The sequence below is a fragment of the Oncorhynchus mykiss genome, chromosome 13 (assembly GCF_013265735.2).
Source record: "Oncorhynchus mykiss isolate Arlee chromosome 13, USDA_OmykA_1.1, whole genome shotgun sequence".
In the NCBI taxonomy this organism is placed as follows: Eukaryota; Metazoa; Chordata; class Actinopteri; order Salmoniformes; family Salmonidae; genus Oncorhynchus; species Oncorhynchus mykiss.
In genome coordinates, this window is record NC_048577.1 from 58727419 (window position 1) to 58799507 (window position 72089).

Consider the following 72089-nt stretch of genomic DNA (forward strand, 5'->3'; position numbering starts at 1 on the left):
AGTTCACCACCGGCCTGTAAAGAACCCTCAGACTGGGGCCAGGTCTTTAATCTACAGATATTTCATGCACCCATGCACGGTTTTGGTGTCTCTGTCACGATCGTCGTAATGATGAGACCAAGGCGCAGCGTGCATAGAGTTCCACATATTTTAAGAAACTGAAACTCACTGAACAAAACAACAAACAACCAAACTAGACGTGAAGCTACTGGTGTGCACTAAGGCAACTATACATAGACAAGATCCCACAACACAAATTAGGAAAATGGCTACCTAAATATGATCCCCAATCAGAGACAATGATAAACAGCTATCTCTGATTGGGAACCATATCAAGCCAACATAGACATACAAAAACCCCTAGACATACAACAACCCTAGACTTACAAAAACTAGAGTACCCACCCTAGTCACACCCTGACCTAACCAAAATATACAGAAAAGCAGAGATATCTAAGGTCAGGGCGTGACAGTCTCCATGGAACGACAGAAAAAGATATTGAGATCTGGACCAAACTGTCACAAGAACTTTCAATCCCCATGATAATAACTAACACCTATTTAAGCTTTGACCAATCCCCGAGGTTTGTAAGACCCTGGGTTTAATAATAATTAGGCAAAGACTCAGTTTATGCAAAAGGTCCGTAAAGCTATTCACGAGAACGTTCTGAAGTCCAAAATACAAAGACATGCCGTTTTATAACTCACCCTCTCCCTGCCTCCTACACGCACATACAGACACACAAACAGTAGGTGGGATGTATCTTTCCCCATAGTTCTCACCATTCGTTTATCACTACAAAGCTGGCAGTTCCATCCTCCCGAGATTAGAGGGACCTTGACAGGACTCCCTTTCCTGACGTAAGTTTCTCAGAGTTCTAACCAGGTCAGGTCATGCACAGTTTAATTGTTCTCTGTATTTTCTTAGTCACACACACATTTCTACTTGTCTCGACCAAACCGTATTAGACTGAAGTTTATCATTCTAATTCATTATACATATTACATAATCGAATAATTACTAATAGTTAAGTTTGTCTAATTATTCATTATACATGTTACATAACTTGTTATGGCTGGGGGCAGTATTGAGTAGCTTGGATGAATAAGGTGCCCAGAGGTGCCCAGAATAAACTGCCTGCTACTCAGTCTCAGTTGCTAATATATGTATATTATTAGTATATTTGGATTGGAAACAATCTGAAGTTTCTAAAACAGTTTGAATGATGTCTGTGAGTATAACAGAACTCATATGGCAGGCAAAAACCTGAGAAACAATCCAAACAGGAAGTGGGAAATCTGAGGTTTGTAACTTTTCAACTCATCCCCGATTGAAGATACAGTGGGAAATTGGTCATCTTGCACTTCCTAAGGCTTCCACTAGATGTCAACAGTCTTTAGAACCTTGTTCTTTAGGTCCTTTAGAACCTTGTGAAGGGGGGCCGAATGAAAGGGGAATGAGTCAGAGGTCTGCCAGCAGCCATGAGCTGACCATGCGCGTTCATGTGAAAGTTAGCTTGCTTTCCATTGCATTTCTAAAGACAAAGGAATTCTCCGGTTGGAACATTATTGAAGATTTATGTTAAAAACATCCTAAAGATTGATTCTATACATCGTTTGACATGTTTCTATGACATGCAACGGAACTTTTTGACTTTTAGTCTGGCCGTCTGCTCACGCGTCATGAATTTGGATTACTGGGCTGAACACACTAATAAAAAGGAGGTATTTGGACATAAATTACGAACTTTATCGAACAAATCAAACATTGATTGTGGAACTGGGATTCCTCGGAGTGCATTCTGATGAAGATCCTCAAAGGTAAGTGAATATTTATAATGCTATTTCTGACTTCTGAGAACTCCACATGGCGGATATTTGTTTGGCTGCTTTGGTCTCTGAGCGCTGAACTCAGATTATTGCATGGTATGCTTTTTCCGTAAAGTTTTTTTTAAATCTGACACAGCGGTTGCATTAAGGAGAAGTTTATCTAAATTTCCATGTATAATAGTTGTATCTTTTATCAATGTTTATTATGAGTATTTCTGTGAATTTGTGTGGCTCTTTGCAAAATCACCACGTTTTGGAACTACTGAACATAACACGCCAATGTAAAATTAGATTTTTGGATATAAATATGCACTTTATTGAACAAAACATACATGTGTTGTGTAACATGAAGCGTGTCCACATACCTTTGGCCATGTGGTGTTTGAATGACTTGCGCTTTTGTAACATTTTGTTCTCATTATGAATAGAGCAAGAAGCGAAAGTGAAACTAGAACCAAGACACCCACCCTGCAGTAAATTTGTTCAGTTCGTGTCCAGCAGCAATGGCAGAATCATACTTATTTTCCGTGCTGGTTGAGCTCGAAGGAAACCCAGATATTCCTAAACTTAAAAACAAGTTGGTTAAATATTTTCAAAGTAAAAAGTCATCCAACGGCGGTGATTGTCTAGTTGAATATGAAATCTCAAAAGGACAAGGAGCAGTTGTGTGGTTCCGGACTGCAGAGGGTAAGTTATAAAAAGGCCAGTCATTTTTTCCACAAATTAGGTTATGATCTTTTATCATAGATATTCTAAATAATAATGGAAAATAAAAACTGTAGGGCATGACACTGTTCTTGTAAAACAAAAGTTTTTCATTACACACTAACATTTTGCACATGATTTCAAATAGAAAGTGAAACTGTATTTGCATGTTCTTTCTAGTTTCACTTTGAGCATACTTGGCAGACCTATACATCATGAGCTCAGCTTGTCTATCTTTAAGAAAACCATGATAAACCTGAAAAACAAGTTAAGATATTGTATAATGTTATATTGTTAATTAGTAAGCGAGCTGCTCTCTATTTTAATTGTACTTATTTACTTGCATGCCTCTTTGTTATTTCCTTTTAATATATGTTTATTTTGGGTCACGAACTCTGAACAAAAAATGATCTGCTTGAACTGGCCGATCAAGAAGGAGCTGGCTCAGGACCAATTTTCTCAAATATTTAATGAGATTAGAGAAGACATTAGGAGGGATCATAGACCATTCCTCGATATGGAGTCTTTCCAGATCCTTGATATCCTTCGTCTGTGCCTATGGACTGCCCTCTTCAATTCAAACCACTGGTTTTCAATAGGTTTGAAGTCTGGAGACTGAGATGGAATTCTAATTGGTCTACCACTGGCTAGGGTTGGGTTATAAACTACATCCTGTCTCTTTGTTCAAAGGAGAAACCATTGAGGACAGGGAATAATAAACATCTACCATCTGCTTCCCAGCATAACAACTATGATTTGATCTCTTTGAACAAACCTATTTTTCTCCCCCTGATTTGCTTTAGGGTCTGTGTTATTGAAGAATAACATCAACTCCTAACAGGGTTATGAAAAAATATGATCTTTGGCACTAAAATCACATTATGTAAATATACTGAATAAAACTATAAATGCAACATGCATCAATTTCAAAGATTTTACTGAGTCTCGGTTCATATAAAGAAATCACTCCATTTAAATAAATAAATTAGACCCTAATCTATGGATTTCACATGATTGGGAAAACAGATATGCATCTGTTGGTCACAGATACCTTAAAAAAAGGTAGGGGTGTGGATCAGAAAACCAGTCAGTATCTGGTGTGACCATCATTTGCCTCATGCAGTGCGACGCAGCTCCTTCGCATAGAGTTGATTGTGGAACGTGGAATGTTGTCCCACTCCTCTTCAATGGCTGTGTAGTTGTTGGATATTGTCAGGAACTGGAAAATCCTGTCGTACATGTCAATCCAGAGCATCCCAAACATGCTTAATGGGTGACATGTCTGGTGAGTATACAGGCCATGGAAGACCTGGGACATTTTCTCCTTCCAGGAATTGTGTACAGAACCTTGCATGGGGCTGTGCATTATCATGCTGAAACATGAAGGGATGGTGGCGGACGAATGGCAGGACAATGGGCCTCAGGGTCTCGTCACGGTATCTCTGTGCATTCATATTACCATCAATAAAATGCAATTGTGTTCGTTGTCCGTAGCTTATGCCTGCCCATACCATAACCCAACTGCCATCGTGGGGCACTTTGTTCACAACGTTGACATCAGCAAACTGCTCACTCACTCAACGCCATATCTGCGGTCTGCGGTTATATGGCTGGTTGGAGGTACTGCCAAATTTTCTAAAACGACCTTGGAGGCAGCTTATGATAAAGAACTTGACATTAAATTCTCTGGCAATAGCTCTGCTGAACATTCCTGCAATCAGCATGCCAATTGCACGCTCACATCTGTGGCATTGTGTTGTGTGACAAAGCTGCACATTTTAGTGGCTTTTTATTGTCCCCAGCACAAGGTGCACCTGTGTAAGGATCATGCTGTTTAAGCAGCTTTTTGATATGCCACATCTTTCAAGTGGATGGATTATATTGGCAGAGGAGAAATGCTCACTAACAGGATGTACAAAATATGATAGAGAAGAATTTTGGCATATGGAACATTTCTGGGATATTTAATTTCAGCTCGCGCAACATGGGACCAACACATTACATGGTACTTTCCAGTGAAGAATGTCCTTGTACTTGGTAACATTCATTATTAATAATAATAATAGATGTTATGATATGGGGCGGAAGTTTAGTGTTAGGACATAGACAAGAAAACTTCCACACACTCAGGTGACACTCAGGTCAACACTCAATCCCCAGGTGACAGCACCAACCAGGTCACAGGCTGTGCTCTGCCAAGAAGCCTAATAAGCATAACAGCTGGTAGCATCAAGATGATTGGCATTCTGTGGCCAGAGGCCTCTCGTCCAGCCAGTGTTGGTGTTGTTTTTTTGTTACTTACCCTCTTTAGTTTAGCCTCTTTGTTGTTTTGTTTTTATATATCTTTGTTTTGGGGTCACCACTTTGAACTAACAATAATCCACTTGGATTTGCTGACCAAGAGGCCAAGAAGGAGCTGGCTCTGAGGCAAGGTTGTTGTCTCCTGGGTACATGCATTCATCACCTGGTCGCATACGCTTACCTCTCATTTATGCACACACCAAATCAGGTTACAGACCATGTAGTTAGGCTTAATATTAATAATAATGACAATAATAATAATATAATTTCAATGCAATTATAGGTTGCATCCTTAATGGGTTAATACCATATACACAAAGATAGTGATCAATAAGACATATATTATTGAATTGTTTAATACAGACTATAATTCCCTTGTATAAACAGTGATAAAAAATCTTTCAAGATATCCCTCATTCTACATAATATTATAAACATGGGTAATACTATCTGTTGGATGACTCTGTCTTTGCATATAGAATGCTGTCTATGAATTTGAGAGGGGTTACATTTGGCCCCATTGCTCATCTTTATAACAAAGCAAGTGACATGGACACCATTTTGCTCTTTTTCAAATCTCAGAATGTCTTTAATCTGAGGGGAATTGCTACAAATTCCTCTCCCCTGAAGTAACAATTTGATATTATACTGAACAGTCCCACGTCTGTGATTTTTATTTACTAGTTTCAAACTTTGAAGCTTTAGTACAAGGCAAAAGTAATTTTCTTTTCCACACACAGTGAGGCAGATGGTTCTTGAAAAGCAAGAACACAAGATCAAGTTGGATCAAGGTGTGCTTAAACTGAATCTTCGTCTACCATCAGATGAGGTCACAATTGCACAGGTAAGCTTGGCCCCTCCCTGATAGTGGTTGCATTCCAGGCAGACAGTATTGCAGACATCATCTGCACAGTCAGGCATCAGATTGCTATATCATATGATGTGGTTCCTGGATATGTTCATCCAAGATGGCGTAGCAGTGCAGATGTGTTTTGTTCATCCTCTCGTGTACTTGTGTATTTTTCGTCTTTTTTGTATATATTTCAATTTTATTTTCAATCTCTCTTCCATTTTAGTTCAATTATACCTTCCGGTAACCTGCCTCACCCAATGTGATTCGGAACCGCTATTATTTTTTATTTTTAGACCTTATAGCAAGAACCACCTAGCCATCAGAAGCTAACCAGCTAATTAGTGTGCAAGCTATTTAGTCATTGTTAACCGCTACTAGCGGGCTTTACCTGTTGCACAGATACCAGCCTTTTTTTTTGCCAGCATAATACTCGCCAGCCTACCAGTATCGGACTGTCTCTCCACTACAACGCCGGATTACTGCCGTAATCCCTGGACGATTACTCCTGATCTTCACAGCTAGCTAGCAACCTCCGAGTTACCCAGTACCGAAGCTATCCCTGAGGCCCACCTCACGGGCCTAATCAGTTGTTCACCTTTGGCCAGAGGCCTCTCGTCCAGCCAGTGTTGGTGTTGTTTTTTTGTTACTTACCCTCTTTAGTTTAGCCTCTTTGTTGTTTTGTTTTTATATATCTTTGTTTTGGGGTCACCACTTTGAACTAACAATAATCCACTTGGATTTGCTGACCAAGAGGCCAAGAAGGAGCTGGCTCTGAGGCAAGGTTGTTGTCTCCTGGGTACATGCATTCATCACCTGGTTGCATACGCAAAACACGGCTAGAACACACTACTACACCGGATCCTTGCCTTAAGCTCTGGACCTTGGCACCGGATCACCGCTGCTACCGAGTGGCTAAAGTGGCTAATGCCCCTGCCCCGAAGCTAGCACCAGTTAGCCGTGAGCAGGGCGCAAACTAAATGACTACAACACCTCTTTCGCCATCTGGCTTGGATCCTTTGTCAACACGGCGCCCCGCCGCACCACCACGACTGGTCTGCCGACGAATACTCCATCCGCTGTGCCTTCAACCGGCCTCCGTCCGACCTCGTAGCAGACGCTTCTACTAGCCCCGGGCTACTAACTTTAAACGCCTTGTCGCCCGCGTGCTAGCGACTACTCCACTGCTTCCCTGTTCCATCTATTGCTGCCCCCTGGACCCTGTGATCACTTATCTACGTAGCTGATGCCTGCTGGACTGTCCATTCATCACGGTACTCTATTCTGTTTATTTTTTGTTTATCTGTCGGCCCCAGCCGCAAACTCAGGCTCTTTGTGTAGTTAACCGACCCTCTCTGCCCAGTCATCGCCATTTTACCTGTTGTTTTTAGCTGATTAGCTGTTGTTGTCTCACCCGTTGTTGTCTTAGCTAGCTCTCCCAATCAACACCTGTGATTACTTTATGCCTCGCTGTATGTCTCTCTCAAATGTCAATATGCTTTGTATACTGTTGTTTAGGTTAGTTATCATTGTTTCAGTTTACAATGGAGCCCCTAGTTCACTCATCATACCTCTGATACCTCTTTTGTCCCACCTCACACACATTCGGTGATCTCACCCATTATAACCAGCATGTCCAGAGATACAACATCTCTTATCATCACTCAGTGCCTGGGCTTACCTCCGCTGTACCCGCACCCCCCCATAACCCTGTCTGCACATTATACCCTGAATCTATTCTACCACGCCCAGAAATCTGCTTCTTTTATTCTTTGTTCCCAACTCTCTAGGCGACCAGTTTTGATAGCCTTTAGCCGTACCCTCATCCTACTCCACCTCTGTTCCAAAGGTGATGTGGAGGTAAACCCAGGCCCTGCGTGTCCCCAGGCACCCTCATTTGTAGACTTCTGTGATCGAAAAAGCCTTGGTTTCATGCATGTCAACAGCAGAACCTGAATCCGTAAACATGGGCACCCTCATAGACATTATCCTGACCAACTTGCCCTCCAAATACACCTCCACTGTTTTCAATCAGGATCTCAGAGATCACTGCCTCATTGCCTGTATCCGCTATGGGTCCGCTCAAACAACCACCCCTCATCACTGTCAAACGCTCCCTAAAACACTTTCTAATCGACCTGGCCCGGGTATCCTGGAAAGATATTGAGCTCATCCCGTCAGTCGAGGAAGCCTGGTCATTCTTTAAAAGTTATTTCCTCACCAACTTAGATAAGCATGCCCCGTTCAAAAAATGCAGAACTAAGAACAGATATAGCCCTTGGTTCACTCCAGACCTGACTGCCCTTGACCAGCACCAAAACATCCTGTGGCGGACTGCAATAGCATCAAATAGTCCCTGCGATATGCAACTGTTCAGGGAAGTCAGGAACGAATACACGCAGTCAGTCAGGAAAGCAAAGGCTAGCTTTTTCAAGGAGAAAATCACATCCTGTAGCTCTAACTCCAAAAAGTTTTGGGACACTGTAAAGTCAATGGAGAACAAGAGCACCTCCTCCCAGCTGCCCACTGCACTGAAGCTAGGTAACACAGTCACCACCGATAAATCCATGTTAATCGAACATTTCAATAAGCATTTCTCAACGGCTGGCCATGCCTTCCTCCTGGCTACTCCAACCCCGGCCAACAGCTCCCCCCCCACACCCCCCGCAGCTATTGGCCCAAGCCTCCCCAGCTTCTCCTTCACCCAAATCCAGATAGCAAATGTTCTGAAAGAGCTGCAGTACCTGGACCCATACAATTCAGATGGGCTAGACAATCTGGACCCTCTCTTTCTAAAACTATCTGCCGCCATTGTTGCAACCCCTATTACCAGCCTGTTCAACCTCTCTTTCGTATCGTCCAAGATCCCTAAAGATCGGAAAGCTGCCGCGGTCATCCCCCTCTTCAAAGGAGGTGACACCCTAGACCCAAACTGTTACAGGCCTATATCCATCCTGCACTACCTATCTAAAGTCTTCGAAAGCCAAGTTAATAAACAGATCACTGACCATTTCGAATCCCACCGTAACTTCTCCGCTGTGCAATCCGGTTTCCTAGCCGGTCACGGGTGCACCTCAGCCATGCTCAAGGTCCTAAACGATATCATAACCTCCATCGATAAAAGACAGTACTGTGCAGCCGTCTTCGTCGACCTGGCCAAGGCTTTCAACTGTCAATCACCGTATTCTAATCGGCAGACTCGATAGCCTTGGTTTTTCTAATGACTGCATTGCCTGGTTCACCAACTACTTTGCAGACAGAGTTCATTGTGTAAAATCTAAGGGCATTTTGTCCGGACCTCTGGCAGTCTCTATGGGGGTACCACAGGGTTCAATTCCCGGGCTGACTCTTTTCTGTGTATATCAATGATGTCGCTCTTGCTGCAGGCGATTTCCTGATCCACCTCTACGCAGACAATACCTGTATACAATATTCAATATACAATATTCTGTATACCTCTGGCCCCTCCTTGGACACTGTGCTAACTAACCTCCAAACGAGCTTACATGCCATACAACATTCCTCCCGTGGCCTCCGACTGCTCTTAAACGCTAGTGAAACCAAATGCATGCTTTTCAACCGTTCACTGCCCGCACCCGCCCGACTAGCGTCACCACCCTGGACGGTTCCGACCTAAAAATATGTGGACAACTATAAATACTTAGGTGTCTGGTTAGACTGTAAACTCTCCTTCCAGGCTCATATTAAACATCTCCAATCCAAAATCAAATCTAGAATCGGCTTTCTATTTTGCAACAAAGCCTCCTTCACTCACTCCGCCAAATTTACCCTAGTAAAACTGTGTTACGGTGCGTGAATGAGGACCCAAAAGCGAATTAACTTAAACAGAGCTTCTTTAATTACCAAACATAGGTAGGCTCAGACGGACCGGCAGATTCCGACAGGACAAGACAAGGTTACAGCAAACATGACGACAGTCTGGTTCAGGCATGAAACACAACAAACAAGAATCCGACAAAGACAGGAGCAGAAACAGAGAGAGATATAGGGACCTAATCAGAGGGAAAAAGGGAACAGGTGGGAAAAGGGGTGACGAGGTGGTTAGGAGGAGACAAGGCACAGCTGGGGGAAAGAGGGGGAGAAAAGGTAACCTAACAACGACCAGCAGAGGGAGACAGGGTGAAGGGAAAGGACAGAGACAAGACACAACATGACAGTACATGACAGTACCCCCCCACTCACCGAGCGCCTCCTGGCGCACTCGAGGAGGAAACCTGGCGGCAACGGAGGAAATCCTCGATCAGCGCACGGTCCAGCACGTCCCGAGAGGGAACCCAACTCCTCTCCTCAGGACCGTACCCCTCCCAATCTACGAGGTACTGGTGACCACGGCCCCGAGGACGCATGTCCAAAATTCTACGGACCCTGTAGATGGGTGCGCCCTCGACAAGGATGGGGGGGGGGGGGGGGAAGACGAGCGGGGGCGCGAAGGACGGGCTTGATGCAGGAGACATGGAAGACCGGGTGGACGCGACGAAGGTATCGCGGAAGAAGAAGTCGAACTGCGACAGGATTAATGACCCGAGAAATACGGAACGGACCAATGAACCGCGGGGTCAACTTGCGAGAAGCCGTCTTAAGGGGAAGGTTCTGAGTGGAGAGCCAAACTCTCTGACCGCGACAATATCTAGGACTCTTAGTTCTACGCTTATTAGCAGCCCTCACAGTCTGCGTCCTATAACGGCAAAGTGCAGACCTGACCCTCTTCCAGGTGCGCTCGCAACGTTGGACAAAAGCCTGAGCGGAGGGGACGCTGGACTCGGCGAACTGAGATGAGAACAGCGGAGGCTGGTACCCGAGGCTACTCTGAAAAGGAGATAGCCCGGTCGCAGACGAAGGAAGCGAGTTGTGGGCGTATTCTGCCCAGGGGAGCTGTTCTGACCAAGACGCAGGGTTGCGAAAAGAAAGACTGCGTAAGATGCGACCAATAGTCTGATTGGCCCGTTCTGCTTGACCGTTAGACTGGGGGTGAAAGCCGGAAGAGAGACTGACGGAAGCCCCAATCAAACGGCAAAACTCCCTCCAAAATTGAGACGTGAATTGCGGACCTCTGTCCGAAACGACGTCTGACGGAAGGCCATGAATTCTGAAAACATTCTCGATGATGATTTGTGCCGTCTCTTTAGCAGAAGGAAGCTTAGCAAGGGGAATTAAATGAGCCGCCTTAGAGAACCTATCGACAACCCTAAGAATAACAGTCTTCCCCGCTGACGAAGGCAGTCCGGTGACAAAATCTAAGGCGATGTGAGACCACGGTCGAGAGGGAATAGGAAGCGGCCTGAGACGGCCGGCAGGAGGAGAGTTTCCGGACTTAGTCTGCGCGCAGACCGAACAAGCAGCCACGAAACGACGCGTGTCATGCTCCCGGGTGGGCCACCAAAAACGCTGGCGAATGGAAGCAAGCGTACCCCGAACGCCAGGGTGGCCGGCTAACTTGGCAGAGTGAGCCCACTGAAGAACGGCCAGACGAGTAGGAACGGGAACGAAAAGAAGGTTCCTAGGACAAGCGCGCGGCGACGGAGTGTGAGTGAGCGCTTGCTTTACCTGCCTCTCAATTCCCCAGACAGTCAACCCGACAACACGCCCCTCAGGGAGAATCCCCTCGGGGTCAGTGGAGGCTACTGAAGAACTGAAGAGACGAGACAAAGCATCAGGCTTGGTGTTCTTAGAGCCCGGACGATAAGAAATCACGAACTCGAAACGAGCGAAAAACAGCGCCCAACGCGCCTGACGCGCATTAAGTCGTTTGGCAGAACGGATGTACTCAAGGTTCCTATGGTCAGTCCAAACGACAAAAGGAACGGTCGCCCCCTCCAACCACTGTCGCCATTCGCCTAGGGCTAACCGGATGGCGAGCAGTTCGCGGTTACCCACATCATAGTTACGTTCCGACGGCGACAGGCGATGAGAAAAATACGCGCATGGGTGGACCTTGTCGTCAGAGAGGGAGCGCTGAGAAAGAATGGCTCCCACGCCCACCTCTGACGCGTCAACCTCGACAACGAACTGTCTAGAGACGTCAGGTGTAACAAGGATAGGAGCGGATGTAAAACGATTCTTGAGGAGATCAAAAGCTCCCTGGGCGGAAACGGACCACTTAAAGCACGTCTTGACAGAAGTAAGGGCTGTGAGAGGAGCTGCCACCTGACCGAAATTACGGATGAAACGACGATAGAAGTTCGCGAAGCCGAGAAAGCGCTGCAGCTCGACGCGTGACTTAGGGACGGGCCAATCAATGACAGCTTGGACCTTAGCGGGATCCATCTTAATGCCTTCAGCGGAAATAACAGAACCGAGAAATGTGACGGAGGAGGCATGAAAAGTGCACTTCTCAGCCTTCACAAAAAGACAATTCTCTAAAAGGCGCTGGAGGACACGTCGAACGTGCTGAACATGAATCTGGAGTGACGGTGAAAAAATCAGGATATCGTCAAGGTAAACGAAAACAAAGATGTTCAGCATGTCTCTCAGGACATCATTGACTAATGCCTGAAAGACAGCTGGAGCGTTAGCGAGGCCGAAAGGAAGAACCCGGTATTCAAAGTGCCCTAACGGAGTGTTAAACGCCGTCTTCCACTCGTCCCCCTCCCTGATGCGCACGAGATGGTAAGCGTTACGAAGGTCCAACTTAGTGAAAAACCTGGCTCCCTGCAGGATCTCGAAGGCTGAAGACATAAGAGGAAGCGGATAACGATTCTTCACTGTTATGTCATTCAGCCCTCGATAATCTATGCAGGGGCGCAGAGACCCGTCCTTCTTCTTGACAAAAAAAAACCCCGCTCCGGCGGGAGAGGAGGAGGGGACTATGGTACCGGCGTCAAGAGCTACAGACAAATAATCTTCGAGAGCCTTACGTTCGGGAGCCGACAGAGAGTATAGTCTACCCCGGGGGGGGGTGGTTCCCGGAAGGAGATCAATACTACAATCATACGACCGGTGTGGAGGAAGAGAGGTGGCCCTGGACCGACTGAACACCGTGCGCAGATCGTGATATTCCTCCGGCACCCCTGTCAAATCACCAGGCTCCTCCTGTGAAGAAGAGACAGAGGAAACAGGAGGGATAGCAGACATTAAACATTTCACATGACAAGAGACGTTCCAGGAGAGGATAGAATTACTAGACCAATTAATGGAAGGATTATGACAAACTAGCCAGGGATGGCCCAAAACAACAGGTGTAAAAGGTGAACTAAAAATTAAAAAAGAAATGGTTTCACTATGATTACCAGAAACAGTGAGGGTTAAAGGTAGCGTCTCACGCTGAATCCTGGGGAGAGGACTACCATCCAGGGCGAACAAGGCCGTGGGCTCCTTTAACTGTCTGAGAGGAATGTCATGTTCCCGAGCCCAGGTCTCGTCCATAAAACAGCCCTCCGCCCCAGAGTCTATTAAGGCACTGCAGGAAGCTGACGAACCGGTCCAGCGTAAATGGACCGACAAGGTAGTGCAGGATCTTGAAGGAGAGACAGGAGTAGTAGCGCTCACCAGTAGCCCTCCGCTTACTGACGAGCTCTGGCCTTTTACTGGACATGAAGTGACAAAATGACCAGCGGAACCGCAATAGAGACAGAGGCGGTTGGTGATTCTCCGTTCCCTCTCCTTAGTCGAGATGCGGATACCTCCCAGCTGCATGGGCTCAGCACCCGAGCCGGCAGAGGAAGATGGTAGTGATGCGGAGAGGGGGGCAACGGAGAACGCGAGCTCCTTTCCACGAGCTCGGTGACGAAGATCAACCCGTCGCTCAATGCGAATAGCGAGTTCAATCAAGGAATCCACGCTGGAAGGAACCTCCCGGGAGAGAATCTCATCCTTTACCTCTGCGCGGAGACCCTCCAGAAAACGAGCGAGCAAAGCCGGCTCGTTCCAGCCACTGGAGGCAGCAAGAGTGCGAAACTCAATAGAGTAGTCTGTTATGGATCGATTATCTTGACATAGGGAAGACAGGGCCCTGGAAGCCTCCTCCCCAAAAACAGATTGATCAAAAACCCGTATCATCTCCTCCTTAAAGTCCTGATACTGGTTAGTACACTCAGCCCTTGCCTCCCAGATTGCCGTGCCCCACTCACGAGCCCGTCCAATAAGGAGAGATATGACGTAGGCGACACGAGCAGTGCTCCTGGAGTAAGTGTTGGGCTGGAGAGTAAACACAATATCACACTGGGTGAGGAACGAGCGGCATTCAGTGGGCTCCCCAGAGTAACACGGCGGGTTATTGATTCTGGGCTCCGGAGATTCGAAAGCCCTGGAAGTGGCCGGTGGATCGAGGCGGAGATGGTGAACCTGTTCTGTGAGGTTGGAGACTTGGGTGGCCAGGGTCTCAACGGCATGTCGAGCAGCAGACACTTCCTGCTCGTGTCTGCCTAGCATCGCTCCCTGGATCCCGACGGCTGAGTGGAGAGGATCCGAAGTCGCTGGGTCCATTCTTGGTCGGATTCTTCTGTTACGGTGCGTGAATGAGGACCCAAAAGCGAATTAACTTAAACAGAGCTTCTTTAATTACCAAACATAGGTAGGCTCAGACGGACCGGCAGATTCCGACAGGACAAGACAAGGTTACAGCAAACATGACGACAGTCTGGTTCAGGCATGAAACACAACAAACAAGAATCCGACAAAGACAGGAGCAGAAACAGAGAGAGATATAGGGACCTAATCAGAGGGAAAAAGGGAACAGGTGGGAAAAGGGGTGACGAGGTGGTTAGGAGGAGACAAGGCACAGCTGGGGGAAAGAGGGGGAGAAAAGGTAACCTAACAACGACCAGCAGAGGGAGACAGGGTGAAGGGAAAGGACAGAGACAAGACACAACATGACAGTACATGACAAACTGACTATCCTACCGATCCTCGACTTCGGCGATGTCATCTACAAAATAGCTTTCAATACTCTACTCAGCAAACTGGATGCAATCTATCACAGTGCCATCTGTTTTGTTACCAAATCACCTTATACCACCCACCACTGCGACCTGTATGCTCTAGTCGGCTGGCCCTCACTACATTTTCATCACCAGACCCACTGGCTCCAGGTCATCTACAAGTCTATGCTAGGTAAAGCTCCGCCTTATCTCAGTTCACTGGTCACGATAACAACACCCACCCGTAGCACACGTTCCAGCAGGTATATCTCACTGATCATCCCCAAAGCCAACACCTCATTTGGCCGCCTTTCCTTCCAGTTCTCTGCTGCCAGTGACTGGAACGAATTGCAAAAATTGCTGCAGATGGAGACTTATTTCCCTCACCAACTTTAAACATAAACTATCTGAGCAGCTAACCGATCGCTGCAGCTGTACATAGTCCATCTGTAAATAGCCCACCCAATCTACCTACCTCATCCCCATACTGTTTTTATTTTATTTAATTATCTGCTCCTTTGCACATCATCATCTGCTCATTTATCACTCCAGTGTTAATCTGCTAAATTATAATTATTCGCTCCTATGGCCTATTTATTTCCTACCTCCTAATGCCTATTGCACACATTGTATATAAACGTTATTGTTTTCCTACTGTGTCATTGACTTGTTTGTATTATTGGCTTGTTTCTTGTTTACTCCATGTGTAACTCTGTGCTTTATCTTGGCCAGGTCGCAGTTGTAAATGAGAACTTGTTCTCAACCAGCCTACCTGGTTAAATAAAGGTGAAATAAAAAAGAAAGAAAATAAATGTTCAACACCTATCCAGGAGTTGTGTGATCTGATAGGCGTCTGCAAAGTCGTCACCCTGGAATGCGGCCACTATTCAAGCATGCATTTCCGACCCTCTAACAGCTTCAAGGCCACATTCACTGCTGCTGTCTTTTGTTCTGAATCGTATATACAGTAGTGTGATATTGACAGTAAATGTGTTTTACTAAAGATTTGCTGGATTACATGTACAGTACCAGTCAAAAGTTTGGACACATACTCATTCAGGGTTTTTAGTTTTAATATTTTCTAACTGGGTAGAATAATAGTGAAGACACCAAAACTATGAAATAACACATATGGAATCATGCAGTAACCAAAAAAGTGTTAAACAAATCCAAATATATATATTTGAGGTTCTTCAAATTTGACTTGATGACAGCTTTGCACACTCTTGGTATTCTATCACAACTCAGGATATGACCCATATGCAGACACAGGAGGTGGATAGTACAGTTCTCAGATACTTTATTATAATCACGGGGCAGGCAAAGGGCAGGTTGAGGACAGGCAGAGGTTCGTGATCAGGTCGGAGTCAGGCAGGTACAGGACGGCAGGCAGGCTCGGGGTCAGATCAAACAGAATGGTCAGAAGGGAAGAACTTGAGAAACGGGAAAGCATGCTGGTAAGAACCTGACGAGACGAACTGGCAACAGACAGAGAACACAGGTATAAATACACAAGGGATAATGGGACAGATGGGTGACACCTTGAGGGGGCTGGACACAAGCACAAAGACCGGCGAAACAGATCAGGGTGTGACACATTTTCTCAACCAACTGTCTTGAAGGAGTTCCCACATATGCTGAGCACTTGTTGGCTGCTTTTCATTCACTCTGCAGTCCAACTCATCCCAAACCATCTCAATTGGGTTGACTTCACGTGATTGTGGAGGCTAGGTCATCTGATGCAGGACTCCATCACTTTCCTTGGTCAAATAGCCTTTACACAGTCTGTTGAAAAACAACCAGATGGGATGGCGTATCGCTGCAGAATGCTGTGTGCCTTGAATTTAAAGAAAAATCACTGACAGTGTCACCAGCAAAACACCATCACACCTCCTCCTCCTTGCTTCACCGTGGGAACCACACATAAGGAGAGATTATCTGTTCAACTACTCCGTGTCTCACAAAGACACAGCAGTTGGATACAAAAATCTCAAATTTGGACCAAAGGACAGATTTCCACCAGTCTGGTGTCCATTGCTTGTGTTTCTTGGCCCAAGCAAGTCTCTTCTTTATATAGGTGTCCTTTTACTAGTGTTTTTGTTTTCAGCAATTCGACCATGAAGTCCTGATTAATGCAGTATGCAGTCTTCTCTGAACAGTTGATGTTGACATGTGTCTGTTACATTAATTTGGGCTGAAATCTGAGGTGCAGTTAACTCTAATGAACTTATTCTCTGCAGCAGAGGTAACTATGGGTCCTCCTTTCCTGTGGCGGACCTCATGAGAGACAGTTTTATCATGGTGCCTGATGGTTTTTGTAACTGCACTTGAAGAAGTTCTTGACATTTTTCAGATTGACTGACCTTCATGTCTTAAAGTAATGATGTGCTGTCATTTCTCTTTGCATATTTGAGCTGTTCTTGCCAATATGGACTAGGTATTTTACCAAATAGGGCTATCTTCTATATAGAGTTTGTCGGAAGCTTACGTACACCTTAGTATTTGGTAGCATTGCCTTAAACAATTTAAACTTGGGTCAAACATTTCGGGTAGCCTTCCACAAGATTCCCACAACCAGTTGGGTGAATTTTGGCCCATTCCTCCTGACAGAGGTGGTGTAACTGAGTCAGGTTTGTAGGCCTCCTTGCTCGCACACACTTTTTCAGATCTGCCCACACATTTTTCTATAGGATTGAGGTCAGGGCTTTGTGATGGCCACTCCACTACCTTGACTTTTTTGTCCTTAAGCCATTTTGCCACAACTATGGAAGTATGCTTTAAATATTCCTAACTGATGTCTTGAGATGTTGCGCCTTCTTCACCATGCTGTCTATGTGGGTGGACCATTTCAGTTTGTCTCAAAGCACTCCATGATGATGGAAGTGAGTGCTACGGGGCAATAGTCGTTTAGCTCAGTTACCTTAGCTAAACGACTTACCTTAGCCTTTTGGGAACAGGAACTTTGGTGGCACTCTTGAAGCATGTGGGAACAGCAGACTGGGACAGGGATTGATTGAATATGTCCGTAAACACACCAGCCAGCTGGCCTGCGCAAGCTTTGAGGATGCGGCTAGGGATGCTGTCTGGGCCGGCAGCCCTGCGAGGTTTAATACGTTTAAATGTTTTACTCACGTTGGCTGCAGGGAAGGAGAGCCCGCAAGTTTTGGTAGCGGGCTATGTCGGTGGCACTGTATTGTCCTCGAAGCGAGCAATGAAGTTGTTTAGTTTGTCTGGGAGCAAGACATCGGTGTCCGCGACGGGGCTTGTTTTCTTTTTGTAATCCGTGATTGACTGTAGACCCTGCCACATATGTCTCGTGTCTGAGTCGTTGAATTGCGACTGTACTTTGTCTCTATGTAACAGTATAACTTTAGACAGTCCCCTCGCCCATACCCGGGCGCGAACCAGGGACCATCTGCACACAACAGTCACCCACGAAGCATCATTACCCATCGCTCCACAAAAGCCACGGCCCTTGCAGAGCAAGGGGAACCACTACTTCAAGGTCTCAGAGCAAGTGATGTCACCGATTGAAACGCTATTTAGCGCGCACCACCGCTAATTAAGCTAGCCGTTTCACATCCGTTACATCTATACTGACACTTAACTTGTTGATTGCCTTGCAGAGGGAATAGCTACACTGTTTGTATTCAGTCATGTTTCCGGTCGCCTTGCCGTGATTAAAAGCAGTGGTTTGCGCTTTCATTTTTGTGCGAATGCTGCCATCAATCCACGGTTTCTGGTTGGGGAAGGTTTTAATAAAATCTTGGCTGATTTCTTTTGATTTTCCCATGATGTAAAGCACTGAGTTTGAAGGTAGGCCTTGAAATACATCCACAGGTACACCTCCAATTGACTCAAATTATGTCAATTAGCCTATCAGAAGCTTCTAAAGCCATGACATAATTTTCTGGAATTTTCCAAGCTGTTTAAAGGCACAGTCAACTTAGTGTATGTGTAAACTTCTGACCCACTGGAATTGTGATACAGTGAAATAATCTCTGTAAACAATTGTTGGAAAAATTACTTGTCATGCACAAAGTAGATGTCCTAACCGACTTGCCAAAACTATAGTTTGATAACAAGAAATTTGTGGAGTGGTTGAATAACGATTTTTAATGACTCCAACCTAAGTGTATGTAAACTTCCGACTTCAACTGTACCACCCGTACCTTGGCACAACACAACTTATTTGCTCAAACGCATTAAGAAGGAAAATATTCTCACAAATTGAAATGCATTCCAGGTGACTTCCTCATGAAGTTTGTTGAAAGAATGCCAAGAGTGTGCAAAACTGTCATCAATGCAAAGGATGGCTACTTCGAAGAATCTCATATAAAATATATTTTGATTTAACACTTTGAGTTACTACATGATTCCATATGTGTTATTTCATAGTTTTGATGTCTTCACTATTATTCTGCAATGTAGAAAATAGTAAAAATAAAGAAAAACCCTTGTCTGTCCAAACTTTTGACTGGTACTATATATTCTGTGGACAAGCCCCATCAAACTTAACACATGATTTTTATGTTTAGGAAATACCATCTGCTGTCAACTCAAGCAAACAACGTAAGTACAAAACATTTAACTTTAGGTCAATATGGAAGAGGGTTAGGGTTATTGTAAATGATTGTATTATAAACTGGGTGGTTTGAGCCCTGAATGCTGACTGTTGAAAGCCGTGGTATATCAAACCATATACCACGGGTATGACAAAAAATGAAAAATAATTATGTTGGTAACCAGTTTATAATAGCAATAAGGCACCTCAGAGGTTTGTGGCTATTTCACGGCTAATGACTGTATCCAAGCAATCCCTTGTGTCAAGCTTAAGAACAATCCTTAGTCGTGGTATATTGGCCATATATTGTGGGTGGCAGGGTAGCCTAGTGGTTAGAGCATTGGACTAGTAACCGAAAGGTTGCAAGTTCAAATCCCAGAGCTTGAAAGTAAGAATTTGTTCTTAACTGACTTATCTAGTAAAATAAAATAAAAAATATATACCACACCTCCTTGAGCTGTATTGCTTAATTAGAAATATGTCTTATTGCAAGAGAATGTCATCACCTTTTACAAATAATTAACATGGGGACTCATGGGATATTATGGGAGTGGTTGCCTTTCTGATATGCCTGTTGCCTTTCTGATATGCCTGTTGCCTTTCTGATATGCCTGTTGCCTTACTGATATGCCTGTTGGCTGGAATGTAAGGTCTGTCCACTTAGATTTTATATCAGTCAAAACAGATTGATCCAAGGGTTATTCAATAGATCTCATTCAACTTTGGACATATATACGGATGCCTAGTGTAATATTCATGCACACTGAAAGCATTTGGAAGTTCAGTCAACTTTAAAAAATCAAGGCAAACAGCCTTACTGAACTTTGTGGAAGGAAAATTCTACAATAACACATTCCTGAGTTGTCTCAACACATTTGCCAAAGTTGAGAGAACTAGAAAATTATTTTGCAGCTGCTTCCATAGATCTTTTTAAAAGTTGACTCAACTTTTTATTTCAAGTCCTCTCAACTTTAAATATGTAAGGATATCATCAGCTTAACTATACATTTTAATTTCCATGAACGATGATATAGATGTTTTTCAACTATGGAAATTATTTTGACAGATGGCAGCAATATATTTTTTTAGGGGGTTTTATAACAAGTATGTTAATGTTAGAGTCCCCTCTGACTCATCTCCCATTTCAGTCATGATTCAATTAATGGACCAGACATCTAGAACCTGTTTTAAACCAACATTCCACTCCATGTGCTCTGTGTCATTGCAAAACAATGAAACAACGTGTTGGGCATCTTTCTTTTGGTGTGTTTCAGAGTCAGTAGAAAGACCTCTTTAGTGTCCTAAGTTTTCATAACTGTGATCTTAATTGCCTACCATCTGTTAGTGTCTTAACGACTGTTCCACAGGTGCATGTTCATGAATTGTTTATGGTTCATTGAACAAGCATGGGAAACAGTGTTTAAACCCTTTACAATGAAGACCTGTGAAGTTATTTGGATATTTACGATTTATCTTTGAAACACAGGGTCCTGAAAAAGAGACTTTTCTTTTTTTTCTGAGTTAATATATTGTGGTAAAATGTGGGGTGTTGGGTTGAGCGTGCAGAGATTGCCACAGAAATGGGAGGCTTTCGTCCGCAAAAACAACTTTACTAAAACAGAAAATGAATAAAACAAAGAAAATCACATAGGTTTCGCTCAGTCCTTCTTCTCTACTTTTGCTTGGTGTCGGTCTCTCCACATTCTCTCCCACGGTGTGTCACCATGCTCCTTTTATTTGGCCTCCACGGCTGGTTGGCACTTTCCTCTAATTACCTCCACTTAGAGCTGTCCATGTCGGGCTGCCCAGCTCCCGTATTCCCAGCAGAGGGAGCCAACGTCACCTCACGTACCTCCCCTCTATTACCATCTCTACCTCCCCTCTATTACCATCCCCCGGGGTAGACCTCCTGGTCGCTGTAAGGACAGGAACCAGCGGGTGACACGGTCATATGTGTCCTTACCTCTTGCCATCCACACAAGGGGGGCATGGTCAGTGATTAGGGTGAACTTTCTCCCAAGGAGGTAATACTTGAGGGTGTCCAGTGCCCACTTCACGGCGAGGCACTCCTTCTTGACAATAGAGTATTTATTCTCCCTCGAGAGGAGCTTCCTGTTGACATGCATGATGGGGTGCTCCTCACCTTCCTGCTCCTGGGACAAAACGGTCCCTACACCTGTGTCAGATGTGTCTGTCTGGACCAGAAGGTTTTTTGAGAAGTCCAGTGTGACGAGTACCGGGTGCGAACATAGCGCATCCTTCAGGGTCTGGATGTCGCCTCTGTGTCCTTCATCCATCGCACTGTCTGGAGTAGTCATGCCTTTTTTCAGTCTGTGAAGGGAGAAGCAATTGCGGCAAAGGTAGATACAAATCTACTGTAGTACCCTGCTAACCCCAGGAATGACCTCACCTGCCTCTTGGTTCGGGGGACCGGCCATCCCCTAATAGCAGCAATTTTATTTTTTTTCCTTGGGGTTTCACATTTCCCCTCCCGATCTGATATCCCAGGTACTCCACCTCGGCGTAGCCAGGCTTGCACTTGTGGGGGTTCGCGGTCAGGCCTGCATCCCTTAGCGCATCAACCACGGCCTGTAACTTACAAAGAGGTGACTACCAACTGTCACTGTGCACAATGATGTCAGCCAGATAAGCAGCTGCGTACTCCATGTGCTGCCACAGGACACGGTCCATGAGTCGCTGAAAGGTCGCTCGTGCCCCGTGGAGCCCGAAAGGCAGAACCCGGTAGTGGAGAAGGTAGTCTTCTCCCAGGAGGTCGCTGCCAGTGGCACCTGCCAGTACCCCTTCGTCAGGTCCAAACACATATACAGTGGGGCAAAAAAAGTATTTAGTCAGCCACCAATTGTGCAAGTTCTCCCACTTAAAAATATGAGAGAGGCCTGTAATTTTCGTCATAGGTACACTTCAACTATGACAGACAAAATAAGGAACAAAAATCCAAAAAATCACATTGTAAGATTTTTAATTTATTTATTTGCAAATTATGGTGGAAAATAAGTATTTGGTCACCTACAAACAAGCAAGCAAGATTTCTGTCTCTCACAGACCTGTAACTTCTTCTTTAAGAGGCTCCTCTGTCCTCTACTCGTTAGCTGTATTAATGGCACCTGTTTGAACTTGTTATCAGTATAAAAGACACCTGTCCACAACCTCAAACAGTCACACTCCAAACTCCACTATGGCCAAGACCAAAGAGCTTTCAAAGGACACCAGAAACAAAATTGTAGACCTGCACCAGGCTGGGAAGACTGAACCTGCAATAGGTAAGCAGCTTGGTTTGAAGAAATCAACTGTGGGAGCAATTATTAGGAAATGGAAGACATACAAGACCACTGATAATCTCCCTCGATTTGGGGCTCCACGCAAGATCTTACCCCGTGGGGTCAAAATGATCACAAGAACGGTGAGAAAAAATCCCAGAACCACACGGGGGGACCTAGTGAATGACCTGCAGAGAGCTGGGACCAAAGTAACAAAGCCTACCATCAGTAACACACTACGCCGCCAGGGACTCAAATCCTCCAGTACCAGACGTGTCCCCCTGCTTAAGCCAGTACATGTCCAGGCCCGTCTGAAGTTTGCTAGAGAGCATTTGGATGATCCAGAAGAAGATTGGGAGAATGTCATATGGTCAGATGAAACCAAAACATAACTTTTTGGTAAAAACTCAACTCCTCGTGTTTGGAGGACAAAGAATGCTGAGTTGCATCCAAAGAACACCATACCTACTGTGAAGCATGGGGGTGGAAACATCATGCTTTGGGGCTGTTCTTCTGCAAAGGGACCAGGACGACTGATCCGTGTAAAGGAAAGAATGAATGGGGCCATGTATCGTGAGATTTTGAGTGAAAACCTCCTTCCATCAGCAAGGGCATTGAAGATGAAACGTGGCTGGATCTTTCACCAAACACACCGCCCGGGCAATGAAGGAGTGGCTTCGTAAGAAGAATTTAAAGGTCCTGGAGTGGCCTAGACAGTCTCCAGATCTCAACCCCATAGAAAATCTTTGGAGGGAGTTGAAAGTCCGTGTTGCCCAGCAACAGCCCCAAAACATCACTGCTCTAGAGGAGATCTGCATGGAGGAATGGGCCAAAATACCAGCAACAGTGTGTGAAAACCTTGTGAAGACTTACAGAAAACGTTTGACCTCTGTCATTGCCAACAAAGGGTATATAACAAAGTATTGAGATAAACTTTTGTTATTGACCAAATACTTATTTTCCACCATCATTTGCAAATACATTCATTAAAAATCTTACAATGTGATTTTCTGGATTTTTTTTCTCATTTTGTCTGTCATAGTTGAAGTTTACCTATGATGGAAATTACAGGCCTCTCTCATATTTTTAAGTGGGTGAACTTGCACAATTGGTGGCTGACTAAATACTTTTTTGCCCCACTGTAATTGTGGTCCCACTTTACTAATTAGTGTCCCATAATACCTACGCCTATGTTACCCATGCACATGGCAGTTACATAGGCAGGTAAAGTGTAATTTGGGCCTACATGGTGGGTGGCAGCATAGCCTAGTGGTTAGAGCATTGGGAAATACATATAATTGTGGTCCCACTTAATTGTGGTCCCATTTAATCAAGGTTGCAAGTTCAAATCCCCGAGCTCACAAGGGAAAAATCTGTTGTTCTGCCTCTGAACAAGGAAGTTGTTCCTAGGCCGTCATTGAAAATAAGAATTTGTTCTTAACTGACTTGCCTAGTTAAAAAAATAAAATACACTATATGCACATTGTTATATAATACTTACAACCTTTATTGAGATTGTAATCACACAATCTTAACTTTTTATAGGTGCAGTGCTTAATCTGCAAAAACAACAAATGTATTATGGCTAACTTCATCTCATTTGGGAGAAAACCCAAAGTCATCTTGTTTGGGCAATATCAGATACAGCTACGGTAGCTACAACCATCTGTCATTAATATTGTTGTCGATATTCAAGTACAGCAATGCCACATCCTATTTCCATGTTTCCTTTTCCTACTGTCTGTCAGGTTTCCAGGGCTTAATGTTGCTATTTAACTGTGCCTACTTTTGTTTGTCCACATTGGTCTGAAGCCTGTTGGATATGCATTGCTTACATTTCATCCTCAGCTGCTGTTGTTCCAAAAGACTTACCTGAGAGTGGGGATGGAGAAACGGCCTGTCCTAAGGACAGTGGGGATGGAGAAACAGCCTGTCCTGAGGACAGTGCAGCAACAGATAAGACAGAGCTGCAATCCACCTCAGCAGTATTGGGAAACATTCAGGAGAGTATGAACCAGGCATTTCTGGAGATGTTGGTAGAGAACATCATGAATGCCCAAACCTCAGCTTCTCCTACTGCATCACAGAGATTCAGTCTGGAAATCCTGCCTGACATCAGTATGGCTGTAGTGACTTTCCAAAATGTAAAAGGTAAACAATAAAACTGGGGGCTGGGGGTGGTGTAGTGTCACTGCTATTGTCTTTGTTCAGTCATTGAAACCTAAGCAATATCTTAAGCGCATAATCTACCCTTTTCTTATTTGGCAGATTCTGAGTACTTTATCTCAAACTGTATCAGCCACAAGATATTCAAGCAGAAAGAATTATCAGTAAAACTACTGGAAATCACAGCAAAAGTGAAAGTTGAAAACATACCTCCAAATTACAGTTCAGACCATCTCCATCTGTACTATGAAAAAGAAGGTGAAGTTGTCGACCTTGAAATGTGTGAAGAGGACCAATCCGCTATCATCACTTTCCAAGATCCACACGGTAAATGGTCATTCTTATTCTCTATGTTGTGACAGAGTTTTCCATAATGCAGGATGATATATTGATAGATGTTTCTGTGTAATTAGCTGTTCACAGAGTCACAAAAAAGCACCACGATGAGAAGCAGCCTATCAAAGCTTTCCCATTTTATGAATCTCTGGGAACGGCCCTGTATGACAAAGATCAACCCACATTGAAACTCCCAGCTGCCTTCACTGAGAACATCGACCAGGCCATTTGGAGATACCTTTGTGACAAGCAAGAAGCTACTGAAACCATCAACAAGATTATGGCCGAAAACTTCTGCAAAGTAGACCTGCAACACCATACTGTCCTGTTAAGGCCCCTACCATCTCTACTCAAACAGAAAGATGTCAAAGCCAAGCATGTCCACCAGTGGAAGGACACTGTCAAGACTACCTTCACTCAAGCCTTGTCTAAATTCAAATCCTTGGAGCTGAATGTACAGGACTGTGCATGGGAGGAGTCTGAACAGGAGATCTGCAAGGCAATGTCTGGTGAGGCAGTGGTTGTAGTCCCTGATAAGGCCAAAGGTGCACTCATAGTGGTGGGCTTGGTAGATGAAGTGGATAGGCTCAGTCAGTCACTAAAGGAAATCATGGACAAGATTGCCAAAATAATTGAGAGGGAGAAGACTAGCAAGACAGAGGAGCTCCACCTAGCTCCATCTATCTACCATGTCATTTCTCAAGATGGTCTGCAAGGCAAGATTGCAGGTGAATACCCAGAACTGAAGATGGCATACAACCGTGAGAGCCAGAATGTGATCTTAACAGGCTTAATGCAAGAGGTGTGGGGTGCTAATAGGAAGATTATAGATGGGGTGTCGGCACTGAAACGGAAGAAGGTGGAAGTGAGCAACTATGTCCTTGAGTTTCTGCAGGAGGAAGACCAAGAAAAGCTTAGCAACTCTCTTTTCACGTCACAGAGTGTTAATGCAGCACTAGAAATAGATAGAAATGGCTTGGAGCTCCTGGCTGTCTCAGACCTGGCCTTGAGTGAAGCAAAACGCCAAATTGAAAAATGTTTGGTTTCCAAGTACATAGATGTTGAAGACTCCAATGTCCTGGAGATGTCAGGGTGGAAGGACCTTACCTCCCGTTTGGAAAAAACATACAACATTTTGTCTAGGACTTTCATGGTGAAGACGTCTGGTGTCCATCCAAATATAAAAGTGGTAGTGGCTGGCAATATGGACATTGTCAATTCAGTGCAAAAGGAACTTGGTGGCTTCTTATTTCAAAATGCTCCAGTTGATGAAATTCTTCAGATTAAGTCAAACGCCATTGTCCAATTCATCCAAGAAAAAGAGAGTGCTTGGTCCGATATAGTCAAAGGTGGAGTAAAGGTTTCTTTCAAGGATGAGGCCATTTGCCTTAGTGGCATCAGGGTTCATGTCTCTGACTGCTTGACCTTATTTAAAGACCTGGTATCATCAACATACTTTGATACTTTACAAGTCCCCGAACCTGGAGCAAAGAAGTTCTTCCAGGACGAGGAGGCCATGTATGTTGAAGCCGTTAGAATGAAGACAGCTTGTGTAGTCCAGCTGGTGGATGAGATGCATCTGGTGAGCAATGACAAGACAGTCCAGGCTATGGAGGAAATGGTGCCAAAAGAGTTTGGGAACCATGGGGGAAATAATCTGCAACAGCATCTGGCCATATCCACAGAGACCCAGCATTATAGATGGGAGCAGAGCACAAATGGGTCAGAGAGAGCGCAGACCAAAGAGGGGCTGACCATCACACTGATGAAAGGAAACATCCAAGATGCTTTGGTAAAATGTTATCATTATGTCTTTGCTCTCTTATAAATGTCAGTCTTACTAAAATCAAATCAGATAATTATTTTGAATAGTCTGGTATAGTTTACCTTAGGTATCATACATGTATTCAGAACCCTTGACTTTTTCCAAATTTTGTTGTTACAAGCTTATTCTAAAATTGATTAAATATTTGTTTCCCTCATCAATCTATACACAATATCCCATAATGACAAAACAAAACAGGTTTTTAGACATTTTTTCAAATGTCTAAATAAATATATAAATATATCACATTTACATAAGTATTCAGACCCTTTACTCAGTACTTTGTTGAAGCACATTTGGCAGCAATTTTTGGGTATGACGCTACAAGCTTGGCACGCCTGTATTTGGGGAGTTTCTCCCATTTCTTCTCTGCAGATCCTCTCAAGCTCTGTCAGGTTGGATGGGGAGTGATGCTGCACAGCTATTTTAAGGTCTCAGAGATGTCCGATCGGTACAAGTCCAGGCTCTGGCTGGGCCACTCAAGGACATTCAGAAACGTGTCCCAAAGCCACTCCTGCGAAGTCTTGGCTGTGTGCTTAGGGTCGTTCCTGTTGGAAGGTGAACCTTGGCCCCAGTCTGAGTTCTTGAGCGCTCTGGATCAGGTTTTCATCAAGGATCTCTCTGTACTTTGCTCCGTTCATCTTTCCCTCGATCCTGACTAGTCTCCCAGTCCCTGCCGCTGAGAAACATCCCCACAGCATGATGCTGCCACCACCATGCTTCACCGTAGGGATGGTGCCAGGTTTCTTCAAGATGTGACACTTGGCATTCAGGCCAAATAGTTCAATTATGGTTTCATGAGACCAGATAGTCTTGTTTCTCATGGTCAGAGTCCTTTAGGTGCCTTTTGGCAAACTCCAAGCGGGCTGTCATGTGCCTTTTACTGAGGAGTGGCTTCCGTCTGGCCAGTCGACTATAAAGGCCTGATTGGTGGAGTGCTGCAGAGATGGTTGTCCTTCTGGAAGATTCTCCCATCCCCACAGAGGAACTCTGGAGCTCTGTCCAGAGAGACCATCTCCCCAATCTCCCCAGATTGCTCAGTTTGCCTGGGGCGGCCAGCTCTAAGAAGAGTCTTGGTGGTTCCCAACTTCATTCATTTAAGAATGATGGAGGCCACTGTGTTCTTGGGGACCTTCAATGTTGCAGACATTTGTCGGTACCCTTCCCCAGATCTGTACCTCGACACAATCCTGTCTCGGAGCTCTACGGACAATTCCTTCGAACTCATGGCTTGGTTTTTGCTCTGACATGCACTGTCAACTTTGGGACCTTATATAGGCAAGTGAGTGCCTTTCCTATTCAATTTAATTTACCACAGCTGCACTCCAATCAAATTGTAGAAGCATCTCAACGCTGATCAATGGAAACAAAATGCACCTGTGCTCAATGTAAAATCTCATAGCGAAGGGTCTGAATACTTATGTAAATAAGGTATTTCTGTTTTTTATTTTTAATAAATGTGCAAACATTTCTAAAAAGCTGTTTTTCTCTTTGTCATTATGAGGTATTGTTTGTAGATTGATGAGGGAAAATGTTAATTTGTTACATTTTAGAATAAGGCTGTAACGTAATGAATTGTTGAAAAAGTCAAGGTGTCTGAATACTTTCCAAATGCACTGTATCTGTTACAGACTGAGGTTGTTGTGAATACAGTCGGTAATGACCTGATACTGGATAGTGGAGCAGTCTCCACTGCACTCCTTAATGCTGCTGGCCCCGAACTTCAGGAACTGATAAACCAACATGCCACTGCTGGCAAGGTTGGGGAAGTCATCATCACCAAAGGCTGCAACCTCAAAAGCAAGCTGGTCTTTCATACAATTGCTCCTAGATGGAGTAATGGACAAGGAGCAACACAGAAGGTAGAATGCTGTCTAACTCTGTCTACCTTTACTGAAACATTTACTGGAAAACCATGTGTTGTTCCTCAACTGAGAACTAAAATGAATATTTGTATTTCACATACCATGCCAATACAATGTAAACACACAATACTATACAAACATGCTCAATGAAATTGCAAAGATTTAAACAACTTTGCAGCAATTCCTTTATGAAAAACATGTTTACCTGACATCTTGCAGACATTGAGTGAGATCGTAAAGAAGTGCTTGGTTCTGGCGGAGCAGCAGCAACTAATGTCAGTGGCCTTCCCCGCCATCGGCACAGGAAACCTGGGCTTCCCCAGAGACCTGGTGGCCTCTCTGATGCTGGATAAAGTCCTCAAATTCAGCAGTAAGATGAACCCCAAGCATTTGAAGGAGGTGGTGTTCATCCTCCACCCAAGTGATGTTTCGACTTTCAAGGTATAAGGCCAAACTGAGTGACTTGAAATATACACAAATCACGTTTAGAGTGCGTTTGATAACCAGGTGGTAATCAAATAAGTCATATGTGAATGCAGTTGAATTGGTCAAACGGTATTGCATTGAATTAGTATTTTTAAACGTTCTCTGTTTCCCTGTCAGGCTTTCACTGACGAATTTAACAAAAGGTTCATGACCCAGTCTGCAATTTCAAAGGGCTCAGCATCCACTCAACAAGGTAAAGGTGCAGCTCATATAATCCTCATAACAAGGGAGGATTTGCAGCTCTTAGCATTCAAACCTTGTAATTTACCAATTTGAGCGTGATGGTACGGAGCAATCTTAGCTTACCCTCAGTTTAGGAGATGACCATGCAGCTGGTCATTTGAAATGGGTTATCCCAGTCAATGAGTTTGGTTTGTGTGCACGCATCTTTTCTCAGAGTTGTAGAAGTGTCTACAGAGCTGAAAGCTTCTTAATGTTTAAATTCCAATAATTCAGTTGACTTTCGATATAAACACCAAGGTATTTCACTGTCTGACACAATGCCAACTTTCTCCTCCTTGATTTTTATCAGGAGGAGCTTGTTCTTTTCTGTCTAAGATGATTTATCTGCTATTATTTATCAGCTTGTACACCACTTATTTCCTACTGGTAGGTCTTTTCTCTAAGGTCACATCAAGCTCAGGGATGCATGAGACAAAGATGGGAGGGGTGGTTATACAGGTCGTCACAGGAGACATAACCAAAGAGACTACTGATGTCATCGTCAACTCCACCAATAAGACCTTCAACCTTAAGACAGGTACATCCAACCTTACCTCTGTCTCACCTGAGGTTCCATGTTTTAGGTTAAACGTTCAACAACAACAGCAGTTTTATTGGTTTTATCAGTAGGTTTTATTGGGGGATTTAGTATGCGTGGGATTCAGCAAGTCATTATTTGTGTCACCTCCCACTGGGCTCACACTGGTTGAATCAACGTTGTTTCTACGTCCATTAAATTACAACCAACATGGAATAGACGTTGACTTAACTTCTGTGCCCAGTAGGCTGTAATGTGCAACAATGTAGTTTATCGTAATGAGCCGTGTTAGTAATTGAGAATGAAGTCTCTCACACTTTTTTTGGACATTAGCCTAGAGATGGTTTAAGTTCAAATCAGCAAACTGTTCAACTGACTCTCAACAAACTGTTTAACTGACTATCAACTAACCTTAACCCTAAGTTGTTGCATATCTGCAGAGTTGCAGTTGATTGTTTGGTGATGGTAAAACTATCTATAGGGGATCATTCAAAAAAAAACATTTAAAAAAAAGTGGGACCAAAATGTTTTTTTCCAATAACAACCTGGATGGTCAAGAGGAGAAGACACCAAGATATGTGACTCCAAAAGACAAGCTTGAATAACCTATCTTAATAATAATGTGATTTTCCAATAACAACCTGGATGGTCAAGAGGAGAAGACACCAAGATATGTGACTCCAAAAGACAAGCTTGAATAACCCTATCTTAATAATGATGTGATTTTCCAAATAATTGGCACTGCATACACAGTGTATTTGGTCATTGTAGCAAAATGTAGTGTAGCATCCCTTAGCTAGGAAAGATACGTCATGTATGCAGTCAAGACCGATACATGCAGAGGTGTGTACTTTTAAAAACATTCTTCTCTTATTCTTCTCCAGGGGTGTCGAAAGCCATTCTGGATGCGGCTGGTCCAACTGTTGAGGCAGAATGTCAACAACTCAGTAAAACCAGTTATAATGCTGTCACTTTATTTAGTTTAAGAACTTCTATCCCTGAATCTCTGCATATGAATGTGACCCTGTTGCAAAATTGTGACTGACCGGCTCAAATCGGTCTTGTGTAGCAAAATTTGAAATTCTTTTTTTTACATTGGTAAAAAAGTGGAGACTCAAAACTACAAAATGTTATATCATACACTGCATTTTTTAGGAACAATGGGAAAGTAATTCTGCTTTGAATGTTGATAAACTTGTAAACTCACTTTTGAGAAAAGGGCCGTTGAATATTTTGGCACCTACAGGAGAGCTCTCCTTTGTCTACACCCATTGGGTTATGGTATACTTCCAATTTTAGAAATTAATTTGCACTGCCGCTTATATGCTGGTCTGGGAAATGCTTGTCCCCTTATGAAATTCAAAACATACCCTTATTTTTCTTAAATTACATACACATAAGTATATCTAAATATGCAATTAAGGGATAGTGCAAGATTCTCGCAGTTAGGCTGTTTTTCTACTTACCGAGAGCAAGGTGAAGTCTTTGTCTCTGCGTGCAGTATGAAGTATGTGTAAATAAATAACCCATCAACTTTATTTCCAGCAGCCCAACCTATAAAAGATATGATTTTGACTGAGCCAGGCAACCTGCAGAGTAAGAAGATCCTTCACCTGGTTGGCATCAGTGACCCTCAGAACATCCAGGAGTGTGTCAAGGATGCACTTAAAATGTGCGCAAGGAAAGACTTCACATCCATCTCATTTCCTGCTCTCGGCACAGGTGAGTCACACAACCAGAGAACACGACTGACCGTATACAGAGTATAGGAGAAATATCAAATAACATTGATATTGCATTTGTTAGACAGAATAACACTTGACTTAAAGCCTAATATTATTATTTTTGTTCTAAGCATGTATGAACAATTATAAAGTCGTGTTATATTGAATCCCAATTCTAATTCAAACAGTCACAATTTCCATTTGAATTCCAATTCAAATATACTTTTTTTAAGGCCAAGGCAATGTACAGGTGAGCCAGGTGGCAGACGCCATGTTCGATGCGCTAGTGGAAGTGGTGGCCAAGAAGTCAGTGAGCACCTTGAGGCTGGTCCGGATTGTCATCTTTCAGACTGCCATGCTGACTGAATTTTACAACAGTATGCTGAAGAAGGAAAACACAGATGTTCAGGAAGAGGAGGACACTGATGCACAGGAGGCGGTCACTGACCTTCAAGATGAAGGCAGTCTGTTTAAAGCCTTTGAAAACATTGGCACCAGAATAAAATGTATGGGATGCCTTTATTAACTTGAGTATATATAGTATATAACATGTTTAAATTCGCTAGGTGTCTTCGTTATTACATGATAACTGAAACACTTTCAATGTCAATTTGTTCATTTTTTTTGTTTACAGAATTTTTTTACAGAAAGTTTTAGATAAACAGCTGCATTAACTGGGACTTATTACAATCTGTTCATATTCTTACAGCAATTTTCATTAGGAGTAAAGGTAATAAGCCACAAAAGCCTGAGAGATTTGTCTTCATGGATAAAGAAGTGGATCCGGCTTGCTTCCACATCTGTGGGGATTCTCAGGCTAAAGTAGATGAAGCCAAGCAGTGGGTCAAGGACCTGATCTTGAAGGAGCAAGACAGCTCCATCATCACTGACGATGCCATCATCAACTTAACGACTTCTGACCGCCAGCGCATTAGTAACATGATCAACACCATGGGAGTGAGAGTGGAACAGGAGTCATCTCAAGACAAGCTGACTATAGAGGGCATCACCAAAGACGTGCTCAAAGTTACTAATGAAATCCAGAAGATGCTCCAAAGGATCCGTAGTGAAGAGGAACTCAGTAGGAGTGCTGAGCTAGCCAGCACCGTGGTGGAATGGCAGTACCAGCAGCAGGGAGGGCAGTACCAAAGCTTTGACCTCATCCATAACTTCCGTCTGGAGCAGGCAAATGAGACCAAGAAGCAGCATGTGGAGGTCACTATCCAAGGTCGGATGTACAAGGTCACCCTGCCAAATGGGCCTGCGACAGATAACCATGGCAACAGCCTCGATATCAGACGCATTGACAAAGCAGGTACCTATCCTTTTGGCCTTCCATGTAAACTTGAACAACAATTTTCAAGAAATCAATGCACCACATTCACATTCTCTAAAGCGTTCTCTTGGGAGTTTATGATTGGCTAAGATTGATATTGATGCATGTGAATTCCAATAACTTTTATTTTGATATTGCTTGCTCATTATCTATGGTCCTCTTGGTTGGGAGTAAGCCATTCATACACATGAGGATAGCATTCCCACTGTTGTATTCCCATTATAGTACTAACAAGAATTTACAACAATGTAAAGCCTGTGTGTTTGTCTGACCTTCGTTATTCAACCGTATTCTCCAGCTCATGACAGTCTTCCTCAGTATTGGGATACCATGCCAGACAACTATTTATGCCAGTCCTTCCCCATCCAGCCAGGAACCTCTGAGCATGATGAGGTCCTAGGCCTGTTTCAGGCCACTTGCCAAAACAGCGTTCTAAAGGTATCTATCTCTGCTGCTAAATGTATTTCAATACAAGTTAAATGAAGAGGTGCAATTAAAAAAGACACAACACTCAGATCTCTCCATTGTTATATCACCAAGAATCACACACTCCCTTTCAATTCCACCCCTGGTTACATACACATTCTTGCTGGGCCTGCCAAATGGAATGGTTACAGTTGTTATAATGTAATCAATTGGCCATGTTCTTAATGGAATGAGTTGTGCTTTTTAATCCAGATCTAGGCTTAATCTGGGTTTTGAAAACCGGTCATATTAGAGTAGGACATCTAGCTGTATTGACAGTCTTTTTGCATATGAATGTGTGGTTTTCCCCCTTCCTTCAGATTGAGAGGATCCAGAACCCAAGCCTGTGGAGGAATCTACAGATCAAGAAACAAGAAATGGATTCCAAGAACTGTCACCAGAACAATGAGAAGAGGCTGTTCCATGGAACTTGCCCCCTAATCATAGATACAATTAACGCAAACGGGTTCAATCGGAGCTACGCTGGGAAAAATGGTAAGATGTACAAAATGACAAACACCAGAGTTATAAAGTAGTGCCAAAAACCTCCGTTTTTATATGGGTATTACAAAATCAGATCAAATGATCAACAGGTATGAGTATTAGGAAAGTGTACTCATTTTGGTTTTGCCACTAACGTAGCAACTACATCTGTAAGACTCACCAACGAAAGTTAGGCTAAAATAACAAACACTAGTTAGCCAGCTAGCTAAGTTCTCTGACCCCTCCTACCACTCAGCAGAAGTCTATGATAATAATCATCACTTTTTGCAGCGGCAGTGTATGGAAACGGCACCTACTTTGCAGTTGAAGCCAGCTACTCTGCCGATGACACATACTCAGTCCCAGATTCCCAAGGGCAGAAGCACATGTACCTGTGCCATGTTCTGACCGGAGATTTCACAGAAGGACAACGAGATATGATTGCGCCTCCAGCTAAAAGCAAATCAACTACTCAACTCTATGACAGCGTGACAGACGACCCAACAGCGCCATCCATGTTTATTGTATTCAACGACATTCAGGCTTATCCTGCGTACTTGATCACTTTCATCTAGACAATTAAAGGAGCATTTACTATCTTACTATCTTATCTTATCTTATCTTAAAGAATAACTTTTCATATGCTTCTTTAAAAATGTTAGGCTTTCTCTATGGTTATAGTTATCTCTTTTACAGATTATTATATAGCAAATCAAGATGACTTATTTTCTCAATAAATCAGGGTTCCCCTTGTTTACTTACAGTTTTGGTTTATGTACAGTATGTGCATTTTCAGAACGCTTAGTACAAAAATCTAAATAGATAATTTTTCAAAAGCTGTTTTAAGACTCTAAGCACATTTTCAATTGACTAAGTTCAACACACAAAATCGTAGTAACTTTTTTGCCAAACTTAATCAGTTTAATCTATAATACATGTTCATAAGGTAATTACTCTTCGCAATGCTCAAATTTGTTGATATGATTGTCTTCTAATTTATTAAAACACAGTTTACTATTACTTAATCTGACTGTTCTCACTTGATAATCACTTAACCGTTTGGTAAACCTATAGATTTTAAACTGGTTTGTCTTCTACAGACTTTGAGAACTACATAATGAGAATGTAGGTTTGTAAAGTAGAAACACATGAAGCATGATATATTGTAATGGACCGTAAGTAAGCATTTCACTGTTAGTCTACACCTGTTAACGAAGCATGTGACAAATAGCATTTGATTTGAAGTACTATTATGATGATGACTATAAGGATTTTACTTCACAGTAAGTTTGACAAAATCTGATATTGACAAGATCAGAGATGTACTGTATTTAACAAATGCATCCTCTCATACCATCCTTTCATACCACTTGTCATGACTGTCCTGATCAGGTCAGGTTACAGGAGACCACCACCCTACAGATTATCTCTCAACCCCAACAGAGGAGGAGAGATCTAGGGGTCTGAAGATGTGGGGTTTTTATGACCCCTCACGCCCCTAGTAAATCTTAGGCCACACAACATTCTTGTGTCCCCTCAATATGGAGAACCAGTCTCAACGTTAAACATGAAATAAAGGGACTTTGGAACAATGGTTTCTGTCAGCCACAATGGTGGTCATGACGATAGATGGAATATGAAAATGTATGTCATTTTTGTTTTGTTATTAAAGGTTAATAGATTACGTTATTACGAAAACATTGTGACGTGAAGAGTTTTTTCCTAGTATATGTTTGATGTTTATACATTGTACGTTGGAAAATGTGGAAAATGTCCAAATCAAAGGGAATGTTTTGGTAAAGATGAAATGTAAAACCTAGACCTTGCTCTTAACTTGGTATGCCCAGAGAATTGCCCTAAAGGCGGTTACGCCCACTTCTGATCCAAGGGTATAAAACTTGTGAGTGAAGAATTAACAGTTATGACAAAGTGACCCCAGCTGCAGCCAAGGTCTAAAAAGTCAACAAACCCAAAACGCAACACAAGCTTGAAGACAAAGAAATTGTTTTCTACCCAAGCTACGGATGAGTAGCTGTGTCTAAGCAGATGAATTCAAGCCGGACCACCTAGCATCCAATCCCCATCGAATCGTGGTATCTAAAAGGTTTCATTCCTATGCTGTGAGCTCTGAGCTACAGAGTTGTCTGTCCTCAGAAGACCCCTTCCAGAGCAAGGGTGAGGGAGCAGACCATTAAGCCAAAAGGACATTGACATCGTGAGGACGACCAGAGAGGTGCGCCGGAGAAATGCGTCATTAAGCAGCCTGAACGGTCCACGCAGAGAATCCACCTTCCCCACGTAATTACATCATTATATTCTGACCCATAAGAGCGGCAGTTTGGGGCAAGGCTAGGGTTAGAATAAGCATAGCTGACAAATTCACCCAAATGTATATTTCTCTCGGGTACTTTCTTTTTTCTCTCTCTCTTTGAAATCCCCATTTTGGGTAACACGCGCCATAGTGTGTTGGCCCGTTATACTAAGTTCTAGTCAATAGCCTAAGTTCGCATCAATATGCAACGTTCAGAACGAGATTGTAGAGGTAACTGATTAATTGGCGGCTGTTGTAAAATCGATATTCTTTGAGTTTGGAAAATAGAAACTCAATAAAACTTTGATTTTGATTGCCTTGCTGAGGGAATAACTACACTGTTTGCATTTTTTCATGTTTCCGGTCGCCTTGCCCTGGTTAAAAGCAGTGGTTTGCGCTTTCAGTTTTGCCAGAATGCTGCCATCAATCTACTGTTTCTGGTTGGGGAAGGTTTTAATAAAATCTTGGCTGATTTCTTTTGATTTTCCCATTATGTCAAGCAAAGAGGCACTGAGTTTGAAGGTAGGCCTTGAAATACATCCACAGGTACACCTCCAATTGACTCAAATTATGTCAATTAGCCTGACAGAAGCTTCTAAAGCCATGACATAATTTTCTGGAATTTTCCAAGCTGTTTAAAGGCACAGTCAATTTAGTGTATGTAAACATTTGACCCACTGGAATTGTGACACAGTGAATTATAGGTGAAATAATCTGTCTGTAAATAATTGTTGGAAAAATAGTATAGTTTGTTAGCAAGACATGGAGTGGTTGAAAAATGAGTTTTAATGACTCCAACCTAAGTGTATGTACACTTCCGACTTCAACTGTACACTACAATACTGTAAAATGCATCACATGATTACAATACAGGTGGAAGGTGTATGATTGTCATCCCCATAACTGTGCCATCCTCCTTCAAGCCATGGATAAGGATAACATAACATTAATCCAGACCTATGCCAGGATTGGATTCGCGCAGCCAAAAGGTTTTTCCCCAGGTGCATGAACATTGAGGACATTTACTACAATGGCAAAATGCACAAGACGGGCGTGATGCGAACTAGTGCCTGATAAACATTGTTTATTTTATTCATTCATTTTTTAAAATTGGATTAAAGTACACCAACTATATGTCGTAATTACATCTGGACAATATATTTATTATGCCTGTGAACTAGATTTCCAGTCAATTTTGATGGGTAGTGCAAGTGTATTGCCTAATGTGAAAACAATTTTATACCTTCATTTAATTAGGCAAGTCAGTTAAGAACTCATTCTTATTTTCAATGACAGCAGGTTAACTGCCTTGTTCAGGGGCAGAAGGACAGATTTTTACCTTGTCAGTTTAGGGATTCAATCTAGAATCCTTTCGGTTACTAATCCAACACTCTGACCACTGGGCTACCTGCCTCTGTAGCATATTACATTCAAATGGCAGTTTTGCTATTCGATTAACTGGTTATTAAAACAACTAAATTGAGAAGATACAGTATCATTATGTTGTGTTGGTATTTCCTACTAACGTATATTTTAGATCAATGGTTGTGTGGTGAAAGACGTCTGGAGACTAAATTAATGTACAGTAAAAGGTTTGCTGCATTACAAGTGTCACCAGTTTGGAGTTTTCTACTGAGTTTTTAAAACAGCATCAAAGAGATTTTAAAAAATGAACTCACCACAGGTTTGAGTGAGAATAGACACTAGGGGCCTTTAGCCTCAGTTACAAGTGCATCATTGTTGTGATGTTGTCAACACACCCGTCTATACTGCAGCTTGAGCTGTGTGTCCAAGGTGTGACGGTAGAGGGCAGCATAGTTCTACGTTTGAGCCTTTAACTTTTCTGCTTCTCCAGTGACTGATAGGGATATTACAAACAACCCTTCTCTTGTCCACCCCCACCCACAAACACTTCCCTTAGATATCAGTCACACACACACACACACACACACACACACACACACACACACACACACACACACACACACACACACACACACACACACACACACACACACCATCAAACACATACTCTCCCCATCATTCCACATGCTGCCGCACTACAATCTGAGCTCAGGCCCGGTTTCACAAAGTGACCCTTTAACCCTGTACAGGGAGCTGAGAGAGAGAGGGATGGAGGAGGGAGAGGACAAACAGAGGGAGGAGAGGACCACCCAGCACAGTGCTATGGAATACAAAGGGCATGGGGAGACGAGCTGTGTGTGCGTGTGCGCACACACCCAGGCATGTAAATCTGTGTTTATGTGTATTTTTGCCCAGCAACTGTCCAATGCTGCTTACAGTTTCCCCCACTCTCGCTGCCCCCGTATTGACATAAAGCAGGCAGGCCCAAAAATAACACCAACACGACCAGTTTGGATTCGCCGGGGCAAATGATTGGTCTTAACAGCAGGTAGCCAGGTAGGAGGGTGCAGACAGACAGGAAATGGCCAGAGTCTTGTCTCCGTATGACCCGACAGTTTCCTATTTACAGTATGCATTTATAGGCAACCATTATGTTTCTCCACCTAGCTATTTTGTCCAGTAGAAATAGAGTACCTGGGCGTAACATGTTTGGATCATCTAAGAGGAAATAACTCAATATTCTATTTAAACTTTATGTAAACTCATTACAGGCAGACTCAAGCAGACAGAGATAATGTATTAGCATTGGAGAGTTCTGGAGATGGTGAGAATGAGAAGCAATGGGAGGAAAAGAAGGGTGAGTACGAGGGATGAATCTGTAAATCTGTCTTTCCCATAGACTTAGTTAGACAACTCGTCTTTCTATCTGTCCCATTATGGCGTCTTTGGGCAGTGCCATTGGAGCCATTTCTATATTGAAGTCGTCCATTTTCATCTTTTGTGTAAGAAAAAAGTGTAAAGCTAATATTGGTGATTTACCTGCAGTGCTGGAATCTTGTATGATGTTTATTTATTGTGGCCACTAGATGGCGGCGATATATCTTAAAGCCGTTTACAAACACTTCAGGTGGCCTAGGTAGCCAAGTGGTTAGAGTGTTGGACTAGTAACCAAAAGGTTGCAGGATCAAATCCCTAAGCTGACAAGATAAAAATCTGTTGTTCTGCCCCTGAACAAGTTAATCCACTGTTCCTAGGCCGTCATTGAAAATAAGAATGTGTCCTTAACTGACTTGCCTAGTTAAACAAAGGTAAAAAAAAATCTGAAGAAAAAGACAATGCTCTGTCATTGGCTGAGCACTCCCAAGAATCCCCACCCTGTTGACAACTTTAAAATGGTGAAAGCCCTCAGTAGCCATGTCCATGCTAAAATGGGTTGTTTCCTAAATGAGTCCTCTAACTATCTCTATTGTCTGTCCTTTTTCAGAACTCACACTGCAGTTGATTGTGAGTGAGCAGGGAGAGGAGAAGAAAAAGGGAGAGGAGGAGCACAGGGGGTGATGATGGACAAAAAGAAAGACAGAGGGAGGGAGAAAGGGAGAGGAGGAGAGGGAGTCAATAAATGAGACAAAAGGAGGTATACAGACATGTCAAGGTGTATGATGAATGGTTGGAACCTGTCTGAATAACAGACAAGGTTCCACTAGCCATTTAAACAGAGCCCTCATCTCCTCCATCCAGTCCAGGGTTGTGTTCATTAGTCACTCAACGGAAGAAATGGACTAAAACAGGGAACTACCTGAATGGTCATTTTCGCTTTCCTTTGCAAAATGTTTTGCTACGGTGTGCCCTAATGAACATGACCCTGGCGATTGCTCAGTGTCTCTCTGCTGGTCATCTTGCTTCCCTCAGGCCCAGCTGACCTTTCCATGACCCTGGTCCAGTCAGTGGTGACACCCAGGAACACCCAGCGACCGCTCCCACTGAACAACAGCCTCTTTAAGATCCACAGCCCCAGACAGCCTTGACTGCAGGGACAGGGGGCTGAGGACCGGGGCTAGCCTGACTCAACCATCCCCGTCCGGGTGTAACCAAACCCCCAGGTCAGTCCCGACACAGCGGCCCCTCTATACGGCCCGTTTGTGTACCTGCTTGTTTCCCCTTATTACCACATGACCACATTACTCATTAACCATGAGCCTCAGGGTGTTTCTGGCTATATTTAAGAGTCGGATAATGCTGAATTTCAGGGGGATTTTTCCTGTCAGGCTATTGGTCTGATTCAGAAACTAAGTCCAGGAAAACAGACAGACTGACTGCGCCTCAGTGGTCAACCAGAACGTGTTAATGTGAGAATAAGTAGCAGTTTCATCAACACTTAAGAGTTCTTGAGGGGGGAAAGTGGCTTCCACAATAGAGAGGGAAGGTGAATGGTGTAAGTAAATAGATGGTGCAGCTGCGTGTGTATGTGTGTGTGTGTGTGTGTGTGTGTTGTGGGTCTCAAACAAAAACCTGACCCTCGGTGCCCGTAGCACCTGTGTTTGCTCTCGCCTGTGTGTTTGCGTATGTGTGTGTGTGGTTGTGCGTGCACCGTGTGACCGTGGGTCTGACCTGACCACTTCCAAATCCACTGGGGTCAGTAACAGGTCTCTGTTATTGAGCGATCTGAAAATAAACTCTACTGTGCTGTCCACATATGACTCACGTCCTTACTGTTCCTCTCCTCTGCTTAGACTCAGCACTATTAGTGTCAAAACTGTTTGATATCACTTGGAGGTACTAATATGTAGAGAATAAGCTAAAACACAGATTTACAGTACACCCCCCCCCCCCCCCCCCCCGCACACACACACACACACATACACACACACACACACACACACACACACACACACACACAGGCATGCAGAAACTCACACACACCCTCACAGGCGATGTCATTCTTCTGCCAGCGTATGAATGCTGTTATTGTTCATAGTGCCCTTGATTTGTCCTCTATCCTCTTTTCAAGTCCTCGAACTTCAGATAATATTGTTTTGCACGAGCGGGACAGAGGACAGAGACCAGAAAGAGATTCAGCTTTCATTTTGCATAGTGACACAGTGGATATGGATGTGACAGACGGGCGGACAGACAGACAGACAGACAGACTGACACAGGCGCAAACACGCACGCACGCACACACACACACACACACACACACACACACACACACACACACACACACACACACACACACACACACACACACACACACACACACACACACACACACACACACACACACACAATGGGATGAGGGGAGAACCCTGGAAGAAACAGACCAGAAAATGTAAACAGCTTTAACTGCCAAATCTTCATTAAGTATTACAGACCTGCAGGCCAACCTGCTGCAAAGCAACCAGATTAATGACAGGACAAGTTTTAGGATTTAGGAATCTTGTTTACATCCATACAATTCATCAGAGGTGGTATGATGGAAGCTACAACTGACAGCATAAGTGCATATAACTCTTGGTAGGCTAGTCCCAGATCTGTCTTTTTGTTGTCTGGCCAACTGTAGGGTTGGTGACAAAGACGGCACAAACATATTCAGGACCAGGCAATACAGCAGAAACAGATCTGGGACCAGGCAATACAGCAGAAACAGATCTGGGACCAGGCACTACTGGGACCAGGCAATACAGCACAAACAGATCTGGAACCAGGCAATACAGCAGAAACAGATCTGGGACCAGGCACTACTGGAACCAGGCACTACTGGGACCAGGCAATACAGCAGAAACAGATCTGGGACCAGGCACTACTGGGACCAGGCAATACAGCAGAAACAGATCTGGGACCAGGCAATACAGCAGAAACAGATCTGGAACCAGGCAATACAGCACAAACAGATCTGGGACCAGGCAATACAGCAGAAACAGATCTGGGACCAGGCAATACAGCAGAAACAGATCTGGAACCAGGCAATACAGCAGAAACAGATCTGGGACCAGGCAATACAGCAGAAACAGATCTGGGACCAGGCACTACTGGGACCAGGCAATACAGCAGAAACAGATCTGGAACCAGGCACTACTGGGACCAGGCAATACAGCACAAACAGATCTGGGACCAGGCAATACAGCAGAAACAGATCTGGAACCAGGCACTACTGGGACCAGGCAATACAGCACAAACAGATCTGGGACCAGGCAATACAGCAGAAACAGATCTGGGACCAGGCACTACTGGGACCAGGCAATACAGCACAAACAGATCTGGAACCAGGCAATACAGCAGAAACAGATCTGGGACCAGGCACTACTGGGACCAGGCAATACAGCAGAAACAGATCTGGAACCAGGCAATACAGCAGAAACAGATCTGGGACCAGGCACTACTGGGACCAGGCACTACTGGGACCAGGCAATACAGCAGAAACAGATCTGGAACCAGGCAATACAGCAGAAACAGATCTGGAACCAGGCACTACTGGGACCAGGCAATACAGCACAAACAGATCTGGAACCAGGCAATACAGCAGAAACAGATCTGGGACCAGGCACTACTGGGACCAGGCAATACAGCAGAAACAGATCTGGAACCAGGCAATACAGCAGAAACAGATCTGGAACCAGGCACTACTGGGACCAGGCAATACAGCACAAACAGATCTGGAACCAGGCAATACAGCAGAAACAGATCTGGGACCAGGCACTACTGGGACCAGGCAATACAGCACAACCAGATCTGGGACCAGGCAATACAGCAGAAACAGATCTGGAACCAGGCAATACAGCAGAAACAGATCTGGGACCAGGCACTACTGGGACCAGGCAATACAGCACAAACAGATCTGGAACCAGGCAATAAAGCAGAAACAGATCTGGGACCAGGCACTACTGGGACCAGGCAATACAGCACAAACAGATCTGGGACCAGGCACTACTGGGACCAGGCAATACAGCACAAACAGATCTGGGACCAGGCAATACAGCAGAAACAGATCTGGAACCAGGCAATACAGCAGAAACAGATCTGGGACCAGGCAATACAGCAGAAACAGATCTGGGACCAGGCACTACTGGGACCAGGCAATACAGCACAAACAGATCTGGGACCAGGCACTACTGGGACCAGGCAATACAGCAGAAACAGATCTGGGACCAGGCAATACAGCAGAAACAGATCTGGGACCAGGCACTACTGGGACCAGGCAATACAGCAGAAACAGATCTGGGACCAGGCAATACAGCAGAAACAGATCTGGGACCAGGCACTACTGGGACCAGGCAATACAGCACAAACAGATCTGGGACCAGGCACTACTGGGACCAGGCAATACAGCACAAACAGATCTGGAACCAGTCACAACTGCTCAAAACGATCTGGGAACAAGCTACCCAGCAAACATGTCCAAATTGGCACGATGTGGGTTAAAACATTGGACCCATGTAGGGTGCCTACATTGGGCCGATGCACATTTGCGCATTGGCTCTACATTGGCCCCAAGGCACGTAGTCCCAAGGGCAGCCCTCACTTCACCTGAAATCAGCCCACCCTTTTGGGTCAGCTGCACATTATATTGTATCAGAAAGACAAAGTTGCTACTATCATATACATGTTTTCACCAGACATACAGTATGTCACATGCACTTATCTAAGTCTTTTTACACACTTCATCATTGGCAGTATACAATGTTGTTTTCTGTTGACGTCACACTACAGAACAGTTCAACTGAAACGACACTCTCACTAATGGTTTCACAAAAATACCTTGTGAACTCGGAACTATAAGGTTCTATCTGGAAAAAAATATGATTCCAAGATAATTGGCTTAAGTTCTGAACCCTCATTGGTTCGAATGGTGTCAGCAATTATTATCTTGTATTAATTATTTTACTTAACATGTTTTGGGCTTGGTATGGGCTAGCCTGTGTTGGACTGGTGTGGGCTAGCCTGTGTTGGACTGGTGTGGGCTAGCCTGTGTTGGACTGGTGTGGGCTAGCTTGTGTTGGACTGGTGTGGGCTAGCCTTTGTTGGACTGGTGTGGGCTACCCTGTGTTGGACTTGATGTGGGCTACCCTGTGTTGGGCTTGGTGTGGGCTAGCCTGTGTTGGACTGGTGTGGGCTAGCCTGTGTTGGACTGGTGTGGGCTAGCCTGTGTTGAGCTGGTGTGGGCTAGCCTGTGTTGGGCTGGTGTGGGCTAGCCTGTGTTGGACTTGATGTGGGCTAGCCTGTGTTGGGCTGGTATGGGCTAGCCTGTGTTGGGCTGGTGTGGGCTAGCCTGTGTTGGGCTGGTATGGGCTTGCCTGTGTTGGGCTGGTGTGTGCTAGCCTGTGTTGGGCTGGTGTGTGCTAGCCTGTGTTGGGCTGGTGTGGGCTAGCCTGTGTTGGGCTGGTGTGGGATACCCTGTGTTGTGCTGGTGTGGGATACCCTGTGTTGGGCTGGTGTGGGATACCCTGTGTTGGGCTGGTATGGGCTACCCTGTGTTGGGCTGGTGTGGGCTACCCTGTGTTGGGCTGGTGTGGGATACCCTGTGTTGGACTGGTATGGGCTACCCTGTGTTGGGCTGGTGTGGGCTACCCTGTGTTGGGCTGGTGTGGGATACCCTGTGTTGGGCTGGTGTGGGATACCCTGTGTTGGGCTGGTATGGGCTACCCTGTGTTGGGCTGGTGTGGGATACCCTGTGTTGTGCTGGTGTGGGATACCCTGTGTTGGGCTGGTGTGGGATACCCTGTGTTGGGCTGGTGTGGGCTACCCTGTGTTGGGCTGGTGTGGGCTACCCTGTGTTGGACTGGTGTGGGCTACCCTGTGTTGGGCTGGTGTGGGCTAGCCTATTCTTGTGAGTTTACGTCCTAATCTAATACTAACTAGAAGTGTCAGTGCTGCTTTCTCTCTCCTTGACTCTTCAAATTAATCTGAATTACACAGAGACAAGATTTGAGTGTAATGGCTCTCGTTGGTAGAAGGAAGAGTGGACCAAAGCGCAGCGTGGAAAGTGTTCATGATACTTTTTTCAAAAACACTCAAACAACAAAAAAAATAACAAACACGAAAACGTACAGTTCTGTCAGGCAGAAACACTAAACAGAAAACAAGATTCCACAAAACCCCAAAGGAAAATTACAATTTATATGTGATCCCCAATCAGAGACAACGATTGACAGCTGCCTCTGATTGGGAACCACACAGGGCCAAAAACAAAGAAATAGAAAACATAGACTTTCCCGCCCGAGTCACACCCTGACCCAACCAAACATAGAGAATAAAAAGGATCTCTAAGGTCAGGGCGTGACAGTGAGGGATGATGCTCTACAGACAAACATTCTAAAAAAATTTATCACTCAACATTATTAACATTATTATCATGCTTTCTCTCTCTCTCTCTCTATCTGTTATTGCAGACAGTACCTCCGGCTCTCTCTTTAATGTTGATTTACTGACGTCTCTCTGGCTGCCTGGTTACTTGTGTTGCGCCACACAATCCTTGTTCCTACTTGCCACCCGTTAGTGGGCGCCTCTCTCTCTCCCTTTCTCTCCCTTTCTCTCTGCCTCCCATCTCTTTCTCTCTGCCTCCCGTCTCTTTCTCTCTGCCTCACTCTATTTCTCTCTCCTTCTCTCTATCGCTCTCTTTCTCTCTCCTTTCTCTCTCTCCCTCCCTCTGTGTGATTGGCTCTGAGTAGTCTCCTGTGTTTAGGCGAACGGAGTGTGTTGGTATTTCGGGAAGCTGGTAAACATTCGGCCCTGGCCAAGAAAAGCTAGGGATGTTGTGTGTGGTGTTGACTTAATTGGAGAGGAGACAGGCCTCTGTCCCACAGAGAGCTTCCAGCTTAGAGTTTACTGTATTTCCGACCTGGACCGTGTTCATCAGGCACCAAATGGAAGAAATAAGACTAAAATGGGAAGGGACTACATTGACTCGTCCAATAAGAAACTCAAATTTTATTTTCAATCAAATTTCCATCAAATGTATTTATAAAGCCCTTTTTGCATTCAGCTGATGTCACAAAGTGCTGTACAGAAACCCAGCCTAAAACCCCAAACAGCAAGCAATGCAGGTGTAGAAGCACGATGGCTAGGAACAACTCCCTAGAAAGGCCAGAACCTAGGAAGAAACCTAGAAAGGAACCGGGCTCTGAGGGATGGCCGGTCCTCTTCTGGCTGTGCCGGGTGGAGATTATAACAGAACAAGGCCAAGATGTTCAAATGTTCATAGATGACCAGCAGGATCAGATAATAATAATCACAGTGGTTGTAGAGGATGCAATAGGTCAGCACTTCTGTTGCAAAATTATTGAAACCATTTTCTATCGCTTGCTCTAATGAATACTATAAATAGTATATGTTTGTTTTTCTATCAAATAATATAGCTGCACTTGATTGAGCTTGCCTGGCACAATGGATCTAATACAATATTCCCAAAAGTGTAAACCCCACCCGTCTGGCACTCTGGGCAGGCGTCATCAAACTCTCAGGGTATTGAAAAGAAAACAAATACAATTTGAATCCAGGTCTGGTCTATAATATACACTGAGTGTACAGAACATACTACTCTTTCCATGACAAAGACTGAACAGGTGAATCCAGGTGAAAGCTATGGTCCCTTATTGATGTAAACTGTTATATCCACTTCAGACTTTAGATGAAGGGGAGGAGACAGGTTACAGAAGGATGTTTAAGCCTTAAGACAATGGCTCATGTGTGTGTGCCATTCAGAGGGTGAATGTGCCAAACAAAATATTAAAGTGCCTTTGAATGGGGTATAGTAGTAGGTGCCAGGCGCACCAGTTTGAGTGTGTCAAGAACTGCAACGCTGCTGGGTTTTTCACACTCAACAGTTTCCAGTTTCAACTGTGGGAAGCATTGGAGTCAATATGGGCCAGCATCCCTGTGGAATGCTTTCGACACCTTGTAGAGTCCTGCCCCGGCAAATTGAGGCTGTTCTGAGGGCAAAATGGGGTGCAACTCAATATTAGGAAGGTGTTCCTAATGTTTTGCACATTCAGTGTACATACCAAACAAACAAGACGTTCTATACTCTGAGGGACTAGAGGCTCTGAGGGACCAGGGATTCTCTCTGCAGAAGAAGAGGTGAATTTCGGTGCGAGGCATGAATGGAATGATGTTACCGCAAGCTAAACGATCAGCATGGTTTAGGAGGATGGGTTGTTGAGAACGTTTCCTACTGTTAGAATATGTTAGGTTGTTACCTGGTTACCAAACACCAGCACATCAGACTCAGAAGGGATCCTTCCTTCAAATACAGGAAATACCAAAAAAGAAGGTGAAGAGGCATATCTTGCTCTCTCCCGTCTCTCTCTCTGTGAGACCGTAAAAGGCCAAGCAGCAGTGGGTGATGGATGGCAGAGAGAGGACAACCATCTCAGACTCCACTGTGAAGCCACCCTATAGGGTTCATTTCTCTCTCTCTCTCACCCCCCCCCCCCCCCTTCCCCACCAAACCACCACTTATTCACAGACAGGTCTCTTCCTCTTATCCACCCCTCATCCCCTCTTCCAGTCCCTCATTTCCCCCTGTCACTACCCCGACCCAGAAACTCTGCTGTGTTTATCACGGTACAGTACAAACTGCTCTCTAGCAACTGTCTCCAGGCTCGGCAAGGCAGGCGCCCCTGTCGTCTGGGTGCTGCTGTCACCACATCCTGGCAGCAGGTATCCCTGAGCCGGCAAGTTGACCCCACCCTGACCGTGACCCCACCCTGGCCGTGACCCCACCCTGGCCGTGACCCCACCCTCCGAGGGTGTCTCAGGGAGAGTTGGGATATGCAACAAACAAACATATAATCCTATTCAGACAGAGAGAGAGAGAGAGAGACGGACAATTCTACAAAATTAACAAACTTTTCAACAGCGATCAAGACGACACACTGAGAGTAAATATATATATTGATTGCAATTGTTCTCGAATGACTGAGCGTTCATGTGCTAAGGATTAGCATTTCAGTTGTTATAATTATTAACTCTGTAGTGACTTCTCAGTTGACCCCCACTTCCCTTTTGTCTAACAAGCCACCATGCCAGTTTAGCCCACTAGGGGACATTTCCCTGTCATTTCTTGTAACCATATTTACTTTGTTTGTTTGTGTGTGCACTTCTGTGATTGTTTAGTTAGTTAATAAATAAATGATTTAAGACAATTGATGTATGGATGACTCATAGTGAAGACTGGGTTCGTGCAGATAACCAACAATTTACGACGTTTGGAATGAGACTAACGTGAGGTAAAGTAAATAATTCATTAATTCGAAGACTAATTGATCAGATATGAAATATATGAAAGGTTATATTAGGAAATTATAACTTTGTAATCTGAATATTTTCCCGACTTCCTAGTTAATTACAGTTACATGATTAATCAGTTTAATCGCATAATACTAATTACAGAGAATCTTTGATAAAAACTAAAAGTCTTCATTTAATGATAGTAAAGACACGACACCACACGACCTGCTTTGCTGAGGAGAATCAAGGTGGATATGGTCTCACAGCAGAACACAGAACATGGACCACAGTGTGAGAGCCCTACTAGGACAACATCCAAACAGCCTGTAGGCATACGTATCTCACATAGGCAGAGAGATAATCTCTCCTGTAACTCTCCCCTATCTCACTATCTGGCTTTCTGGGCCAGGGATTAGGGTTTGGCCTGGGGGATAATTGGACAAGTGTGTGTTTGCGTGCATGAGTGTGTGTGTGTGTGTGGTGGGGTGATGGGAAAAGGTGTTTTGTTTCTCCCAAAGACTAGTCCGGCCAAAATAATTCACAAGACACATAACAAAAAACACCAGACCCTTAAAAACGCTTGGTTCAACTTTCTATCTTGTAAATCCCCTCCTCTCTAGCTTCAACCTGGAGTTTACAGGACGTTGTGTAACGGCTTTCTTCGGTAGAAGGAGAGTCGGACCAAAATGCGGCATGTAGATTGCGATCCATGTTTATTAAAAACAACGTAAATACGAATCAATACAAAACAATAAACGTAACCCGAAACAGCCTAATACTCGTGCACATAAACACAGACTACAGACACTAAGGACAATCACCCACAAAACACTCAAAGAATATGGCTGCCTAAATATGGTTCCCAATCAGAGACAACGATAAACACCTGCCTCTGATTGAGAACCACTTCAGACAGCCATAGACTTAACTAGAACACCCCACTAAGCTACAATCCCAATACCAACACACCACATACAAAAACCCATGCCACACCCTGGCCTGACAAAATAAATGAAGATAAACACATCTGGAGTTAGAGAGGAGGGGGGTTTCATCTGGAGTTAGAGAGGAGGGGGGTTTCATCTGGAGTTAGAGAGGAGGGGGGTTTCATCTGGAGTTAGAGAGGAGGGGGGTTTCATCTGGAGTTAGAGAGGAGGGGGGTTTCATCTGGAGTTAGAGAGGAGGGGGGTTTCATCTGGAGTTAGAGAGGAGGGAGGTTTCATCTGGAGTTAGAGAGGAGGGGGTTCATCTGGAGTTAGAGAGGACTGGGGTTTCATCTGGAGTTAGAGAGGAGGGGTTTTTCCTGTAGAGTTAGAGAGGAGGGGGGTTTCATCTAGAGTTAGAGAGGAGGGGGGTTTCATCTGGAGTTAGAGAGGACTGGGGTTTCATCTGGAGTTAGAGAGGAGGGGGGTTTCATCTGGAGTTAGAGAGGAGGGGGGTTTCATCTGGAGTTAGAGAGGACTGGGGTTTCATCTGGAGTTAGAGAGGACTGGGGTTTCATCTGGAGTTAGAGAGGAGGGGGGTTTCATCTGGAGTTAGAGAGGAGGGGGGTTTCATCTGGAGTTAGAGAGGAGGGGGGTTTCATCTGGAGTTAGAGAGGAGGGGGGTTTCATCTGGAGTTAGAGAGGAGGGGGGTTTCATCTGGAGTTAGAGAGGAGGGGGGTTTCATCTGGAGTTAGAGAGGAGGGGTGTTTCATCTGGAGTTAGAGAGGAGGGGGGTTTCATCTGGAGTTAGAGAGGAGGGGGGTTTCATCTGGAGTTAGAGAGGAGGGGGGTTTCATCTGGAGTTAGAGAGGAGGGGGGTTTCATCTGGAGTTAGAGAGGAGGGAGGTTTCATCTGGAGTTAGAGAGGAGGGGGTTCATCTGGAGTTAGAGAGGAGGGGGGTTTCATCTGGAGTTAGAGAGGAGGGGTTTTTCCTGTAGAGTTAGAGAGGACTGGGGTTTCATCTGGAGTTAGAGAGGAGGGGTTTTTCCTGTAGAGTTAGAGAGGAGGGGGGTTTCATCTAGAGTTAGAGAGGAGGGGGGTTTCATCTGGAGTTAGAGAGGAGGGAGGTTTCATCTGGAGTTAGAGAGGAGGGGGGTTTCATCTGGAGTTAGAGAGGATGGGGGTTTCATCTGGAGTTAGAGAGGAGGGGGGTTTCATCTGGAGTTAGAGAGGAGGGGGGTTTCATCTGGAGTTAGAGAGGAGGGAGGTTTCATCTGGAGTTAGAGAGGAGGGGGGTTTCATCTAGAGTTAGAGAGGAGGGGGGTTTCATCTGGAGTTAGAGAGGAGGGGGGTTTCATCTGGAGTTAGAGAGGAGGGGGGTTTCATCTGGAGTTAGAGAGGAGGGAGGTTTCATCTGGAGTTAGAGAGGAGGGGGGTTTCATCTGGAGTTAGAGAGGAGGGGGGTTTCATCTGGAGTTAGAGAGGAGGGAGGTTTCATCTGGAGTTAGAGAGGAGGGGGTTTTCATCTGGAGTTAGAGAGGAGGGGGGTTTCATCTGGAGTTAGAGAGGAGGGGGGTTTCATCTGGAGTTAGAGAGGAGGGGGGTTTCATCTGGAGTTAGAGAGGAGGGAGGTTTCATCTAGAGTTAGAGAGGAGGGGGGTTTCATCTGGAGTTAGAGAGGAGGGGGGTTTCATCTGGAGTTAGAGAGGAGGGGGGTTTCATCTGGAGTTAGAGAGGAGGGGGGTTTCATCTAGAGTTAGAGAGGAGGGGGGTTTCATCTAGAGTTAGAGAGGAGGGGGGTTTCATCTAGAGTTAGAGAGGAGGGGGGTTTCATCTAGAGTTAGAGAGGAGGGGTTTTTCCTGTAGAGTTAGAGAGGAGGGAGGTTTCATCTGGAGTTAGAGAGGAGGGGGGTTTCATCTGGAGTTAGAGAGGAGGGGTTTTTCCTGTAGAGTTAGAGAGGAGGGAGGTTTCATCTGGAGTTAGAGAGGAGGGGGGTTTCATCTGGAGTTAGAGAGGAGGGGGTTCATCTAGAGTTAGAGAGGAGGGGGTTCATCTAGAGTTAGAGAGGAGGGGGGTTTCATCTGGAGTTAGAGAGGAGGGGGTTCATCTAGAGTTAGAGAGGAGGGGGGTTTCATCTGGAGTTAGAGAGGAGGGGGGTTTCATCTGGAGTTAGAGAGGAGGGGGGTTTCATCTAGAGTTAGAGAGGAGGGGGGTTTCATCTAGAGTTAGAGAGGAGGGGGGTTTCATCTAGAGTTAGAGAGGAGGGGGGTTTCATCTAGAGTTAGAGAGGAGGGGTTTTTCCTGTAGAGTTAGAGAGGAGGGAGGTTTCATCTAGAGTTAGAGAGGAGGGGGGTTTCATCTAGAGTTAGAGAGGAGGGGGGTTTCATCTAGAGTTAGAGAGGAGGGGGGTTTCATCTAGAGTTAGAGAGGAGGGGTTTTTCCTGTAGAGTTAGAGAGGAGGGAGGTTTCATCTGGAGTTAGAGAGGAGGGGGGTTTCATCTGGAGTTAGAGAGGAGGGGTTTTTCCTGTAGAGTTAGAGAGGAGGGGTTTTTCCTGTAGAAAAAGAAGTAAACAGAGGTAAATCCTGTGTCATAAGTTGTACTGTGACTTCTTTACTCCATGCTGCTCTGGGATCAACAGCTTCAATTCGTCAGTTTGAATTTGATCTGGGTTGAACCCCTTCTACATTACTACTACTTGTATCATATATTCTTTATACGAAACAAGCATATAAATCTGAGTGGGGATGATTGTGTGTGGTTGACCTCCTGTGTTTCCCAGAGTGGAAAGCAGCTCTCGCCACGCGGCAACAAACACAACCATACACATGCTTTGTACGCACACACACGCATGTTGATGGAGCCGTGGTTCTCCCACACTTCACAGGGTTCTAGGAAAACCCACAATCCCCTCCTTATATCCCCTCACCCCTCCCAGCTTCCACCTAACTCGCCCCCCCATCCATTCCCCCGCCTTAGCTTCTACTGCCTCACACCTTCCCCACATCAATCCCCATTATGACACAACTCCCTTAACACACATCAGTACACACACACACACACACACACACACACACACACACACACACACACACACACACACACACACACATACCAGTGAAGGCCATTAGCATGGCTACCTGAGCCAAGACCAGGAAGGGAGGGTGTGAGAGGTACAACACACACACACACACACACCCTATACCCTCCCACCCACGTCATCCATCCTCTATCCCACTCCCAACGTCTGGTCTCTTCGCTGCCTGCCTACCTCCCTGTCCATGAATAAAGACACTTGTTTCCCCTCTTTCTTTCCCTCCATGTGTTTAATGTCCCAGTTTATCCTCTCTAACATGCTAGCTGCCTCCCACTCTCAGAACACTGGCCAGGCAGTATGGCACCAATCAGGCAGAGAAAACACTTCTAACACACTCAGGAATCCACTCACTCCCTACGCTCCTGGTGTGAGGAGGTTATGTTACATGATGTCGTCAGTGATATTATGGATGAAAGGCAGAGATGGATACCAGTGTAGCTCCATGTTATATAGTCTAGTGTAGACTCCTGTTGTTGCTGGGGCCCTGTGTGTGTGTCCAAGGCTCTGCAGTGTAGCTCCATGTTATATAGTCTAATGTAGACTCCTGCTGTTGCTGGGGCCCTGTGTGTGTGTGTGTGGGGGGGGGGGGGGGGCTGCTGCCTGTGTCTTCTCAACGTGGGACTGATGCAGGCGATGGCCTCGGTGAGTCTCGACAGAACCGGGCTCACTCAGCCGGTTACCATATCCTTCCTCTCCCCCGTCTCTCACCCCAGCACCGTCACGGCTTCTTCACATGTGGTTCAGGAACCCCCATAGAACCTCCATGCCAAAACGTTTAAAGACACCTTCCAGCGGTACATTTTAATGTGGCTCTGCGCTCAGTGTGTGTGTGTGTGTGTCTGTGTGTGTGTGTGTGTGTGTGTGTGTCTGTGTGTGTGTGTGTGTGTGTGTGTGTGTGTGTGTGTGTGTGTGTGTGTGTGTGTGTGTGTGTGTGTGTGTGTGTGTGTGTGTGTGTGTGTGTGTGTGTGCCCCTCTCCTGTCCTACTCCATCTCTACTGTGTACCTTCCTCTTTCCCTCCCTCTCTCTTTCTTCTTCTTTCATTTAAACTAGGCCCTCCTGGACTAGAGTCCTGGACTCCTCTGCCTCAAACCCTCTCTCCCACCCTCCGTCTCTCTTCCTCAAGTTCTAGCTAGGGCTTTCTGTGTCAGACCCCCTCTCCCTACCTTGCCCCCTCCCTCCATCCCTCTTTCTCTCCCTTGCTCTGGGTTTTTGATATCCCTAAATCTGTCGGTGAGGAATTTTAATTTGTAACTTGGCTGATGTGAGTGTGACGGAGGGTATGTGAGGAAAAACAGGTGCAGCCGGGTAGAGTTCCCCTCCAACCAGGCACAGAGACAGACTCAACTGACTTCCCCCTTCTCCGCATTTTATCTGACAAAAATTTCAGAACAAATTGTCTCACGTGTGACCCCCAAAAAGAAGGGCTTTGGGCCTGGGGCTTTCTTGTACAGAGCGGAGGAGTGTGTGTGTGTGTGTGTGTGTGTGTGTGTGTGTGTGTGTGTGTGTGTGTGTGTGTGTGTGTGTGTGTGTGTGTGTGTGTGTGTGTGTGTGTGTGTGTGTGTGTGTGTGTGTGTGCGAGAGAGAGAGGGAGTTTGGGTGTAGGGGTCTTTTTTAACACAGAGAGAGAGAGAGAGAGAGAGAGAGAGAGAGAGAGAGAGAGAGAGAGAGAGATTTGAGTGCCACGCCTGAGTAGATGGAAATCCCCTTCTTCTCTCAGTGCCTCAACACAATGCTGCAGGGCACAGCTAAAAAGAGATGTCACTCCACCTCAAGTGTTTCCTGCTCTAATCTAGTAGCTCATCTAGATACGTCCCTCCTCATAGACACGTGCACCAACACACACAGAAACAGTGAACACTTTCCCTCTTGCCTTTCTGTTTCGAGATTTGTTAGAATTTTTGCTGGTTAAAAGGAACGTGCATGAATCAACAGAATGACGATATAAACAACATCTGAATAATGTCAATAATATACAACACGTATGTACTGTATGATTTTGATGTGGGATTGATCCCCCTCCATTGATATATTGCATGGTCCCATGCAGGGCTCTATTTGTTTGTTTGTGTCTTACACCTCTGACAGGAGACTGAAGGGGGACAAGGGAGGGGGGCACTCAGACAGGTTGACCCCCACGAACGTTAACACCCCTCCTTTGACCCCTGCCTGCCCCCCTCTGAGTGCGCTGTCAGGTGGATCTGTGTCAACAAGGTAATAGTATCAAATTGACTGCAGGGGCTGGAGGGTCAGGGGGGAAAGGTGGACACCATTTGTGGAAGGGCTGGGGGATAGTGGTGGTGGTGGGGTGGAGAGGGTCAGGGGCGAAAGGTGGACACCATTTGTGGAAGGACTGGAGGATAGTGGTGGTGGTGGGGTGGAGAGGGTCAGGGGGGAAAGGTGGACACCATTTGTGGAAGGGCTGGGGGATAGTGGTGGTGGTGGGGTGGAGAGGGTCAGGGGGGAAAGGTGGACACCATTTGTGGAAGGGCTGGGGGATAGTGGTGGTGGTGGGGTGGAGAGGGTCAGGGGGGAAAGGTGGACACCATTTGTGGAAGGACTGGGGGATAGTGGTGGTGGTGGGGTGGAGAGGGTCAGGGGGGAAAGGTGGACACCATTTGTGGAAGGACTGGGGGATAGTGGTGGTGGTGGGGTGGAGAGGGTCAGGGGGGAAAGGTGGACACCATTTGTGGAAGGGCTGGGGGATAGTGGTGGTGGGGGGGTGGAGAGGGTCAGGGGGGAAAGGTGGACACCATTTGTGGAAGGGCTGGGGGATAGTGGTGGTGGGGTGGAGAGGGTCAGGGGGGAAAGGTGGACACCATTTGTGGAAGGACTGTAGCTAGGCGATCTGGAAGTGTAACTCCATATCTTAATGAGTCTGCCCTGAGGGCTCATGTAGTGACAGAGGAGACAGAGGAGGGAGGAGGGCAGTGACAGAGGAGAGAGAGGAGGGAGGAGGGCAGTGACAGAGGACATAGAGGAGGGAGGAGGGCAGTGACAGAGGAGAGAGAGGAGGGAGGAGGGCAGTGACAGAGGAGAGAGAGGAGGGAGGAGGGCAGTGACAGAGGAGAGAGAGGAGGGAGGAGGGCAGTGACAGAGGAGAGAGGGGAGGGAGGAGGGCAGTGACAGAGGAGAGAGAGGAGGGAGGAGGGCAGTGACAGAGGAGAGAGATGAGGGAGGAGGGCAGTGACAGAGGAGAGAGAGGAGGGAGGAGGGCAGTGACAGAGGAGAGAGATGAGGGAGGTGGGCAGTGTCAGAGGAGAGAGAGGAGGGAGGAGGGCAGTGACAGAGGAGAGAGAGGAGGGAGGAGGGCAGTGACAGAATAGAGAGAGGAGGGAGGAGGGAGGAGGACAGTGACAGAGGAGAGAGATGAGGGAGGAGGGCAGTGACAGAGGAGAGAGATGAGGGAGGAGGGCAGTGACAGAGGAGAGAGATGAGGGAGGAGGGCAGTGACAGAGGAGAGAGAGGAGGGAGGAGGGAGGAGGACAGTGACAGAGGAGAGAGATGAGGGAGGAGGGCAGTGACAGAGGAGAGAGATGAGGGAGGAGGGCAGTGACAGAGGAGAGAGAGGAGGGCAGTGACAGAGGAGAGAGAGGAGGGAGGAGGGCAGTGACAGAGGATAGAGAGGAGGGAGGAGGGCAGTGACAGAGGAGAGAGAGGAGGGAGGAGGGCAGTGACAGAGAGAGATGAGGGAGGAGGGCAGTGACAGAGGAGAGAGAGGAGGGAGGAGGGAGGAGGACAGTGACAGAGGAGAGAGATGAGAGAGGAGGGCAGTGACAGAGGAGAGAGAGGAGGGAGGAGGGCAGTGTCAGAGGAGAGAGAGGAGGGAGGAGGGCAGTGACAGAGGAGAGAGAGGAGGGAGGAGGGCAGTGACAGAGTAGAGAGAGGAGGGAGGAGGACAGTGACAGAGGAGAGAGATGAGGGAGGAGGGCAGTGACAGAGGATAGAGAGGAGGGAGGAGGGCAGTGACAGAGGAGAGAGAGGAGGGGGGAGGGCAGTGACAGAGGAGAGAGGAGGGAGGAGGGAGGAGGGAGGAGGGCAGTGACAGAGGAGAGAGAGGAGGGAGGAGGGAAGAGGGCAGTGACAGAGGAGAGAGAGGAGGGCAGTGAGTGAGTGACGGCCTCTCTCCTCGGCTATGGTCTGCTGGGCAAATTTGAGTTTTTCTTATTTCTTCTTGTTCTAAGGGCAGCTCTGAATCAAGTTTAGGGTTAGGAGTTTGTGTAAGGTTGGAACTGGGCCTGGAGGCTGGAGCTGAGACTTGGGACATGGGTTATTACTGGGGCTGGGATGCTTGGGAATGCTTGGGATAGGCAGGACTAGGCCGCTAAATCAAGCCAGCCAGACAATGAAAAGCTTCCCTGTTGTTGTCAGCCTGCTGGCCTCTTCTCAGGCCCTTCTGATTGACGGGTTTATTAGAGTTATCCACTGGCCAAGCTCCTGGAGAGAAGGAGAAGGGGGAGGAGGGAGAGAGAGAGAGGCAGAGAAACAGAGGCAGCGAGAGAGAGAGAGGGAGAGAGAGAGAGAGAGAGAGAGAGAGAGAGAGGCAGAGAAACAGAGGCAGCGAGAGAGAGAGAGGGAGAGAGAGAGAGAGAGAGAGAGAGAGAGAGAGAGCGAGAGAGAGAAGAAGTGGGTTTTCTCTGAGTATGAGAAGTGGGGGGGTGAGAGAGAGTAAATAGCTCTCTCTGTTTCTCCACACAAGCTAAGTTTAATGTAGAATGTGACATTTTTAAAAGTTAATTCAAAAGAGGCCAAAATATAACTGGGCAAGAGCACTTGCACGAAGATTTCCAGTGTACCTCAGCGATGTGTTTAAGGGCTGAAGTAAGGACTTCATTCATTCTGTGACCTTTTCCCCTCCCTCTCTCTGCCTCAGATTCTCTCTCCCTCTCTCCCTTCCCTCCCTCCCTCCCTCCTTTCCTCTCTCCCTCCCTCCCGTCGTTAATATTAGAACTGAACTCCAAAATAATTCAGAAAAGCAAAACATAATAAAGTCAGGGCTTAAGTAACTTTACTGTTCAACATCATCACACAACAGACAAAGAGGTGGCTCAGTGGCAGCCTGCCTGCTCCCCCAGTCTAACAACTAGAACCTGTTTTCATTCATCTGGGCTTTTTAAAACTTTCCAATCTGCAGTCGAGTGTGTTTTAGGAAAAATTAAACACTGTGCTGTGAGGCTGTTAACTATGAAGGGAGTGTCGCAGAGGGAGACCCAACACCCCCCTACGCACACACATACATACTAACAGGCCCATGCACACACTCATACACACACGTTAATGAGTCCCCAGGGGTTCCTCTTCATGCCCTGTCATCTCCAGCTGAACACATCCCTCTCTCCTCTCTCACCCTGGCAATTGTGGACTGCAGGAACCACTGGTCAAAGTCTGGTGTGTGTGTGTGTGCGTGCGTGTGTGTGTGTGCGCGTGTGCGTGTGCTCACTCTGCTCACTCTGTCCTTATGTAGGTGTGTCAGTGTGCAGCAGACAGTGGACTATGTATGTTTGTGGGAGTGTGTCTGTATCTAATTGCATTCTTTTCAGTACACAAATCATGTGTCTGAACTTCGTCAGCTATATCAACCCTGCTTCACACACTATAATTAGTTTACTGTATAAAGTCCACTATCACTGTTGTTGAGAGGAACCTAGGACCTAAACCTTACATTGGGTTGTCTGGGGTTAGACATGAAGTAATTCTGATTTGAACTAAGAGGTATTTAGGGAAGTAACATGTGTGTCCTACAGGTGGCGTAAGACAACCAGGTCTGAAGTCATCGCAGCATAAAGCAGGGTCTAGTAGGGGGCAGTGTCCCTGAGACCCAGAATGACCCAGTCGTCATGGAGTACTACCTAGGTGTGTATGTGTGTGTGTGTGTGTGTGTGTGTGTGTGTGTGTGTGTGTGTGTGTGTGTGTGTGTGCGCGCGCGCGTGCGCGCGTGCGTGTGTGCATAGGAAGTGTGTCACCCTAGCTGCTATGTTGAGATCTCCCATTACAGTGTCTGAGAGGGAAGCTGACTCACACGGGAATAACACTGGCCCTATTCCTGTCCTGCGTCGCCATTCACACACACACACAGACACACACACACACACACACGCACACACACACACACACACAAACACACACACACACACACACACACACACACACACACACACACACACACGCACATATACATACACACAAATACACTTGACCTGACTCACACCTCTATGGGACGAAGGGAGGGCCTGGTCTGAAGTAGTGTCACAATAGAAAGGGGGGGAAATAGTATGACCAGTTGGGTCAATGGGAAGACTGTAAGAAGTCCCCTTCAGTAACAGATGGGTCAATGGGAAGACTGTAAGAAGTCCCCTTCAGTAACAGATGGGTCAATGGGAAGACTGTAAGAAGTCCCCTTCAGTAACAGATGGGTCAATGGGAAGACTGTAAGAAGTCCCCTTCAGTAACAGATGGGTCAATGGGAAGACTGTAAGAAGTCCCCTTCAGTAACAGATGGGTCAATGGGAAGACTGTAAGAAGTCCCCTTCAGTAACAGATGGGTCAATGGGAAGACTGTAAGAAGTCCCCTTCAGTAACAGATGGGTCAATGGGAAGACTGTAAGAAGTCCCCTTCAGTAACAGATGGGTCAATGGGAAGACTGTAAGAAGTCCCCTTCAGTAACAGATGGGTCAATGGGAAGACTGTAAGAAGTCCCCTTCAGTAACAGATGGGTCAATGGGAAGACTGTAAGAAGTCCCCTTCAGTAACAGATGGGTCAATGGGAAGACTGTAAGAAGTCCCCTTCAGTAACAGATGGGTCAATGGGAAGACTGTAAGAAGTCCCCTTCAGTAACAGATGGGTCAATGGGAAGACTGTAAGAAGTCCCCTTCAGTAACAGATGGGTCAATGGGAAGACTGTAAGAAGTCCCCTTCAGTAACAGATGGGTCAATGGGAAGACTGTAAGAAGTCCCCTTCAGTAACAGATGGGTCAATGGGAAGACTGTAAGAAGTCCCCTTCAGTAACAGATGGGTCAATGGGAAGACTGTAAGAAGTCCCCTTCAGTAACAGATGGGTCAATGGGAAGACTGTAAGAAGTCCCCTTCAGTAACAGATGGGTCAATGGGAAGACTGTAAGAAGTCCCCTTCAGTAACAGATGGGTCAATGGGAAGACTGTAAGAAGTCCCCTTCAGTAACAGATGGATGTATTGAATAGCAATTCCATTTCTGAGACGTTGTTGTCTCTTCCTCCTCCATAGGAGCAGTGGAAGTGCAGCTGTGGCTCTTGGCCTGTATTCATAAAGCGTCTCAGAGTGGGAGCGCTGATCTAGGATCAGGTCTCTCCTGTCCATATAATCATATTCATTATGATTGAAACGGTCAAACTGATCTGATCTGAGATCAGCACTCCTATTCTGAGAGCCTTGAGTATGAATATTTCGTATTTGATTAGGATCCCCATTAGCTACAACTGAAACATAAAACATAACATGATACATAACATTAACAGGCAAGTTCATCACAAGGACAGAACTACATACATTTAAAGGTCGACTTTGGGCACGAAAAACGGTCAACCGACCCCCGACTCTTTTTCAATTTAAGAACAGAAATGGGGTGTCGATGACGACAATAAGTTACTCTCACTCACCAGAAAAGGCAACTGTATTAGTTGACACCAGAGGTTTTCTATCGTAACTAGTTTGTTAGCTAAGCTAGCCACTGTAGCTAGCCAATTAATGTAAGCTAGCCTAACGTCAGTAGCTAGTACTATGAAGATAAGCTTACCTTAATGATTCCACTGCTCTAGTATCTGGGCGGAGAAGTGAAAGTCAGACTCATGTCTCCCTCTTTTCAGGCTCTGCTGATCTCAATCCTCCACAACTTGTTGACGCCATTTCAGAGGATTTCATTTTGGACGGAAGCTGTAGAGATCAGTAAGAAATAACACTTCTTATTCATCAATTAAAAATAAATTGGCATTGAAGGATCTGGTATGATGGTGCATTGATCAGTTATTCAGTTTAAAGCTAAGACTTTTAAAATAAGACTACACCCTTTCATACATGTATGCCTTCATAATCAAAAACAGAAATGCAACAACAAGGAGGTGCGTTGCAAATAGGCTAACACGTTTCGCACGTCCCTGCCGTGAATAAAGCTACATTGTTTCTATAGCTACCGCCCGTAATAGGCTCTGGGGTCTCCCTCTGAGGCCTGCTGGGGCCTGGCCTGGGCCTAACCTGGGTCAGCTAAAAACAGAACAGGACCTCCGGACGACCAGAGGAGCGAGGAGCTGATTGATACTGTTTCCACTGTTGGTCTCTCTGCTGTGGGGGGGATCTGTCTCTACGTGGAGAGTCAACTGGAAAGCTAAACATGTCAGACCGGAGGGGAGGGAGGAAGGACGGGGGAGGAAGAGGAGGCAGGGGGACGACAAGATGATCCGTCACTAACCTCATCACCAGCTCTCTCCCTCCCTCGTCAGGAACAAAGGCAACCTTCAAGCTATGGAGGTATCATCTCCACCTCACCCAAAACACACCATCACGCCCGCAACTCAATATCAATATTTGTTGTACCTGTGCTGTCCTCCCTCCTTCCCTCTATCCATTCATCCTCCCTCCTTCCCTCTATCCATTCATCCTCCCTCCTTCCCTCTATCCACTCATCCTCCCTCATTCCCTCCCTCCTAGTCTAGCCTATTATTGTGGGGGTGCAGCTGACTACCTCAGGCCTGGCTATCTTTAAACCCAGAAATCAGGCTAATCTCCGTGAGGAAGACCTGGAACAGGCCACACAGGATCAGGAGCACTGACCTGCACTGACTCAGCCTGGCTGGGAGTGTAAATTCTGGATGCTTTTCTCTTCACAGCGTCTCCAAGGCTTCCACAGACTTTTCCACAGATGGTGGATTTGAACCTCAAAGTAAAGTAACATGTGAGGAGAAAATGTGTTTTTCCTCTGGTGGAATTCCACATTGTGTTACGATTACGACAAAAACTGATATAAAAACAATTATATTTATCTGTTACACATCAACTCTACCCCTCCAGATCCCTGACCCCAGCCCCAGCTTTCCTCTCCCTCTCTGGGGTTGGTCTGTAGGTGAGTCCCAGGCTGCTGCTTTGGTATTTCAAAAACTAGGCCTCGTGGACAGGCCATTAAGCTCTGGACAGACAGGTGTGTCTGGGTGGGATCTACCTGAGTCACAAAGACCTGGTTCTCTAACGATCACCTCCACCTTCAAACATGATGGGCCATTACCCCTGCTGTGGCTGACCATAGCCTCTGGGGCTGGGGCCTGGAAATAACAGAGCCAGAGAACGAGGGAAGGAGAAAGGGAGAGAGGGATGAGGAGTGAGAGAAGGGATCGAGAAAAAAATAAAGAGAAAGAAAGAAAGAGGGGAGAGAGGGGAGAGGGGGAGGGAGGAGGGAGGAGGGGAGGGAGGCACAACAGGACCAGGATCACAGAACTGCCCCCAGCCCCCCACACCTCTGGCCCCCATGGGCCTGGACGTCTGATACTTAATGAGAGACGGGGTTGCTGACTCCTGATTACCCAGCCGTGTGTCTTCACTCTTCACAACAACACAATAACCCTATAGGCCAGGCAAGAGAAGCTAATTCATAACTAATTTTGGGTTGATGACAACCACCCAAAAATGTCTGTGGCCCAGTAAGAAGGTAGACAGGTACAATGAAAGTTTATTGATCTTTAATGACAAAACCATACCACAATAAAACTATGTTTTTGCCTTCTTCACCTCACAAGCTACTGTAAATCGGTGTTCTCCAATCAGGGATACTAGAACCTCTTGGGGTGCCTGTCCTATCCACAGGGGGCACTTGAGAAGACTCATGAGACCATAGGTGTAACGCCCGGGGTGTAGTGGAGGAAGAAGTCATTCGGCTGGTGGCTAGCCGATGTCGGCTAGGCGAACCGAACAAGTGTGTTTGAATACTCCCTTAAAAGACATTCGCAAAAAAAAAAAATAGCAGCAATAGTACTGTTTGTCCGTTTAGAGACACTGTAGTCAGAATGAATCTCAAGATATCTGCCATTGATTTGGACGTTTTTGCAGAGGAGAAGTTGTTTGGTGCAGTATTTCTAAATGAAAAATGTGCCTGAAAACAAGTCGTCTCTCATTGAATGACAACAAAGACTTTACTGAAGAATCCCTGCTGTTGACCAATCACCGACAAAGGGGAGTAGACTTCGGCTACCGACTTCTGCTTCCTTGTAGAAAAAATGTTGTGTGCCCCGAACAGCTGAAAAATGTTGTGTGCCCCGAACAGCTGAAAAATGTTATAATATAGAGTGCATTTGGAAAGTGTTCAGACCCCTTCACCTTTTCCACATTTTGTTACCTTACAGCCTCGTTCTAAAATTGATTAAATTGTTTTTTTCATCATCAATCTACAGACAACATCGCATAATGACCAATCAAACAGGTTTTGGGATTTTTTTTGTGCAAATGTATTAAATATAACAAACTGAAATGTCACATTTACAAGTATTATGGGGTATTGTGTGTAGATGGATGAGGGAAAACAATGATTTAATTCATTTTAGAATGAGGCTGTAATGTAGCAAAATGTGTAAAAAGTGAAGGGGTCGAATACTTCCTGAATGAACTGCGCACAAACTCTTCCCAACTGCTTCGGCTGGGAAGCATGCAGACGCCTTTCCTCTCCAAAGCTGTCAGAATCCTTGGTTTCTTTCATTCTCCCGTACTATCACCCTCCCATAGATGAACGTACCTGGCAAGCCTAGATGGACTGGATGGACTCCTGCCACAATCCCAGGCCTGTTAAGTCTCATTTAAGCACTAATTCAATACCTCAAGCTAATGTTTCTTTCAGAAAAAAAAGTGCCAGGTGAGGAGGAGGAGGGAAGGAAGGAAGGGGGGAGGGAGAAGGCGGGTAGAGGGGATACTATGTACACAGAAGCATATCACAGCCAGCCAATAATGACACAAGCATCAAAAAGTTTGGGCTCTTGGGCATCAGCCAAGTGGAAAATGCACACAAATATCATGTTTCTTTTCACAGTTTGTTGCACAAAGTGCCTGAAGTTTTCTTTTCTTTTTATTTCGGTTGTAAACCTGATGGAGATTCAGAGCACACCTGTTAGGCTCTGAGACTAGAGGGATCAACATGAATGTCTTGAAGGGGCCTTTCCCTTAACCAACCCATTAATACAGTACAACACCACATACGACAGGTTTCTTATGGCTCGGGACCCAAAGTGGGCCCTGGGTATGTGAGTGGTGGGTCCCGAGTTATGAGAATACATATATAATCACAAACTATTTGTTTTCATTTGGGTCACAGGAGGAAGATTTGGGTCACAGGAGGAAGATTTGGGTCACAGGAGGAAGATTTGGGTCACAGGAGGACGGTACATTTCTCATTTGGGTCACAAGCTGAAACATTTTAAGAACCCCTGACATAGAGCGTTCGTAAAGTCTTCATAAACACTACATAGATGTTTCACAAATCATTCATAGGCAAAGTCACTCTACATAAAGCGGGGTATAAAAGGCTGTTGGTGCTTTACCAAATGTGCCATTATCCTTTTGTCATCCTCTGTAAAGCATGAAATGACCTTTTGAATGATTTCTGAAGCCTCTATAGAGGCCTTATAAAGGGTTAAGAAAGGCGTTGTCCAGCCGTAAAAGTGGTAGTTGGTTTAAAGCAGGACCATATTGACTAAGGGAAAGACATTTCTCTGTCACGTGCAGTTATGTCAAATGTCTCAATTTCCTTTGGACGACTAAAATCAACTGACTGGCTGGACTAGCAAGTTATACTAGTAGGAGTCCAGACATACTGTAGCCGCGGTGGTTCCCTGTTGTTGGCCACGTCTCTTCCTCATCCGTCATCTGAATGTCAGTGGTGTGGTGACCTGCAGGGTCAAGTGTTGGGTCACGTCAGTGATGTGGTGACCTGCAGGGTCAAGTGTTGGGTCACATCAGTGGTGTGGTGACCTGTAGGGTTGAGTGTTGGGTCACGTCAGTGGTGTGGGGACCTGCAGGGTCGAGTGTTGGGTCACGTCAGTGGTGTGGTGACCTGTAGGGTTGAGTGTTGGGTCACGTCAGTGGTGTGGTAACCTGCAGGGTCGAGTGTTGGGTCACGTCAGTGGTGTAGTGACCTGCAGGGTCGAGTGTTGGGTCACGTCAGTGGTGTGGTGCCATGGTGTCACAGTGCCAAGCTGTCCCCATATCTGTAAAGCCATATCGACACCATGCAAAACACACACACACACAAACACAAACACACACACACAGTTTTTCCCATTTGGTGCTCGGGGCAGATAGAGTGGGAGGAGAAGGGAAATTATGGGCCAAATAAAGCAATACAGCAGGCAGGGTGTTTCAGATCCTTATATCAAACCTGAAAACACAGAGACCTGAGATTCAACACTCCCACTCTCCACTAGAAGACACAGAGACCTGAGATTCAACACTCCCACTCTCCACTAGAAGACACAGAGACCTGAGATTCAACACTCCCACTCTCCACTAGAAGACACAGAGACCTGAGATTCAACACTCCCACTCTCCACTAGAAGACACAGAGACCTGAGATTCAACACTCCCACTCTCCACTAGAAGACACAGAGACCTGAGATTCAACACTCCCACTCTCCACTAGAAGACACAGAGTGCTGCTTCAGTCTTTTACAGCAGCAACAGTCAGCATTAGGCCAAAGCTGTTACTGTCTCAACAACAAGCCCCTCCACACACATGCACACCACACACACACACACACACACACACACACACACACACACACACACACACACACACACACACACACACACACACCCTCTCCCACCCTTCCACACACACACACAAACACACACACACACACACACACACACACACACACACACACACACACACACACACACACACACACACACACACACACACACCCTCTCCCACCCTTCCACACACACCCATCCACCCTTCACCACTCCCCATACAAGGCTCTATTTTACAGCACTAAGGTCAGGACAAGCACAGGAGCATGCAACTATGTGGATGAGATTATCACCAGGATCTGACCCGGTGACCTTGTGGAGGTCATGTGTGGAGGGCTGGGAGGGCGGCAGGCTGGTCGGTGAGGTGACCCCGAGGCCCCAGCAGGACTGTGAATGCCTGACGTCTCAGGAATCTGTGCAGCGCCACTCTGCCTGGCTCCATCCCCTGCCACAGGCCACGCAACACAGCACAAGACTGGGGACAGTGGGAGAGTGATGGAGTGATGGAGGGAGGGAGACAAGGGGAAGGAAGGAGGGAGGGTCTACTCATCCTGACTAATAGTACTACAGAGGAAGGATGATTAGGTGAAGTGTAATAACAGTGTAATTGGTTGACTAATAGGCTTCGTACATGTCTCTACATGTTTAGGGATGAGTCTGTGTGTTTGCATGCGTGCATGTGTGCGCGTGTGAGTGTGAGTGTGTATGTGTGTATTTGTGTGTGTGTTTGTGTATGAATGAGTAAGACTAAGTGTGTGTGTTTTCTATGATTAGTTAATTGTTAACACCAAAGCGTTACCAACCTCTCTGATTGATATCTCTGCAGGCCAAACAGTCTTACTGTAGTTACCTGTGTTAGCTAGAGCTGCCTTATCTCCTAACGTTGACACAATTCCGGACGCAGGACAATGAAAGTGTGTGAAAGGCAATTTATCTCAAACTTTATAACTGTTTTTATAACTTTATGAAGTTTATCAATGCACTCAGAACTGGTTTGGGGGAAGCTGAGCTCACACACACACACACACACACACACACACACACACACACACACAGACACACACACACAGACAGACAGACAGACAGACAGACAGACAGACAGACAGACAGACAGACAGACAGACAGACACACACACTCACTCACTCACTCACTCACTCACTCACTCACACAACCTCACACAACCTCACTCACACACACAGAGAGACAGCTAGTTAAAAATATGAGAGAGAATGAAAATGGACAGCAGGCCTAGATACCTTACTGAACCGTTCAGCTCCCACAGTGAACAGATCTACACAGTCTGTTACTGCTGTTTCCCCCTGCTCTGCACACTTCTGCTGTAGGTGTAATGCGTGTAACATATGTAGGTTATATACAGTATATCAGACACATGTCAGATCTGACAGTATAGGAGGAGGGAGGGGATGAGAAACAGGAAATGGGAGTCTGTCTGACAGTATAGGAGGAGGGAGGGGATGAGAAACAGGAAATGGGAGTCTGTCTGACAGTATAGGAGGAGGGAGGGGATAAGAAACAGGAAATGGGAGTCTGTCTGACAGTATAGGAGGAGGGAGGGGATGAGAAACAGGAAATGGGAGTCTGTCTGACAGTATAGGAGGAGGGAGGGGATGAGAAACAGGAAATGGGAGTCTGTCTGACAGTATAGGAGGAGGGAGGAGATGAGAAACAGGAAATAGGAGTCTGTCTGACAGTATAGGAGGAGGGAGGAGATGAGAAACAGGAAATGTGAGTCTGTCAGAGAGTTTGAGCTACAGGAACAGTGAAGGGCAAAACCAGTAGGAAAACCCAAAGGACAGACACACACACACACACACACACAAAAGCACAAACACACACACACACTAATCCACACACCCATGTGTGCACACACAAGTGTGTGTTAGCATTACATACATACCAGGCGGATATCAAATGATTTTTGTAAGAGCTGCAGATCAGCGTTTCTTTGTACGGTGGATCACGTCCCCTGTCATCTGTAGGATCAACAGTGGTCTACACTACTGCTGCTGTTGCTAGCCTGGTCCCAGATCAGTAGATGTTTTAGCCAATTCGCTTTTAGAGTAGCCTTTTAGAATTGGCTAACATATCTACAGATCTGGGATCAGGCTAGTTGCTACAGTGGCCCTGCTATGGGTTCTACTGCCATTACTAGCCAGGTCCCAGACCAGTAGATGCTTAACCAATGTGCTTTTAGTATGTGGTTTTAGAGTTGGCTAAAGAATGTACAGATCTGGGATCAGGCTAGATGTTACTGTTGCTTTATCTCAGAGTGGTGTTGAGACATGCTGTAGTAATGGATGTGACCCGGTCCTCCTGTCGCTGCTCCTGGCTCAATGGGGCTCATTACCGCTGAAATCTGGTCCCACTGTGTGTGTGTGTGTGTGTGTGTGTGTGTGTGTGTGTGTGTGTGTGTGTGTGTGTGTGTGTGTGTGTGTGTGTGTGTGTGTGTGTGTGTGTGTGTGTGTGTGTGTGTGCGTGGCACAGCCCCACAGTCACCATTGATGGATATCTACTCTGGCTTCAAGAGAGCCCAAGGTTTTCCAGCTTGTAACTCATGAGCCTTTTGACAGATGGCTTTACCAATTTACTGCTGCTACTGCAACCGGTGCTCCTGCTCCCCACCCAGTGTGTACATACGTCTTTCTGTGGTTGTTTTTTCCAGCTACATCTTATGGATTTTCCACTCCACTGATGAACGGACTGCAAATGAAGGGAGGGAGAAGAGGGAGGGAGAAGATGGAGGGAGAGGGAGGGAGAAGAGTATTCTAGGTCTAGAAGAGGTCATCTCGGTTACCCAGAAGTAAAATTCTCTGGTGAAAGTTTGTCACTTGGTGTTTTACTTCTGGGGGAATGCTGTTAGCAATTGTGATTACCTTTGTGCAAAGGAAGGAAGTGAAGTCTCCTCCCTCACAAACGGAAACTCTCGGTCAAACCCATCCCTTCTGCTAATTTCCCCCATGTTTATCATGGCTAAAAAGTACATTTTGGCTTTCATAAATGTTTAATTAAGATATAGCCAATTTTGACTCTGTGGCTGTGGAATATAGTGGAAACCATTTATCATCCACACATGGGAGGGGAGGGAGATGAAGAAGAGGGGAGGGAGGAAGAGGGGCATTAAGAGGACTAGAAAAGGAGGAGAAGAAAGGGAGAGGGGAGGGAGAGGGAGAAGAGGGGAGAGAGAGGGGAGGGAGAGGGAGAAGAGGGGAGGGAGGGAGAGGGTCATTCAGAGGACTAGAAGAGGAGGCGAGGGAGGGAGGGAGGGAGGGAGGGAGGGAGGGAGGGAGAGAGAAGAGAAGAGAAGAGGAGGGAGGGAGGGAGGGAGGGAGGGAGGGAGGGAGGGAGGGAGGGAGGGAGGGAGTGAGTGAGGGAGGGAGGGAGGGAGGGAGGGAGGGAGGGAGGGAGGGAGGGAGGGAGGGAGGGAGGGAGGGAGGGAGGGAGGGAGGGAGGGAGGGAGGGAGGGAGGGAGGGAGGGAGGGAGGGAGGGAGGGAGGGAGGAGAGAAGGATGTCCATGCCAACTTGTGCCCATACTCTAAAAGCATCTGTCTCAGAGTAGTTGTGCTGATCTAGCATCAGGACCTCCCCGTACATGTAATCTGATTTATTATTATCTAAAAGGCTATACTGATCTTAGACCAGCAGTCCTACTCTGCTCTATCTTTGTGAATACGGGTGTCTGGAACATGGTGGGGTTGGCACTATGGTGAAGGGAAAGGTTGAGTGTTAAATGAGTCTGGGCAAACACACATACACACCTATGAGCGATTCCAGTGATTCCATCTGACTCACTACCATTCAGACTCTTATTCAGACTCACTACCATTCAGACTCCCTCTCATTCAGACTCTTATTCAGACTCAGACATGTTAGCTATGTTTCTGCACCAACACCTGAGTACACAGACTGAAGGAATGAGATACACTATATATATATATATACAAAGTATGTGGACACCCCTTCAGCCACACCCGTTGCTGACAGGTGTATATTTTATTTATTTTACCAGGCAAGTCAGTTAAAAACAAATTCTGGGCGACGCTGGGCCAATTGTGCCCTATGGGACTTCCAATCACGGCCGGATGTGATGCAGCCTGGATTCAAACCAGGTACTGCAGTGACACCTCTTGCACTGAGATGCAGTGTCCTAGATCACTTCGCCACTCGGGGGCCCAAATCGATAAAATCGAGCACACAGCCATGCAATCTCCATAGACAAACATTGGCAGTAGAATGGCCTTTCTGAAGAGTTTCAATGTCGTCATAGGATGCCACCTTTCCAACAAGTCAGTTCGTTAAATTGTGTAGTAGGCCACACAAGCTCACAGAACGGAACCGCCGCGTGTTATAGAGAGTAGGGCGTAAAGAATATATATTGTCAGTCCTCGGTTGCAACACTCACTACAGAGTTCCAAACTGTCTCTGGAAGCAACATCAACACAAGAACCCTTCGTGGGGAGATTTATGAAATGGGTTTCCATGGTCATCAGCAGCACACAAGCCTAAGATCACCATGCGCAATGCCAAGCGCCGGCTGGAGTGGTGTACAGGTAGCTACCGTTGGAAACACGTTCTCTGGAGTGATGAATCACGCATCACCATCTGGCAGTCCGACGGACAAATCTGGGTTTGGCGGAAGCCTGCCCGAATGCATAGTGCCAACTGTAAAGGTTGGTGGAGGAGGAATAATGGTCTGGGGTTGTTTTTCATGGTTTGGGCTAGGACTTTTAGTTCCAATGAAGGAACATCTTAACGATATAGCATACAATAACATTCCAGATGATTTTGTAACTCCAACTTTGTGGCAACGCACAAAGCGAGGTTCATACAGAAACGGTTTGTTGAGATCGGTGTGGAAGAACTTGACTGGCCTGCACAGAGCCCTGGCATCAATCCCATCGAACACCTTTGGGATGAATTGGAACGCCAACTGCCAGACCTAATCGCCCAACATCAGTTCCTGACTTCACTAATGCTCTTGTAGCTGAATGAAAGCAAGCTCCCGTAGCAATATTGCAACATCTTGTGGAAAGCCTTCCCAGAAGAATGGAGGCTGCAAAGGAGGGACCAACGCCATATTAATGCCCATGATTTTGGAATGAGATGTTCGACGAGCAGGTGTCCACATACCATCTGAATGATACACACACATTGCAGTACAGACAGTGTAGCTGGAGGAATACATGGATCATCATAATACAGGCTTTATCCAGACTGTATATGGTTGTAGCCTATCAGACATGGGTTCAAATACTATTTGACATTTTTCTAATCCTTTGAGCGTTTGCTTTGGCCTGCCTGTAGTACCCGTAGGACAGGCTTTGCCTTTTGAGACTGTCCCATTGGATCTATTGCAACAGGCATGCTCAGTCAAGCCCAGCTAAAATAAAAAAGACATTTCTCAATATAGTTAAATGTTAAATGTTTTGGTATGGATTTAAATCTGTGGTTTAGAGGTCACCAAGTTCAGGTCCTGGGTGGGACTTGAACTCCTGTTGAACTGCCATTCCCCGAAGCGCTAGATTCTTTACCTGCAGAGCTTTACCTGGGATTGCCTCAATTTACTTAACAGTTTGACAAACACACTGGATACGTAAAGGGTTCGTAAAAATAAATGCACTGTAGGAAAATACAATGAGTAGGGAAACCCTGCCTCTCAAGACAGTCCTCATCTTTGATAGTTCAAGGAAACTCTTCGATGAAGAGACACATACCTGTACAGCTAATCTGTACAATATACATGTACTGTATATGCCTGAAAGACACGTGGATGTGGGTCCATGTTCAATGCAGTATACAGACTGAATCTGAATAAACACCTCAGCACAACTGAGTGGCACAACTGAATACATTCAGAAGAGGTGTCTGCACATTTAACCCAGAGAGGTGCTAGAAGCTGCCTTCATCAATGTCCAGGGAGCTGTTGTGCTGGGGGTTAACTGCTTTGCTGAAGGACAGAAAGGCAGGGTTTTTCCCACCTTTCCAACTTGGGGATTTGAACCAGCAATCGTTTGGTTACTGGCCCAATGCCCTTAACAGCTAAGATACCTAACTCACGTTAAACATTTCTGACATTAAAGTGCAGCTTCAACGCTTCAAAAGGATGTGTAATACATTGGAATTGGCCTGTTGGGAATAAATGTAGCAAGTGTATTTAATTTAATTGACTTCAATTCCCACTGAAACAGAAGTGTAATTCCCAGGAATTGTATCTCTGGGGGTGAAAAATTACAACGGTCTATTTTACCTTTATTTAACTTGGCAAGTCAGTTAACCTCTACGGGATTGAAGGACCCAATATTCGCATTGCGAAAAATAAAACATGAAAATACAATCTGGAAAAACTATTTTTAATGCTACATTGATAGTAAATGTAGCAATTATATGAAAAGGGAACAACATTCCCACCTCCTTCATTGTCAATGAAACAATTTAGCCCAAATTCTTATTGAAGAATGTTAATAAACTCACTGATTTAACACCACAAAATCAAACAAAAATAGCTCTGCTATTACAGTAGCTCTATATTGAAAATACTGTGATTGAACAAAAATAGTTCAGAGAATAAATTATGTTAAAAAATTAAAAAATATTATAATTTCTACACACTTTCTACCTGGTTCAAGTAGAACCCATTCAAAACCTCCCGGCCCACCAGTTGAGAAGCACTGGTCTAAACTACTCTGGACATGGTGATCATCTGAATCCTGAACGATGGTGGCGTGTGTATGTGGAACAGCTGGTGTGTGTGAGGGATGGGACAGAGGGTGTGTGTGTGTGTGTGTGTGTGTGTGTGTGTGTGTGTGTGTGTGTGTGTGTGTCAGAGACCTAGAGACATGACTCTACCACACGCAACAGAGAGCCCACACACAGACTGAGACACTCACAACAACCCCAGGGCTCTATTTCATAGTTTACATGCACACACACACCACCTTGTCTGAGTTCCTCTAGTCTAGGTCAGTGGTTCCCAACCTGGGGGTACTTGAGAAGACTCATGAGACCATAGGGCATAGATTTACTGGTACAATGCGCATAAGG

At 45.6% G+C, this 72089-nt stretch overlaps 1 protein-coding gene across 4 annotated transcripts; it reads left to right on the top strand.

Annotated features, from left to right (window-relative positions):
* Positions 1 to 2272: 2272 nt before the first annotated feature.
* Positions 2273 to 35276, top strand: LOC110518424 (protein mono-ADP-ribosyltransferase PARP14-like). Of its 4 annotated transcripts, none has more exons than XM_036941734.1 (17): positions 2273 to 2517; positions 5577 to 5680; positions 19101 to 19134; positions 24253 to 24555; positions 24673 to 24897; positions 24984 to 26698; positions 28363 to 28593; positions 28816 to 29037; positions 29200 to 29275; positions 29696 to 29842; positions 30727 to 30798; positions 31391 to 31564; positions 31800 to 32072; positions 32276 to 32881; positions 33201 to 33340; positions 33688 to 33862; positions 34142 to 35276. In XM_036941734.1, exons 1-17 carry the CDS (start codon positions 2334 to 2336, stop codon positions 34423 to 34425), a joined length of 4965 nt encoding a protein of 1654 aa, XP_036797629.1. In that variant the 5' UTR covers positions 2273 to 2333; the 3' UTR covers positions 34426 to 35276. The 4 variants fall into 4 exon arrangements, with proteins under 4 accessions (XP_036797629.1, XP_036797630.1, XP_036797631.1 ...); XM_036941735.1 differs by having other exon boundaries at positions 30727 to 30789; positions 31388 to 31564; XM_036941736.1 differs by having other exon boundaries at positions 30727 to 30789.
* Positions 35277 to 72089: the final 36813 nt, after the last annotated feature.

Excerpts from the sequence above, each read along its gene's own strand:
- LOC110518424 (XM_036941734.1), top strand. The coding sequence starts at position 2,334 with ATGGCAGAATCATACTTATTTTCCGTGCTGGTTGAGCTCGAAGGAAAC. Across the intron at positions 19,135-24,252 it reads TGTCAACTCAAGCAAACAAC|CTGCTGTTGTTCCAAAAGAC; the intron begins GTAAGTACAAAA and ends TTTCATCCTCAG. Across the intron at positions 28,594-28,815 it reads GACAAGGAGCAACACAGAAG|ACATTGAGTGAGATCGTAAA; the intron begins GTAGAATGCTGT and ends GACATCTTGCAG.